Consider the following 70,941-nt stretch of genomic DNA (forward strand, 5'->3'; position numbering starts at 1 on the left):
ATGCCGGGATAGTGGTGGAGCAGTGCGGGGATGCACCAGCGGGGTTGGTGACGGATGCTGGTGGCTGAGGCAGCATAGCTGACAGGCTTCCCCGCCCGGCAGGCAGCGGGCACGGGGCCGTGGGGCCGCGCGGTTTTAAAACGCGCTTTCTTTGGGAGGAACGAAGCCAAAACCACGGGACTGGTTGAGGTTGAGCTGCTGCCGCCGGGCCCGCCGGTGTGCCTCGCCGGGCGTGTAAAACATAGATCAATCGTGTAAGAGTGAAGCAGGGGGAACCCAGAAGCCGCCAGACGAAGCTGTGCCGGTCGGGCCCGTCCGCCCGCCCGCAGCCCTGGGCGGAGCCCGCCGCGAAGGGGCCGTGACAGCCCGGACCTGTCGGCCGAGCTTGGAGCTGGGCCGGTGACGCCCTGGACTTAGCATGAACGCGAGCCTCATTGCATACACATCCTCGGGTTGTGTGTCATAACAGAGCACGGTCTCCAACTGGAACTAGAATAGAGGCATTTTGTATTTGAATATGGGTTTTCACAAGTTCCTGAAACGCTAGGTCCCTTCTGCTTTGGATGAGGTGGATGCTTGGGTGGATTTCCAGCCACGTTCCTGACACCGGTCCGATTTGAAGTTCTTTCTGGTTTTCATCAAATGAGGTATTTAAAATTATTAAGGACTACAAGGAGTACCACACTGTTTCAGAAAATGCAGTATTAAAACAGTAAGAATGATACTGATATAAAAAATAGCAATGACTGAAATAAAACGCAGAGCAGCTAGCTCATTGCTAGTTTCAAATTAATAATGACATGCAGAGATTAACAATTAAAGCACCACTTCAATGGTAAAATGAAGCTGAGAAGAAAGAGCATTTCACAGGTGAAATCTTAACGTTTTTAGAGAGGAGCTGAGAATGCAGCCGGTACAAAACATGCCGTGGAGTTATAAGCTGACAAACGTTACCTGAAGCCTATGGAAAAACTGCTTGTTGCTTCGCAAACCGTATCTTGCAGAGCCTTGGTGAGGGGGGTTGTAGCTGGCCTGCAATACTGGATTGCCTTTTTGTTTTACTGTCCTCTCACTCAGAGGCAACTTTGAGGTTGGGCATAGCATGTGGTCAAGGAGTTAGAATTTTTGAATGACTTTTATGCCTCAGTCTTCACTGGCAAGAGCTCCAGCTGCACAGCCCAAGTCAGAGAAGGCAAAGGCAGGGACTGGGAGAATGAAGAACTGCCCACTGTAGGAGAAGATCAGGTTCGAGACCATCTAAAGAACCTGAAGGTGGACAAGTCCATGGGACCTGATCAGGTGCATCCATGGGTCCTGAGGGAACTGGCAGATGAAGTTGCTAAGCCACTATCCATCATATTTGAGAAGTCGTGGCAGTCCAGTGAAGTCCCCACCAACTGGAAAAGGGGAAACACAGCCCCCATTTTTAAAAATGGAAAAAAAGGAAGACCCAGGGAACTACAGGCCAGTCAGTCTCACCTCTGTGCCTGGCAAGATCACGGAGTAGATTCTCCTGGCGACTATTCTAAGGAACATGGTAAAAAAAGGTGATCAGTGGCAGCCAACATAGCTTCACAAAGGGCAGGTCATGCCTGACCAATTTAGTGGCCTTCTACAATGAGGTTACAGCGTGGCCTTCAGCTCTGGGGCCCCCAACATAAGGACATGGAGCTGCTGCAGCAGGTCCAGAAGAGGGCCATGAAGATGATCCGAGGGCTGGAACACCTCTACTATGAAGACAGGCTGAGAGAGTTGGGGCTGTTCAGCCTAAAGAAGAGAAGGCTCCGGGGATACCTTTTAGCAGCCTTCCAGTACCTAAAAGAAGCCTACAGGAAAGCTGGAGAGGGACTTTTGATAAGGGTATATAGTGATAGAACACAGGGTAGTGGCTTTAAACTGAAAGAGGGCAGATTTAGATTAGATATAAGGAAGAAATTGTTCACTCTGAGGGTGGTGAGGCACTGGAACAGGTTGCCCAGAAAAGCTGTGGATGCCCCATCCCTGGAAGTGTTCAAGGCCAGGTTGGATGAGGCTCTGAGCAACCTGGTGTAGTGGAGGGTGTCCCTGCCCATGGCAGGGGTGTTGGAACTAGATGATCTTCAGAGTCCCTTCCAACCCAAACCATTCTTTGATTCTATGAATTTAGAAGTAACAGAAAAAGCTGTCAGGTTCAACAGTTTTCTAAAGAAGATTGCTTTCCCTGTTCTTCAGTAAACATTTTTTCTATCAGATCTATACATTACCAAATTTTAAATATAATAGTATGTTTACACCTTTACAATCAGTCATAATAAAAACAATCATACACTACTTCAAATCCTTTTCTAGCTCAAAAAAAAAACCCCACCAAAAAACAGGCACCAGACTTATAGGAAATATTAATGCTGTGATATTGCATGAAACAAACATGTATCTTAATCGGTTTTGTTAATTTTAACTTAGAACATGAGGTTTAATGGAGATGAAACGTTTACAATGCTCAAAACACCCTATACCATTGTCTGTTTTAACAAACACCATATGGGTCAGGAGGAGCTAAAAGATGTGTCAAACTTTTCCAATGGTATTTGGTTAATTCACTTTAATGAGAAACTGTTAACATTTTTCAAATAAGATGAAGGATGTCCTCCAGACTTTACACAATCTTTAGAGATGATAAAAATATCTCCTATGGTGGTTCATTTTATGATGAAAGCAAGAAGTCAATAACATAGCACAGAGGGCTTTTTTTCCTCACTTTTTTTAATTACCACTCTTGAAAAACTAGAAACTGACTAGTTAGCATTGCAACTCATTTTTTTTGCTGACTGGCTTCACAGAATCACAGAATGTTAATGATTGGAAGGGACCTCAAAGGATCATCTAGTCCAATCCCCCTGCTGGAGCAGACCTAGATTAGATCACACAAGAACGCGTCCAGGTGGGTTTTGAACATCTCCAGAGAAGGAGGCTCCACAACCTCTCTGGGCAGCCTGTCCAGTGTTCTGTTACCCTTACTGGGAAGAAGTTCTTCCTCATGTTTAAGCGGAACCTCCTATGTTCCAGCTTATATCCATTTCCCCTTGTCCTGTCATTGGATGCCACTGAGAAGAGCCTGGCTCCATCCTCATGACAGTCACCCTTTACATATTCATAAACATTAATGAGGTCCCCCCTCAGTCTCCTCTCCTCCAAGCTAAAGAGACCCAGCTCCCTCAGCCTTTCCTCATCAGGGAGATGCTCCACTCCCTTCATCATCTTTGTGGCCCTGTGCTGGACTCTCTCAAGCGGTTCCTTGTTCTTCTTGAACTGAGGGGCGCAGAACTGGACACAATACTCCAGATGTGGCCTCACCAGCATAGTAGAGGGGGAGGAGAACCTCTCTCAACCTGCTAACCACACGCCTTGTAATACACCCCAGGATGCCATTGGCCTTCTTGGCCACAAGGGCACATTGCTGGCTCATGGTCATCCTGCTGTCCATCAGGACCCCCAGGTCCCTTTCCCCCGTGCTGTTCCCCAACAGTTCGGTCCCCAACTGGGGACATGGGGTTGTTCTTACCCAAATGCAAGACTCTACACTTGCCCTTGTTGTATTTAATTAAATTTCTCCCTGCCCAACTCTCCAGCCTGTCCAGGTCTCTCTGAATGGCAGCCCAGCCTTCAGGTGTGTCAGCCACTCCTCCCAGTTTAGTGTCATCAGCAAACTTGCTGACCATGCACTCTATTCCCTCATCCAAGTCATTGATGAATATCTTGAACAGTACTGGTCCCAGTACTGACCCTTGAGGGACTCCACTGGATACAGGCCTCCACTAGACTCTGTCCCATTGACCACTACTCTCTGGCTTCTATCCTTCAGCCAGTCCACAATCCACCTCACTACCCAATCATCCAGACCACACTTCCTCAGTTTAGCTGTGAGGATGCTGTGGGAGACTGTGTCAAATGCTTTACTGAAGTCAAGATAGACCACATCCGCTGCTCTACCATCATCCACCCACTGGGTGATGTCCTCATAAAAGGCTTTCAGTTTTGTCAAGCACGACTTCCCCTTAGTGAAGCCATGTTGACTGCCCCTAATGACCCTCATATCCTTGATGTGCCTAGAGACAGCACCAAGGATAAGTTGTTCCATTATCTTTCCAGGGATGGAGGTGAGGCTGACAACATCTACTGTTGATAAAGGTACACAAAAATAATCCAGTGTACTCTGTGGATTGACTAAGCTACAAAACCACTGCATTGTGCCACAAAAAGAATGTGTGTTCTGGCAGCAAATCAGCAAACATTAGCTTATTTTAAAATTAGAAAGCATACAGGTTTTAAAGATGTAGTGTAACTATAATTAGCACCAACTTTCTTCCCAACAGGAGTGTCTTTACATAAATTTTGGAGTATCAACAGATAAAAAGACATCAGAGATGATGAAACATAAGTTATGAGCAACAGAAGATTACCCCACCGTTAATGTATCTACACATCTGCTACGAAGCCCACTGGTATCAAAGATGAGATTTTAACATTCGGTGATACTACGCCGAATCCACATATAAGGGAAAGCACATACAGAAATACCCAGGTCAAGAGAGAAACATTAGAAGTTATAATCATATTTATTTTAAAAAGTGATATCAAATACAACCATATATATTCGTGCCTATTTGGAGACCATTTTCAAAATGTCAAACAGCACTGCCATTTTCCATTGAAAACAAAGCATTTCAGCTTCATTTCAGCTTTCCTATTTTTTTTAATCTTGTCAGTATTATATACTTTATTATACGCACAAAATAGAGACAAAAATTGTACAGGAATTCAGAGTCAAAGACATGATACTGAAAGCAGAGTCTCGAGATGAAAAATCTATTACTGAAAATGATTTCTAAAATACACAACTATTAGGCAAGAGATGAAAAAAATTATTCCCTTACAAAATCCTAACTCTGCACTGTTTTGTACATATGGAGTTTCATGTAGCAAATGCATGCTTTAAAGACAGTATCAAGGTTTTCCTCTTTTTTTTTTTTCCACAGTAGCATTTAAATATTGCCTCCCTTTCTATTCAAACCTTTTTACAAGTTTCCTCTCCTGAATTCACAAAGTGGCTATCCAGTGGGTGGGATTCTTTAAAAAAAAAAAAAATCCAAGTGTAGTAATCATTATTTGCTTTTCTCAACACAGAAAATAAAGTAAATACATTTTGATTTGGTAAAAGCAGTTGACACATGTACTTTAACATTCTGAAGAACTGTACTTGGGGAAGGTGGTGACTACAGCAGGTTAAGTACTAAAGCCTTCCCTCCATGTCTGAAACACAAATAAGGCAAAATGTGTGTATACGGGTTAGAAAAGTTTATTGCAAAACAGCTCATGCTTTTAAGATGCAAACCTGGATACAACACAAACAAGCTACTCATTTGAAACTACAGAACTGAATATTTCAACTGGGCCAGTTCAAATGTATTAATATGTATTGTTGTTGCTTTAAAAACTGGTTATGTTTATGTAGGGAATGGAAATATGTGTACCTGTTAGACTTCTTTTCCTTTTTTTTTTTTCTCCTTTTAATTTCTGAGTAACTCTGAAGATTTCCCAGGAGTTGTTTGTTCTAAGCAAGACAGTGATGGCTTACCAAGTGAGCAACATAATTTTATATCTAAGCCCTTAAAAAAAGTTTCCACTTAAAATTTTTCTGTTCCTTGTATTCTTTTTTCCGACAGATTTAAAAGTATGTGATTGTAACATGAATGATACTTCTATGTAACTCCGAGTTCTAGAGTTCTCCAATCCCATTCCTCCTAGTATTTCTCAGTAAAAAGGCCACCATGTGTACATTTTCAACAACTGTTTGAAAGAATAACTAAATTCTAGAAAAATTCACAGAAGTTTCAGAACTGTAACACATTCATTTTTAAAAGCCTAATTGTCAGTTTTGTAATAAAGCAGCTTGCAAATGACAATATGTGTCTGAGATACAGGAACAGAACTGCTTACTAGACACATGCAGAAGCTATTTTAAACTCCCCACCATTTTATAGATTTGTAATAGAAACAATAGTCCAACATTAAAACACATTGGAGATTTAACTTTGTATTGGTTATTTTTAAGTAGTCTGCAAAGTAATTAAGTATAAAAAATAGTAAGAGTATATTAGCTGAAAATTACATTTAAACTTGCTGAAGTTGTTTGAAGGTCACAAGGAGCCCAAATGTTGGGAGAGTAAGCCAGTAAGCTAATTGTATCAGATTAGTTTCAAACCCAGAAATACATGAGCATTTAAATAGCTCGTGTTTATACCTGCTGTGCCTAACAGGAATTGCATTCAAGCATGACTGCATTACTATACTTCCTCCTCCTGCTCTCGTTACAAGACCATGAGAATAGTTAATAAAATTATACTTACAGAACTAATTTTGGAAGATATTTAATGTAACTATCACTCACTCCCTCTTCCCCTTTGATTTCTATAGGCAGAAAAAACACAAATTACATGACACAGACCATTCACTGTGAGGAAGACTGTAAAAATCTGTTGGATGAATGAAGTCTGAAATTCCCTCAAATATCATACTGTAATAATAAAAAAATAATAATCAATTTCTGCTCCTTTACAATGGACTTTGACCTAAAGCTACAACATGGGAAAAAACCTTCCGCTTGACATAACAGGTAACACTAGGAATAGGCTCTAAATTAGTAAACGCCGTATGAGCACAGTTTAGCCACACTGAGAACTGTTTATCACTGAAAGAAGGAACACCAAAAAAATGAGACTGGCTTTTTATTGACCATTTCTTGGCAGGTCCACACATTTTCAACTTGAGGTCTGGGTTATAAAGTACGTACTGTCAGCAATTAGTACTAGCCTTTTCCTTTGGTGCAATTAAATTGCTACTGCTTTACTGCTTGACTAGGCAGATACACCTACCTCATCAACCTTGACAATCCTCTGAAAATCAAATTGGTATTGTAGAGTGACAATGTTTTTACACAAAGGAACGCAGTTAGCCCTTTAATGACTGACACGGTGGTGCTTTTCAGGCACTGTTACTTTATATCCCTTACATATTAAAACACTTGGGTGATGAAGTAACTTACAAGGCGACATGAAAGTTCAAATGCAAACCTCCATGCTTTAGTCATAAAAATTATGACTAATTATGTCACAGGTTACAGTTAATGCAATTCAAGGGGCTTAGATTTTATTCTTTTTTAATATAGGGCTGCTATACTATATAGCTATAGAAATAATATCTTTTTATTATATTCTTATAATAGAGGATAAAAGGTCCACATTCCAAGTACTATTACCAAATGGTCAGCCTATACTTATTTATAAAAAGGAGAGTCTTATTTCAGAATCAGTTTATGGCACAATGAAAGAAGGAAAATTAAAGCTGTGGATAACTTACAGACAAGCAAAGAAGTAATTCAGTGCTTTACAGATTCCTGTTTTCAGTTTCATGTAAATTTTAAACTGAAAGCAGAAATTTACATCCTGAAAAATAACAGCATTTCAAAATGGCATATGCACACATGGACTTTTAAAGCCATTTTTTAGCTGTGTTAATTTGAGACATTACAGATACTAATTATAATGTGCATGACAGGATTATTTAAAAAAGACAAAATTTTAAATCAGTTTTTAAAAAGTAATTGCTGTCTCCTGTCAAAATCCATATTGTCTTATACACACCACGGACATTGGTGGAAATTCAACACACAGGTAAGGAAAACAAAATTTAGCCCTAATATGTCTAATATAATAATATCCTAAACTGTCAAGAAACCACTGCTGTAAACAAATCTTTATTGAAAGGTAAGAGCCCTTTCATGTACAGTACTACTTGATGCTGAATGTGTATTTCCATCTAGCTACCACTCATTTCATACTAATTTTAGTTAAATATTAGTATTGTGCAATGATATAACTTTAGAATATTTTGATAAAGAAACGTGGGGTTATCTTTAAAAGATTCTTAGAATGCCTGTGCTAACTGTTAATGAGTTAAGTGGACTACAGCTTACATACTTTATCTACAACATATTTCCATATAATTTATATGTAAACAGAATTTGTATTTCAAGCACCATTTAGGAAAGTGAAATGTATCTCAGTTGTAGCACTCAAGTTGAAAGTTAGGTTTGGTCACCGTGTTACACATTCATCCTGGATATCAAAGCAAATTCCTACAGCCAATAGAATAAGCTCCTTCACATACTTTGCTCCCCAATTTTTCTCAGGATCAGAAATAGCATGATAAAAAATTTTAAGGTGCGTGAATAAAGGCCATTCCTGAAAAAGCTGCAACATTCTGACAGACACTCATGAAAAGCATTTCAGAAAGAACATCCACACAGACATAAATATCCATTCTTCGAAAAGCTACTTGCACAGGGGTCATTTCAGACTGCAGGAATGCACCTTATGTGTGTGGCACTAACTTTATGGCACCTAAATCCCCTCCTCCCTTCTCCTAGACTCAGTTACAGCTCTTTCATACTGAAAGGACAGAATGAAGGGTTGAGCTTGAAGAGGAAACAGAAGAAGTAGAAAAGAAAACCTGTTTAACCCAACTGATTATATGCTATTTTTATAGTGAAAAGAGTGGCTTAATTAGAAAGAGCATAAGAAAACAAAAGCTAATTAAAAAAAAACAAACTAAAGAAGGCAAATTATCAGTCGAAAGTCGACAGGGCAATGCAAAAAAAAAAAACAACCTACTTTGAACATGGATCTGAAAATTTTACAGTTGGAACTGAAAGTAAAACCAGAAGGCGTTAGAAGGTCAGAAGTCACTGAAACATTCAGGAGTACATCATAACAACACACTGAAGATTTTAACTGCAAAGCATGAAATTTATGGATTCATGTTTCTCCTGCAGAATGGGTCATTTCAAAAGTGGACAGCAGGATCGAAAAGCTGATATCAGGTGATTCAAAATAAACAGTTACTCAAAATAAATTATCTAAGATAAACAGAATTTAACTATTTTTCCCATTTTAAATGATTTCTTACAAAGAACTTAGTATTATAAGCACAACTTATTACTTGTATCTATTTTTCCATTAGTACTGAAGGAAATAAGTTGATGCTAGTTTTCGGCACCTTTTGTGTTTCCTATATAATTCTTCAAAACAATTTAAACTTGCTTTTTAAATGCAAGTTTCAGCTGCTACACGTGTCTAACTTTGTTCATGTGAATAGTTTAAGTAATTTTAATACAGCTGCTCTTGTGAACAGATCTTCTGTAGAAGGAGTGCTACAGTTTTCTGAATTAGTGCAATCTTTTTTGTATTTGCAGATTCCCTCTAAACTCTGACCTCCTCCCCATTTCATTCCTGCTTCCAGAACTCTGAAATGAATCCTGCTTGTGCAACATCCACATAGTAAAATTTTAAATGGAGACTTAGTGTTTTGACAGTAAAAGCGAAAAAAAAGTTATGTCATTTTTCCTCCTCTGTACTCAAGTGGTTTCTGACAGATTCCAGAGACATATTCATGGCTGCTTGAAGCATGTCTTCTTCACTCATATCACCTCCTAAAGAAAGTAAATGCATATAAGTTGTAATACATGCACAGAGCTAGTTCTAAACTGTAGTTAAATGCTTTCTTTGTTCCTTTCGTCCACACCCATCTGTTTTCACCCCACCCCCAAAACTGGTTTTGTTGTTTTTTAAAATTGTTGAACATTTTGAAGGAGAACAGATTTAGATTAGATCTTAGGAAGAAATTCTTCAGTACGAGGGTGGTGAGACTTTGAAATAAATTGCCCAGAGAAGCTGTGGATGCCCCCTCCCTGGAGGTGTTCAAGGCCAGGTTGGATGGAGCCTTGAGCAGCCTGATCTAGTTGAGAGGTGTCCCTGCCCATGACAGGGAGGTTGGATTAGATGATCTGAGGTCCCTTCCAGCCTATGCCATTCTATGATTCTATGATTTTGTGCTTAGCTTTCCATCCACAATGGTCAGTTTATAGCAAATAATACGCATTAATTTTAGATCACCAATACTTAACACTGGTAAGGCCTACATACTTATGTTCTATTGAAAACTGGTTCCAGTAATTTTGTCAGATACTACTCCAAGTTTATCACATCCGTCATACAGCTTTAAAAGTCATTTAGAAAACAAATTGTTGGCACAAATCCCATCAAAGATCAAAACTTGTAGTGCTTAAGCTAAACAAAACAACAAAAAGCAAGGCCAGATCTCAAATGGTCTAATAGTATCTGCTCTTCACTTTGAAACAGGATATTGACATTCAAAGCCAAACAGGCTTTTCAATAAAGTGATCCTTTGCTTCACTGCCAAAGAGTAATTGCTGTGATACATAGTCTGAATGGCTGCTGGAGTGAGGAAGTAGGCAGACAAGGAAAGTTAGGAAACAGAGCACGACACAAAGGTGAAAATGACAAATATTTCAGTGACCCAATACCTGGGTCAGCTTCCAGAGTGCTTGAGCTTGGAGTCGGCTTATCATGTAGGTCTGAGGTCTGATCTTGCTGCTGTAGCTGTTGTTGCTGCCTGAAAGGGTTACAAATTTTTAAAAGAAAAACATTAACATCAGTATGAGACCATTATAAGGCCAAGAGTGTGAAGTAGAAGCTCTTTGGTACAATAAGACCCCTGCACCTAAAATCTCTTCAGTTGTTTCACCCTGCTAACCTTCAGACACCTGTCTTCCCAACATTATATTTCAAGCCATATCACTATTTTCCCAAAATTCTGACAATTTGCACTCTCATCCTGTCATGCAATGTCTAACTGCTCCAATCCAAAGCATTTCTCCCTCGTCTTTTTTTCTCCATCACTAGGAGACAGAGATAAGGAAAAGCTACAACAATACCCCAACTATGCATTAAAGTACTCCAGAACAGCAACATAAAACATGATCTAGAATGCTTTCCTGTGATGCACAATAGAGGCATCATTACCACAAGTAAAGTCTTAGAGAAAGAATACTCTTCTTCAGGAGCATAATTACAGAAATTTACAGGATTTCATTTAAAATACTTCTATAACATGTATGTTTTCTTCCTTCACAAGACTGATGTTACATTACTAACAGATGCCCTCTTATTTACAGGTTTCTTTTCTTCATAGGAACCACTTGGGAATAGCAAAATTCAGGTACTGTAAGGAAAATATGTTAAAAGATAAAATTTAAGCTGGACCTCAGTCAGAAACCCATCCATTCCCCAAAAGCACTGAAAAATATGACATGTACTTCCACATGAAGTTTTCTATCAACTACTTTACTTTTCAAAATAGGCTTGTCTTCTCTGTCGCAGCTCTTCTGAAGAAAGGGAGTCTGTCTGACTGGTGTGAGGCGACTGAGGAACATTCTGTGGTAACGAGTCCAAGAACTCACTTCGCCGACTACCTAAAACCAGAACATGCCATATCCTACTAATTACAGTAAAATGAAGTTAGTAAATGAAATACAGCTTAAGAAAATGCCTTCAAACTTGAGAGGAAGAAAGAGACTTGTTCAAGAAATAAGCACTTAGGCTAACTTCACTTGATACTATCTCTCCTTCCTCACCTTAGGACTGTTTCCTTTCCTTCCTGCCACCCTTTACCAATTTGCTCTTCCTTCCTAATGATCAACACTAACATAAAAGTTGCAACTTTTCAAAAAGCAGAAAGGAGATAGCTATAGGAAATTCTGCATTGTCTTTCCATGCCTCAAAGCCAGTCTTTTCAGAGAGCTTGATCTATGTTGGAAAAAGTGGCTGACAAACTGATTTCGGTAGCTGCCTAAAGCATAAGCAACATGGACACTGTAAAATAAATTTAGATGAGCACTGCACCTTGCATGCTGAGTTGAATGGCTCTGCGAAGATCAGCTTCTTCATCTTCCATATCAATTTCCTGCCTACTTAGAGCCAGGGCTCTCTGAAAATTCTCTTCATCTTCATCTAACATGCCTGTTCCATCAAAAGGATGGTTAACTTCTATTGCTTGGTCCGCATCACTTCTGGGTAGCCTGTGAAATGTATACATTTATAGCACAATTCAGATGGAAATGATATTAACTTTTACTGTAAGATTTTTACCCTTTTTTTTACTTTGGAAAAAAAAATTTCTATTTTGAAAACTTGTTATATAAAAAAGCACTTTCGTTTCTAATGTAGTCATTAATGTCACATCATGTAAAAACAAAAATACTGCAACTCTAAACCCATGCACATGTTGACAACCTGTTTGATAAGAAAAATTTCAAAACCAATAAGGCTACAAAAAGCAATAATACACGTTATTCGAACCTACTGCTATTCAGTTACACCAGCAGAAAATAGTGCATGTGGTCTCCTTAGCTTTGATGACCACATCAGAACAACAGATCCTCTGTAACCAATACACATACCGTACACACTTTCCAAGTTACAGTCGAGTAGTTTTATTCCATTAATTTACAGCACCAGTTTACCGTTACTGGAAGTTTACCGTTAATTTACAGCACCGTTACCGTTACCAGTTTACCGTTACCGTTAAAAATGGAAGAAATAATGAATTAATTCCTCTGAAATGCCTTAAGCCTTTTTACTAGTATGCAATTTATTCATTATGAAAATGTGATAAAATTATTATAGAAGTGGTACATTATATGCTTTTACACTGAAATTATTCCAAAAGAGAATCCTGTATGATTTTAAATGAATCCTGTATGATGTAAAATTCAGATATGGGTTTCTACTGATGACAGAATGCACAAGCCAGTCTTAATTATAGATTGATTACTATTAACTAAAGTTTGGTAAGATTTGCTAACTCATTTCACTATAATTGGAAAAATATTGTAATCATGATGTTAAAAATCTGCACTGTACAACACTTATGCACATGGAAAGACTGAATCCTTATTAAGGTAGTTTTCGCCCACTTAAAAATACACCATTTGTATTCTACCAACTTGCTTTTACTGTATGCAACAGCAGTAAGCACGTTGCACTAAAGGTACTTCTAATTATGTCTTAAGGGGGTTGCCTCCATGGAAGCATTAATCACTGAAACCAATCAGACTGGACATAATTAAAATGAAATCTCTATTTACCTTACCTCTGATCTCTTGGCTGTGCTGTCTCTTCTCCAATTAGTTTTGGTCGCTGCATCTGCTGCACCCGAATCATCTGCAACAGCTGATCAGCCTCACAGTCTGGCAGGTCGCCTTTCACTACAAATATGGAATAACCTGAGAAAAATAAATCGTAAGTCTACAGCATTAGGGTGCACACACAGGCACTCTAAAATGCACACTATATGGCACACAATGATGTGCAATTTATTACAATGTAAGGCTCTACCTTTCATTATAAGGACTTGGGATATTGCACTATTTCAATCATAAAACTAAGGGCAGTTAACTGAATATATAAGTTCTAATAAATAATGATTATAACCTACTTTTAATTAATGAGATTTAACATCTGCAAGTTACTATTACCTTCCTGTTGTAATTGAGCCAAGAAAAGTGCAAGATATGTATCTGATATTAGTTCTGGACCCATCAAGAGAGAGTTCAAGTTAAACCACTGTAATTAAGAGAAAAAAAGGTTTGAGAGAACAAATTAGCATAAAGATTACTCGGTAATCCATTTCTGTACATTGTGGTCATTTTCTATGCTGGAATATCCAAATAAATCTAGTAAAATAAGTTATCAAATTAAAAGTCTTTTGAAGCACAATACCTATACTGCTAAAAGTTATCCTTCAAATACTCTTCAGCTAACAAGAGATCTGAAGCTGGGCAATTACTGCATGCTCTCTGCCATTACTGAACACTGGTACCAGGTGAACAGATTTTAAAAAACAAATCGAAATATAATGGTAGAAGAATTATTTCAGATATCATGCTAAAATTCTGCTTAATCGTAGTTTAAATTTCTTCAGAGACTAATCTTCGTAAGCTAATGCTGTATTCTTAAGAAATTAATAGATATAAGAAACCGAAGTTGAATTCTTTCCATGAAATACTTTCATTAAACATGCTGTCTTTAATAACTGGTGATGCTGAAAACTACCATTTACTTCTCTCTGAGATAATTTTTTAATTTAAAAATTAAGAAAAATGAACTCAAATTTAATATGCTGATAGTACAGCATAATATTACAATAGGGGACACTTGAGATAAATACACATAGATCATTTCTAGTTTCCTGAAGAAGACAACTAGTCATTTATACTTCTTCTAGAGAGAAAATATATTCAACATAACAAACTATTCTACCTCTAAAACCCCATACATATTGCAGTCAATCTGAAGAACCTTTTTTATACCATACTTGTTCAATATTACGCAATTTTAACCAGGGAGCACCATTTCAGATAGAATTCTCCTTCCACTATCTCCATTCTCACAAAAACGCATTTATCTACCCAAACTTCCATATATGCAGTCATACACTTGCAGTCAGGCCCATGCTATAATTCACCTGGATTACAGCTAAGTGACCATCTACCATTCTGTCATTCAGTCACTTAATCTGTCAAAAACACTCGTTACCACTAGGAAAGGGTAAGACAACCAACAGTATACAAAAATTGCCTGTAAACATTAACCATACTTTTAAACTAAAGCAGAACAGCAGAGTTTAGTTTGTTTACTCATGGATGATTTTTTTTTTAAATTTTGGGTGGTTTTTTTTTAATCTGGATGACAACACAGGTAGCCACCACTTGCAAAATGAACAAAATGGGTAAAGAGACTCCTGTCCGCTACCATAAAAGCTAAAAGCTTATTTCATTAACATTTCCATGCAAAAAAAAAAAAAACTAGAAAAAAACATAACATCACAACAACTTATGTTACATAAAAGCTTATGCAGTATGATCCAGAACAATAATCATCTACTGAAACAAAACACTGCATCAGTGTTACAAAGGACATGGATGTGACTCGAGTTACTATATACGTACCATATACTTGCATGGCCATCCCTTACCTTTAATAACTATTTCATGCTTATAATACAACTGTTTCAGAAAGATTTTTAAAATAGCGCAAAGCTGTGATTCTACTTTTTCTGATGGAAACTGTTAAATATGAGCAATCATAACTATTAATAAATTTGAAATGTGAAATTTTTTCTTATATCTACTGTCCATTTAAATGAGCAAAATTATTTTTACAATGTCAATAATTTAGTGTATTAAAATAAGTTTGCATTCTATAGGGATCCTAATCCTTGCCTAGGAGTCCCCTCTTCCCGCCCGTAAATTTTCTCTGCTATTTTTCATGCAGAAGAGAAAGAACAGAACTTGAGATGTCACACAGACTCTACCAGAGCTGCAGCTCTCTAGAGGACAGGTTCACTGGGGAATTAATCCTAGGGTCTTTTCCAGGCTAACATTCATAAAAAGCTGTCTGGTGTTTTTGTGACAAACATCCACTTTTTTTTTTTTTTTAAATGGGACACTGTTAAAGCAAATTGCAGCAAAAGCTTGCAAAAGGCCATGGTCTGCTCACAACCACTTTTCCACCCCCGTTTTCAAGTCAATTTTTAAGTAAAAAAAAAAAAGACAATGTCACCTGTTTTCCTAACTTTCGAACTGTAAACCAGTGTTCCTTATAATTACAAATAAATGACTTTTCATTTCTGTAAAAAGAAAAACAAAAGGTATAGATAAAATTAAATACTCTAATATTGGAGTGTACATTAAGTTCTTTTTTAAGACGAATTTAAACTTCTATAATAAAATGTCAGTCATACAACTGTTGATGTTACAGAGTACCCATATTGCTTTTAGAAGGTTTAGGAAGCTGTCAACATTACTGAAACCTCCGTATACCTGTGATGCCACAGATACTGAGATATCATCAAGGCACAGAGGACAGATGCTCCTATACACCCCCAGAAGGACAAAATTAAAGGCAGAGAGGATAATAAAAACATCAGAATGCAACAGACTTTAAAGTAGTAATTTTAAAGAAAGATTTAACTCATAGATCAAGAGTGTTATTTTTCTGTAAAATGAAAGTAGGCTGCAAAGAAAAAAGTCTTACATAGGGTCGATCCCAAGCCTCTGATACTCTGGGCTGTTGAAGAGGATTAGTTCTAAACCCCAAACTTTCAAGGCATTGCTTATAACCTGTCAAAAAATAGCACTTTTCATGAGTCAAACCTAAATTTAAGCAATTAAGAGTCCAATCTAAATTTAAGCAATGCAACCTTCTAAGCTGCTATAAACAATGATACTGTTTTCATAAACTTTAAATTTCAAAACATCAATAGGAAACCTAGAAATCACATTATTTGGAATGCAGCTGTCATGAATCTACATGCAAATATAACATGCATACTATATCTAAGGGGAAGCAACAAAACTAGAATTTAACTGAGATGTGTTAATAAGCTTACTCCCCCAGATAAAGCTGTAACTTCACCTCCCACAGACACTTCATAAGTTGTCATCTCTCTGCTCTCAGTGTACTGCTCTACCCTTCCTTCCCCACAGTAACTATTGGAAATTTTGCACCACCAGATTGTCACAGGGTCAGTCAGGTACATTAGCAAAAACTCTTTTACAATAGCTCTTTAAAGCTGTCTGAAATAACGCTGTAAGAAATTCTAAATTAACAATTGATCTTCCTTTCAGCAAGCCAACTATGTAGCAAGTGAGCAAAGCAATGACAGGACCAAAAAAGTAGAATATGAGGAAGCTTTTTTATTTTTTTAACTTCAATATTGAAGCAGCACAATCAAAAATACAAGAAATGCCAAAACTGTTAACGGTTTTTCACTGAATAGAAACACAGCCATGTCCTGCCATAAGGAAGAGAGGCTCTCAAGGGATTCTAGAACACTGACAAGCACCTCTGAAAGCTCAGGAAACAGCCAAAGGTGCAAAGCATTGCCTACAGCTCTAGTCTAAACACAAGCCCCAATTCGGTGTTCAATACCTTTTTTTGTTGTTGTTCTGGTTTAAGTATTTCTTATTAATTACTTTTCCATTATGGTCCTTTAAAAAAAAAAAAAAAAGAAAAGAAAAAACCCAGCTCTAAAGTGTCTGGAGTGTGTTATAAAAACTGGAATGCAGATATTGCAGCTTTTTCCATTCTGCAGATCACTGTGATAACCCTGAAACCACTGCCAAGGGCTTTACAGCCTATAGTTTGAGAAAACAATCTCACATCTGCTTTTTCACCTGTAGTCTAAGGGAGCCAAGGTCTACACCTGAAGTGCCCATAAGAAGCAACTTAGAAATCAAGCTTATTGCCAGCAGGTGACATTTCACAGTTCAGGACTCCATGCTTTCACTATGTGTTTAAGGGCCCATGAACTGAAGAACTGCAAGTCACTGCTCTTAATGGAAAACACTCTGAAGATTTAGAAGTCCAGCCCTTAATCCCATCAAGCCTAAAAACTAGATGAAAAAGCTTGATGCCATTTAAATTATATGAAAGAACATATACTGCATAAATAGAAATTCTGTTAGCATAGAGCCATGCTTACTTGAATTGAGAAGAATCCACTGTCATCCATATTTACAGAAGGCTGCTGCTCAGTGTGAGGTTGGGAGGGAGAAAAGGGAAAAACGGTGTAAGCATAAAAGGTCAGAAATAATTAAGTTTTGAAAACAAATATAACTGCACATACTTAAAGCAACAACTAAATATACCCTAGTCTGTGAGGCTGATTACAGTGCTCAAATAAGCTTATTAATTAAAAATTCAAACCTTTAAATTAGACATGCTCAGTGCTTAAAGGACAGACAGGCATGGGAACTTCTGTTCCTATCTCTGCCACTGGCTTACAAAAACAAAAGGCAAATTGCTGATCCTCCTCCTCCCCACGCCTGACCATCCTACTTGTAAGATGAAGATAATGTGCCTTTTTGTAGAATTACTGTAAAGCTGTGCTAGTAACACTGGAAAATGCAAAATTTAAGATGCATTAATGAAAAGGCCTATGAATTTCAGAAACTTTAGCACAAGGAAATTAACCTTCTGTAGCTATGCAAGAATAGCAGGTCTGTGCTACATGATATTACATTTCAGAAAAAATATCAAGCAACTTCAAATTAAGAAGATTTTACCTGTAAAAATGTTCTATATTCTTCACTAGACACTCCTCCCTCTGCCATTCTCATTCTTTCTTCCTCATCCAACTGCTGTGCAATAGAGGATAACTCAACAGGACTAAAATATTCCCCTTGTAGCAAATTATTCAGACAGTGCTGAGCACATAATGAGCCTTCTTGCTAACATTGGAAGAGAAAAAAATACCAAAACCAACAAAAAATCAAGTTAATGTTTTACTCTGTAAAATGACTCAACTATTTCATTCAGGCAAACTTCCTGTCGTCCCCACTCACCAAATATGCTGCATATTCTTCGGATGTATTACACTGCAAGCTGTAGAATACAACCCTCCCACCAATTTGATGGGAAAAAAACCAACACTTGTACTACTTCATTTCCTCAAAGGAAATAAATTTCATGTAAAAATATTATTTTTGGAAACACTGTAAAAACTGCCAATGGCCTAATCAAATCACAGAAGGACTCAGCAACCATCAGGACAATGGATTCTATCTTCTTCCAAATCACCACCACATTAAAATGAAACAGTTTAGATGTCTACTTTTCAGCAACACATGTTTTCTGCAACAGATGCTTGCTTTCTTTTTTAACTTTTCTTCCCTGCCAGGTGTGGCTACTGGAAATCTGCTCTCCACATGTGGCTAAAGAAAAGCAGACAGTTAGGGCTCCAGAGAGATTTAAAAGTACACATCTACAGAATTAATTTCCTTCATTTAAGGTTATTCACCCAGTTCCGTTTATAACCAATTTAATTACTACTGAGAAAGGAGATTAGGAGCTGGAGAAGCAGTAAAGCTCATTTTCCACATGAAATTTATGTATAGGAACTAGGTAAAAGCAGCTAATGCTATTGGTTCTAAAATCTTGATGACTACGATGAGGTGACAGAAAAAATAAGTTCAACTCAGCATATTAAACAATGAAAATATTTTTTTGTTGATAAACCATTTAAACAGAAAACATTTCAGATACTTTGGTACATATCCAGCACATTAGAGATAACAGAACTGTAATATCGTATTTTTAGACTGTCAACCCAAATCAAAAATGAGTAAATTAGAAACATGCTACAAAATCATGAATGACAAATTAAAAAATATCTAATCCAAATGTCAGGTTCCATTATTTTCATAAGTGTAAATAAAATACTGCCTTGTTAAAAAACAAACAAACAAAAAACAAACAAAAAAATCAAAACAACCAGATTAGTTTTCCATGAAAAGCAATCTTCCTTTACCAACAACTAGACTACAAGTGCAAGACAAGATTAACATCAGTTTTAAAATCCTGCTTTTCTCTTTTTTTTTTAAATCAGTCCTCATTTTTAGTTACATTAAGAACTCTAATGTGCATGCACTCTATTAAAAACAAAACCGAAACCCCTCAACAAAAGAACACCCCTCCCTCCCTCCCACCAAACCCACAGAAAGTAAGAATACAGGAGCATGCCTTGGAGGAATATTCTTTAAACTTTCATGAAAGCCTTACACAAATCACATGCACAAATCTCCCATGATCTCCCTCAGAGCAGGAACCCTGAAAATTCCTTTACTCCAGATTACAGAATCTTCCTAGGGCTTCATCACTCAATTGAGCAATGAGTTGTTAAAGCTAGACTGGCTGTACAGCCAGGGTCCAACGGAATCCAGAAACCTCCTCCAGCTCACGTCCTTCCCGCAACAACAACCTCAGGACCAAACACCAGCTCCTGTCCCTTCGGGACCACATCCCTGCTGCTGGTTCTATGACAAAACTGTAACAAAAGAACCTGCTCAAGAATCACAGGTTTCCCCACTGGAATTATATGAAATTGATTCAGAAACAAATAGATACTAAAATACCTTTTAAAATTAGTTGTATTACAGATTTAAATCTTAATTTCACTAAAAGGCCTTTTCTGTATTTGTATTAGTTTTATCTTAAAGTAGTAAACACTAATTTTCACTTGCACAACTTGTACATATTAAATACAAAATGCAGAAGAGAAAGTTGATCTTACAGTTTTTAACATACATGAAATTCTTTTTTTTGTTGTTACACAGAATACTGCATCTTTCCATAATCTGAAAACCCCTTGCTGAAACCTATATTGATATAAACTGCTGCCCTGCTTTCAGTGTTTTCAGTCACTTGTATCTCATCAAAGAAAGGGTCAGCTTCTAAGACAGGGGCTCCTTAAGCCCCATCCTTAAATTTTACTTTCTGCAACTGTCATTTTCCTGTTAAAAACACCACATTGCCTAGGTCTTTGTTTTGTGAAGTTCCTTTATAAATACCGTGTTTTTCATGCTTTTTAATTGAAATGTCTGAAGTGTGCAGATTCGAGTGCAGGCATGCATGCAAATGCAGCACTAGATGTTTTACCAGGAACTGAGATAGTGCACTTGATGCAGGGGTGGGGAGGGAATATCCCTTAAGGAAGAATATAGAGATTCAATTAAACTTTCCCTAGAATAATAACAAGACAAAAACATTTGGCACTCCAATTTAAAACAGGCATTTGGGTGTAACTTTGTAACTACATAACTAACTTACCAGGCAGCAGTTATGTTCCACCTGTGAGCCACCCAGGACTGCACCCACCCCACCCCAAACCTGTACCAACTACAAATCACAGTAACCTTATAACTTTGAACGTATTATGCCCTGTCACTTCAATTTCAACAGAGTTTTGTTATTAAATTACAAAGCAACTTAGTAATAAAAAAAGTTATAATTTCATTATGTGATAAGCTAGACAACAGAAAGGTACACTTGGTTTGAATCCATTTTCAAATCTAGACTGGAACTCAAGGTCACTGTAGCAGAGGCCATAACAGCTGAAATCTAACACTCATCCTTTGTACAGCAGCTGCTTCATACCACAAGGCTTGCCAAGTTTTGCTACCCAAACCCAGCTTGAAAGAACATGCCTCAGGTTCCGTGGATTTCGACACAGTATTTTTTTTTTTTTAAGACAGTTATACAGTTATCTTTTTTTATTTGTTAAGTAAACCAACCACCACGAATGACAGCAGGGTCTAAAAACTAGTGTTAACCTTAACACAATAAAGGTGCAAAGACATTAACAAAGTACATGAAAAAAAGACCATTTGAATTGCATTGAAGCATAAATAGCTCATATTTGGGAACGTGGATAAATAAATCACAGCAGTTCATAGCAGCATTTGTCCTCCAAAACAAGAAACACTGTTCAGCAGTGTTCAGCGTCATTCAGACGCACAATGCATGAATCAGGATTTCGTTAACAGGTCTCCTTTTCCCTGCTCTTTACATAACCCCAACCAAGCCCGGCTAGGCGATGTGTCCGAGAGCCCAGAAACAACCCTACGTGCATCTTCATAGTCATTTCTCAGCCACGCGACTTCTTTTTCAAGAAACAGAAGCAGCTGTAGCCTGCAGCTTCCCATACTGGAGATCTAGCTCTGGAGGCCCCAGAAGAGCAGTCACTGTGCGAGAGGAAACGCTGAGGCTCGGCCCTGACCCTCTTTCATCTCCAGGGACATTTCCTCTCCCCGCAGAGCCGGCAGGCCGCGCGGCCCCGAGCTGGGCCGGGCCGCACGCATCAGCACGGCCGCGCGAGAGCCCCAGCTCTCCTCAGACAGGGGAAGCCGGGCCGCTGCTCCATCCGGCCGCCAGAACGCTGCCAGAGAGGGGCGGCCCGGTCCGGCAGGGCGCAGACCAGGCGTGCCCCGTGGGGACCAGGGGCTGCCCCGGCGCCAGCGCAAGGACGGCAGACTCAGCCGCCGCCCCGAACAGAGCTTCTAGCCCAGACGGCCAGTCGACAGGGCAGGCCTCTCCGCGCCGGCCAGCACGGCCCCCGCAAGGAGCAAGACCCTCTCCCAGCCCCTCACTCACCCGCTCGTGGAAGATGGACTCCATGTTTATTGTCAACGGCCAGCACCTCCGCCCCACGTGACCCCCGCAGCCAATGACGCCTTCCCTCGCTCGGCGACCCGCGGCAGCCAACCCGCGCAGGCCCCTGCTGGGCCAGGCCGCGCAGATGAAGCCGGCTCGGCGCTTGCGACCGTAATGGCGCCCCCTGCCGGGCAGGAGGCCGCCGGGCTCATCCGCCGCCGCCGCCGAGCGGCCCCCGCTCCGTGCAGGGCGCAGCGCCCTCCGGGACCACACAAACACGAACCACCTGTTCTTCTCGTGCTATTAGCATGGATTCTGGAACACCCTGAATCGCCTGTTCCCTCGGAAAGCTCCGATTTCCCTATGTCACCGCGCTAGGCAAACGCCCAGCAGTGCCGGCTCCCTGCTTGTCCTTACCAGCCGCCTGTCCCGTCCACCTTCCCGCTCTCACATCCAGTCACAAAGCTGCAGTACCCTGCTTGCTGCCATTCCACACGAGTCCACAGAGGAAATCTGGAAAGAAACTTGTTCAGATTCAACTAAAAAGATCAAACTACTGTCAACCACAGTCTGGGCCTATGCTAGGTATTCCTTTGAAGGGCTAGTTCATAAACTAGCCATAAATACATGAATTCCACGCCATAGAGATCCAGAACAACATAAATTATTTTTGCATAGCTTTTCTTTATTACATAATTCTTCCTCCCTCCTCCATAGTGTGACTTCTGGGGACAAAAGTTTCTCGATACTTATGGACCAATGGCATTCCTGGACACATATTAGTCATGTAATTAAATCATCTTCCAAAAAGTAAGACTGGAAATTAAACTAGCACTGATGAATTGCAGGTGTCCTTTTCTGTAGCTTTACATATTCGCTGAAGACAAAAACCATAATCCTACACTTTCAACGTGCGAGATAAGATAATGAATCAAACAAATATTTTAGATTTCATCGGCAGCCTTTATTTCCATGTAGTTTCTTCACCAGGCTTCAACTCTCTGTGTGAAAAGAAAACAGAGGAAAGAGACTAAAATTAGGAAAACTTTTGTAGAATAACTACTAATAAATGTAACTAATTATTCTACAATACCTTAATTCTGAGAGTTATGTATATATTTAAATTTCCTTGCAATAGTTGTCAGTTAAAAATCTTTCAATACTGGAAAGCCTCCTCTTTTCTCTCCAAAGCTTCAACTGAGTCCTTTCAGCTCCTGTTCATTTAAATGAAAGCACAGACCAGCTGACTTCTAAGGAGTTAACAGACTTTTTACATAATGGAAGCTGAAAGGAAAAATTCTACTTCTTTTAAATATAAAAAAATCATTACTTCAGTGGGAAGAGAAGTAGGTGTGAAAGCAGAGGGGATTTTTGCAATATGCTGAAATACCAGCCCAAATTCACCAGCAACTGCAGTAAGAAAAGGGCTAATGTAACAGCGCAATGAATTATGTCATAAGTTTACTTTCTTACTCAGAACTAATTTAGGTGAGATCAGAGTAAACAAAAATTCCACCTGCAAACTGATAATAACATTCCTACTACATAGTCCATGCTATGCAGCATGTTTTTTTTCTTCTGTTGTTTCATTAACCCTGTGATCTAACATAGAATTAGGGGAATGGACAAAGATGAGGCAATACATTAAGTTACCTAAATTCTCCCTGAGAAGTCAGCCAGTAAGCCCAAACTGATCAGTGCATATAATCACATCCTTCAGTGAAGATGCAGCAGTTGCCAACATAAATGTTGTGTTAATTTTCAAAAACTTGATAATTGTTTTTAAATGACACAAATTTATGAGTATTTAGTTAAAAAGTGCTGTGATCATTTCAAATTTAAGACAGAAGTTTGCTATAATCCACTGAAAAGTTGAAAATTAAAATTCAAGCACTGTTTTCCGCTGAAGTTTTAGAGAGAGACAAAAGTAATGGTTTCAACATTTTATGACTAAGAATTTGACAGCAGTTAATGATTCTTTTTTTGTTACTAAGATGGCTCCCAAAGCCCCGATTTTCAGGCGGCATTAATGACCTAAAACCCTTCATGAATGCTTGCTGAAATGTTTAGAGCTTTCTTCCCTATAAAATTTTGAGAACATCACTGGTTTTTTTCATACTTAAGGCTCTTCAAAAGAACAGAGAAGCACTTTGCAAAATAAATATATATATATTTAAGTGGCATCATAAAGCAGACCTTCTATATAATAAGCTCTTGTTTCTGAAGGCAGACAGTTTTTCATCATTCCTTCGGTCCAAATAGCATCCAATCACAAATCCTAAGGGAACAAGGATGTGAACCCAGTGATCACGCACAGCTTGGGCGAAATTCACCATGACTGCTAGAAAGAAAAGTGTTAACAAATAAGAGTTATTGATAAATCTGCACATGGAAACTGTCGCATACCTGGCACTTTTAATCTCACTTATGAGGCTCCCACAACAGCACAATAAACATGAGAGCCATCAAACACTTCCTATAAGACACACACTGCTCTCAAATCCATACACGGGTTTTTGCCACATTGGTCATATGCACCGGACATCATCTGGATCCTTGGCATAGATTATCTTAAGAGAAGGTATTACAAGGACCCAAAAGGGTATCGGTGGGAATACTTATTGCCTGGGCCAGTCACAATGGAGTGTTTTTGCCACATTGGTCATATGCACTGAAGCATCATGCATCCTTGGCACAGATTATCTTAAGAGAGGGTATTTCAAGGACCCAAAAGGGTATTGGTAGGAGGGTGCTCTGTCCCAGCTGAAACTAGGACAACAGGTTTATTAGAAATAATCCTAATTAACTCTTGGCCCTGGGAAATAGGATTTTATCCTAAAATGGGAGAGAAATAGAACATCTTTTTAAAGATATCCCTATTGAATTAGTTGTATTTAAACGTTCCAGAGTAATTAACCCATTAAAATAAATCTAACGATACAAAGTATGCTGTTCTGTAAAACATGACAAACGCATTTATAACCCTAAACACCTCCTCTAGATGGATGCTTTATTATCCGTAATGAGACTGAAAGATAAGCTGTACATTCAGTAGGGAACTGACAGATACGGAAGAAAGGACACTTCTAAAATCCAGCGAGCCTTTTCCAACCTAACCAAAGCCTTCCAGATCAGCGTCTTGCTAGAAGTTATAAGAGACGCGCAGAAAGTCATACAGCTGCGAGCTCAAAACGACGTACTAATCACAGAGGACAGCCCAGCACCGCGCCGTTCCCCTGAGCCGCCGCGGGACGGCGGCACACCGAACACCTGGGGCGGCGCGGGGCAGTGCGGCCGGAGGCGCTGCCCTCTCCCGGCCGCTCCCTCAGGCGGCCGCGATGGCGGCTCGGGCCGGTGCTCACGGTACCGCGCCAGGAGAGGGCCCTGCCAGCCGCCCGGCTCCGCCAGGCGCGGAGAAACGCGGACCCCGGCCTGCCCGGGAACACGACCACCTTCCGCACGTCCCCGCCCGCAGGGCCAAGAGCGCCATAAAACCCCGAGGCTGAGGGGCGCTTCCTGCCCGGCCTCCCGGCTGCGTGTCCCGGCCGAAGGGCGAGGCGCTCCCAGGGAAGGCTGACACCGGTATCACGGAAACACCGTCTCGGCTACTCCCGCCCCGCACACGGACCCCAACCCTTACCGCTCCTCGCTGCCACCCGGCCCCACGCAGCGGCCACACCAAGGGCAAGGGACGGGGCGAGCAGGCCGGGAGAGCCCACCGGCTGCCGAGGGAGAGGTGGAGGAGGGCCATCACCCCCGGCGGCCTCACGGTGGTGCCGTCCGTTACCCTTCCACCTTCCCTCCTCCTTCTCCCCGCCTCCCGCAAGATGGCGGAGCCTGCCGTGCGGGGTGGAGGTGGCGGGCGCGCGCCCCGGTGGGCTTGAGGAAGGCCGGCGCGCGGGCGGCCGCGAGGCAGGTAGCGGCGGCTCGCGGGGCATCGCTGCGGGCTGGCCCCGGCGCGTGCTGCCGAGCGCTCCGCTCCTCCCCGGGCGGCTCGGCCGGGGCTGGGGCGCGAAGCGCTCGGCTCGTCCTCGCCGGGCTCGCCCTTCTCGTCCTCCCGTTCCTCCCTCTCCTCTTCCTCTCGGGATTGGAGTGGGCGCAGGGCTCGCCTCCTTAATGCCGGGCCTGGCCGGCGAGGCGCGCCCTGTCAGGGCCGCGCCGCTGTCTTGGCGGCGGGCCCGGTGGGGCGCCGGAGCCGCCCTGTGGAACCCCCGGCCCGCCCCATGCTGTTCCCTACGTCGGGCGGTCACTGGGCTTGAGGGGCCACAACCCTGGATCCGCCATGTGCGGGTGGCCCCGTCTGGCCGCCGGGGCGGGGGGGGGGAGCTGGAGCGAGGCAGGCGAGGGGCCTGCTGTTAACTGCACTGCTCTTAGTGATTTTCTTATTGTAAAAAAAAACAAACAAACAACTCTTTCTAATAACAAAAGGCCTGCCATGTTCAAAAGTTAGTGTCTGAGACTTAATTGACACCGAGTAGCTGTATTGAACAGTATTCACAACTGTTATCCTGCATATTTGCAGAAGCTAATCAAGTTAGATCTAAATAAATAGACTTTTCCTTTGGATTAGTCAATGAAACATTTTCTTCCCCCATCTAGATTAGTTCTTTTGGAGGTTAAATACTTGAAGAGAAAATGACATCGATTATCAAGTTGACTACACTTTCAGGAGTGCAGGAGGAATCTGCCCTTTGCTATCTGTTGCAAGTAGATGAATTTCGTTTTCTTTTGGACTGTGGCTGGGATGAAAACTTTTCTATGGATATTATTGATTCTCTGAGGAAGTAAGTAGTTCAGTTCATACACTTTTTTTTTTTTAATAGGTCTTGTCCTTTTCTGAAGGATTTCAAAATACTATGCAATGGTATGTGTAGGGTGATGTCGAATCCAAATTGTTCTTTTGTTTGTTTGAAGTATGTTTTGTATGAAGGGAATTACACTGCTGAAACATTTCCAGTAAAAACCTTGGTTTTTTTTCTTGTGAGTCTAATGAGTTACATCTATTAACTATAATTCTCAAACTGTTATGTGTTCGTTTTGGCTTGGATGTCTTGATTTTCTCATAAACATGGCATGGAGCAGAGTTTATGGGAGACTGACCTTGGATCTAAACTAATTTAGAATGGTTAACCAAGTTTGAAGTGAAAGAATCCTTAGTGTATGTAGGCTGAATACAAAGTGGTTCAACTCTCACCTCTTATTTCAAGTTGAATAGACTGTCAGTCAGGAAAACAGCTTCTGTTAGTTATCCCAGTCCTGCAAAGAAATAAACCTGTCTGGACTTTAATACTGAACTTCTGGAGGTTTACAACAAGGAGCTTTGCTAATGCAAGCATTGATTACAAGGTTAGGACTGAAACATGGAAATTCCTGAAAGAAACTAAGCTTTGTGATGCTGTTTTTATAGATACACTTTTCTAGCATTGACATACTTGTAGTGTTTGAAATTTTTTAACTGAGGTTTATTATGTACTAAGGATAATATATATAATTTTTTTAGTATCTTATCTGAGAAGCAATTAGATAAAATCCTCTTTTAGTAACAGCTATCAAGAAGAACTGTGTGCCACGGTTATTATGTGAGGGAACAAAAAGCTTTCAGCCCAACTTGTATTTTCACTTGTTGCATATATTTTATACCCTCAAGTTTTTCAGTTATGATGGGTAGTAAGTTTTTAGTCTGAGTTCTTATTTGTGCAACACTTTGCAAGAAAAATAATCTTGTTTTTAAAATTAATAAAATCCCAAAAATTTATATGCAACTTTTCTTAAATGATATATTTGACCTTTTCTGTTTTTTAAAGAAGTATATTTTTATTTGATCTTTATCAGTTTAAGGATTGTTGTGTCTTTGGTCCTGTTACTTGGTCTTTCTCATCAGAAGGAAAGTTGTAGTCTGTTTTAGGTTTTTAGATGCATAAACAATTTGTAGCACACCTGAACTGATAATATTTTTGGCCCCTCAGTTAATGTACTTTCTGGTGTCCAAATATATATTAAGGTCTTTGTAATTAAGAATTTGATGTGAAACTTAAGTCTTCCAGACCTTGAAATTACATTTTTAGGAGTCACTTGCATTATTAAGTACTTGAACATTTGGAAATACCTGTAACTTTGAATTATGATTTGAAAAACTTTATTCTGAACCTGGAAGAATTTAAGTTTTCTTGTTTGGCGTTCAGACTGTGTATGCATTCTCAAAATAGCCATAATAGGCAGTATATAACACCATACAGTGCTCCTTTCACCAACTTCTGTTGTCCCTCTTTTTGTAGACATGTACACCAGGTTGATGCTGTTCTTCTTTCTCATCCTGACCCTCTACACCTTGGTGCTCTTCCATATGCAGTTGGAAAACTGGGTTTGAATTGTGCCATTTATGCAACTATTCCTGTATATAAAATGGGACAGATGTTTATGTATGATCTCTACCAGGTATATTTAAGTTGATACTTTCATACACAACGTCTTTCATATGGTAGAGTGCTCAGATTCTTGAATGCTCTGCACTTCTTTTTTGTTTTAGTCCCGCCATAATACCGAAGATTTCACACTCTTTACATTGGATGATGTAGATGCAGCCTTTGATAAGATACAACAACTCAAGTTTTCTCAGATTGTGAACTTGAAAGGTAAAGTTGTCACCAAAGTTTCAATAAATTATTTTTAGTGAAAGGCAACAGAGTCATTAACAGTTGAAGTAACTTTTTTTTAAAGGGAGTAAGTTTTGAAATGTTGTGCATTTTGCGGGGCTGAATTCAGTAGCCCTGTGTCATTCTGTGTCAGCTGAACGTTCGCCTCGGTAATTGCATGTGGAAATGGGTAGGATTTCCTCTTGGTGAGGAGGAGATCTTGCCGAAGCATATTTAGGCGTTTGTTTCTCTTTTATTTTTGTGACTTTTGTTGGAATTTGCTCATGCCTCTCAAAAGCATTTACTCATGCCTAGTGGTAGATACCTCAGAACTCTTCAGTAACCAGTGGCACAAAGGAAAGCTTTCTCGAGATTGAATAGGTTGCAGAGATTAAGTTACAGCATGTGGATGGTTTAATGAGGAGGTCTGTGCTGACTCTGAATGATACTCAGTGTATCTTACTGCTAGGACCTGTGGCATCCAGAGAATCAGCAGCTTTTCGCTCTTGTTTAATGTAAAGATCAGAATGAAATGGAAACCCTGTTCTTGAACAAAGACACATACAAGCTGACCACCAGCAGCTTGTCTCTGAGATGCAGTATCTCCCAGTTCCTGAATGCTGCTTGCTACAGTACTTGCACTGTAATTTGGAAAATAGAAATAGGAAAGGATGCTGAGCCTTCTTCAAAATGTTTGTAGCAAGGCTATGTCTGTGCTGAAAGTTTTTACATCTTAAAAGTGGTTTTATTGAACAACTTTTTTAAAATGCCCTACTTTTTTCATATTCGATGGAAGTGATTCGAAAAGAGTCAATGGACACATCTAAGAAGATAATGTATGATTTAATTATTATTAAAGCTGTGCACCTCTGTTCAAGTTGGTGGAATGCAAGCAAAGTCAGTGAGTACTGGTCATGTGTGGTCTAGTTTTACTCTGACAAGGGTATAGGCTAGCACCAATGATGAGGACCAACAGTACATTTAAAAAAAAAAAAGGCGTCAGGTGCTGAAAAGATCGATCATCCCTGATTGCAGCACATTAACACCTTTGACTTGCATGTTTGTCATTCTGGAAAACTTCCAGTTTGTGTAATTTATATGTGTTTTTGTAAGTACTTAGACAGTGGATGGATGATATAATAAACATTTTGTGTTGCCCTAGAGAGGCATCTGCCTTTGACCAGTGTACCTGCTTTCACATGATGTGTTTGTTATATAATTTACTGTTGTGTAAGTCTATAGTTACAGTAGCTCTGCAGTGCCTCTGAGTACCTGTAGGAGTTGAAGGGAAAAAGTGATCTTCACTTTAGTCTCTTTTTCTGGAGGTGAAATAGAAGTGAATTGCAAAAAAATTTGAAGTTACTGGTTAGATGGGAAGGGCAGATGTTTCTGTTTTTTCCATACTTCCTTTGACTTTTTTCCCCAGTAATAATTCTGGCATTCAGTCGTTTAAAATTACTATCTCTTATTCAGAAGAATGGATTTTAATACATGTAATGTACCTAAAATATTGAAAACTTTTCCAGGGAAAGGACACGGTTTGTCAATCACACCATTGCCAGCTGGGCACATGATAGGAGGTACAATTTGGAAGATTGTCAAGGATGGAGAGGAAGAAATTGTTTATGCAGTTGATTTTAACCACAAGAGGGAGATGTAAGTTCAACATAGCAATATATACTTCTGGGAGATTGTGTTAGGTGTGCGTTGTTTAATGTGTGATAAACAGATGTGGAAGTAGCAGTGCCTTTCCAGCTCTAATGAGACCACTAATTTTACTTGCATTTAGATTAATCAGTTTGAAACAAGCATTAACTCTGGATTTCTTCATTCCACTCAGTTTTATTTAATTTTAAGTTTGAAGCAGGAAACATTCAGCTGCTGAGCAGTTTGATTTCTCTACGTGCAAACATCTGGAAGCTATCTGTCTTATTTTTTCTCATAAAAAAGAAATGCAAAAAGTGACGTTTTGCCTTTTTTTCACAGCCATCTGAATGGATGTTCCTTGGAAATGTTGAGCAGGCCTTCATTGCTTATTACAGATTCATTTAATGCTACTTATGTACAACCCAGGAGGAAGCAAAGGGATGAACAGCTGCTGAGTATGTATTCTGTTTGGGCTTGAAAATAGCAGTAATGTGATTTATTAGCTACTGTAATTTGTTTTTCTGTGAGAAATTCAGCAGCATCCAAACTAAGAACCTTTATTAAAATTTAACAAATTTTGAATTACTCTTTCCTGATGGTACTGATCCTGTGGGTTAAATGTTTTCCTGAAAACAATGAACCGTATTTGAAAACAGTGTATTTTACCCAGTATCAATTATCTCAAGAGATTTTTAAATTACCTTCCTCAGCCCATTCCTTTTTAAACTCCATTTCACTGTTGGATTTTTTTTTAATAAAAAGAGAAAAAGAAAGAAAAAATAGTATCAAGGCAGCGAGATCTTCAGAGCTACCAAGAAAGCTCCAGCTCCCTTTAATTTAGGTGGAAATGTGCTTTTGGATCTCTTTTCACCTTTAATTTATTTCTGTATTCAATTTGCTTTTGATTATGATTGCTAGTGTGATGCAACAAACAAACAAAAAAACCCAAGCCACAAACATTCTAATTTTGATTCAAAGTATAAGTAGGTTTTTGTTTTGTTTTTAATTCCTCTTAGCTAATGTTTTGGAGACATTACGAGGTGATGGAAATGTATTAATAGCCGTGGATACAGCAGGCAGAGTTCTGGAACTTGCTCAACTTCTTGATCAAATCTGGAGAACGAAAGATGCGGGATTAGGAGTCTACTCTCTAGCACTTTTGAATAATGTCAGCTACAACGTAGTGGAGTTCTCTAAATCGCAGGTTTGTTTTGATTTTAAAATGCAATTATGAAGTGGGTAATGGAACACGTATGCAAAAGCGTTTTGTTTTTAACGGTAAAAAATGGGTAAATACTGGGTGTCGTCCTTATTCTGTAAAGCGTGTTTGTGTCTCAGGTCTTTCGATCAAGTAACACAGAGTCCAATCATGGCTATGGGCACGTTTCTTGATACTCATTTCTGGTTTTATCACAAGACTTGTTAGCGTAGCTTATAGCTGTTAAAAAAGAAGACCTAAAGAACTTGTTTGTGGTGTTTGCGCTCGGCATCATTTCAGTGCTTGCTGAGAAACGTTGATGTAATCACGTCCATATTGCATCCTGTACTTCATATCAGGTTTATACGTTGTTGTAGAACTTGTATTCTTATAGATAACTCTTTCTCAATACATATTTTAGGTTGAATGGATGAGTGACAAGTTGATGAGGTGCTTTGAAGACAAGAGAAACAATCCTTTTCAGTTCCGCCATCTCTCCTTATGTCATAGTCTGTCTGATCTGGCTCGAGTGCCTAGTCCAAAAGTTGTTCTTGCCAGTCAACCGGACTTAGAGTGTGGATTTTCTCGAGATCTTTTCATTCAATGGTGCCAGGATTCCAAAAACTCTGTAATTTTAACTTATCGTACTACACCTGGAACATTAGCACGATTCCTAATTGATAATCCTTCTGAAAAAGTTATAGATATTGAGGTAAGAGTTGTCTGTATATCTCAAAGTTTTTTTATTGTGGGCCATCTGGGAGAATATGAGCTCAACTGAACTTAGTTTCCTTTCTGATCTGCTGAAAACGCTTCTAGTGGTGGAGGGAAATCTGAAATCAGTATGTTGCATGTTTAACCAATTGTGGATAAAATTGCATAAAAATAAGTCTCATTACTAACTGCAAAATGGTTTTTTGGTGATGTGACAAAATTAATACTCCATAGAGATGAGCATAAAGTTGCTTTTAAATATTTATCTTTAGACAACACTTTCCTTTGTGTTGTAATAGAAAAATTCTGCTTGTAGTTGACATATGAATCACAATATATGATGGATTGTTCTTGCTGGAAAATACTCTGGTTTTAGATGAGGGGAGAATCAAGTTAAATTAGTATAATATATCCCACTAGAATTAAAGATAAGCAAAGGCTAGGAATTAGAACGCAATTAATTGTTATTCATGCTTTCAAATTATTTCCAGTAATTAATATGCCTGAATATACTTCTGTCTGATAAACATTGTTAATTTATGAGAGTCCCTGTGATCACAGTGATAATTCGAATCCTGATGATGCAGCTTTATTTTAGTTTTAGATTGGATTGGAAGCGTTGAGTTACAGTATTAGACTATTACTAGAATTCAGTATTATTCAAAGTGACCTATACTCTAATCAGATTTTCAGAAAACAAAACCCAAAACTTACCATTGTTCTGCCTGTTAGTATGACTTTGCCAGGTTCTTCCTGTATTTATTAGTGACACAAAAAGTTAAAAAAAACCATTGCTCATCTCAGAGTATTTTCATTCACCTATTGGGGAGATATTTCCTGAAGATGTTTTAAGAAGAGTTTGTAAAGCTAACTGATTTTAATACTTCTAGAAAAGCTTTCTGTTAGACTCTGCTAATTGATAACGTCATGGCATTGCCATGTGAATGTGGCACACGTTTGTGTGATCTTGTCTCGTATACGACATACAAGTTGTACTTTCCCTTGGTACTTAAATACAAATATTCTTGTCAGCAGCATGTAGGAAAAGTGCTAAAATCATGTCAGCTACTCACAATAATATTAGTTTTAATTCTGTCTACAGTTGAGAAAACGTGTCAAGTTGGAAGGAAAAGAACTCGAAGAATACCTAGAAAAGGAGAAACTAAAGAAAGAAGCAGCTAAGAAGTTAGAACAATCTAAAGAGTAAGTATATTGGCTGTTCTTGCATTCTGCTGTTATGGTCAGAGTTGAGATTTTTGTGTGATCGTTCTGTTGCTTTAAGCATTTACGGGGGTAAATGGAAATCATAGTTTTGATAGACTTGTCTGGGGGCACTGAGGAATTGGGAATGGTTATCTTTAATCTGTTGTTATGATAGACCTGTTTAATCTGTTGTTTGACTGTGAGCTCTTTCTCAGGTACATAAACTGCTCTTGTCCTTGTCAGTGTTATGTCAACTGTCATTTTCCAGTCGGTGTGCTTATGTAATATTAAACCTGAAGAAAAAAGTGCTAGTTTTTTTTGGAATGTCATTTTAGGGCAGATATCGATTCCAGTGATGAAAGTGATGCTGAAGAGGATATTGATCAGCCAACTGTACATAAGACCAAACATGATTTGATGATGAAAGGTGAAGGTAGCCGGAAAGGAAGCTTCTTCAAACAGGCAAAGAAATCTTATCCGATGTTTCCAGCCCCTGAAGAAAGAATTAAATGGGATGAATATGGCGAGATTATCAAGTATGTGGTGGTGATGCATACTAACATGTAGTAGCTACGAAGTAATTAAAAAATAGAAGTAATAAAAATAAAAATCATAATTTCGTCTCTTTTTCAGCACTGTTACATGTTCTTCCAACCACTTTAACTTTTGAACGGTTAGGACAGTTTGCACTAAGTCTCACAGGAAGCTTATGATAGGATTGAAGCTGCAGAGCACTGATCCTTGGCCTGTGTTCACACCTCTTAGGATGTGTTTCCACTTCAGGCTTTTTTTCTTTTTCCTTCCTTTTATCTTATAGGATAGAAGATTTTTTTTTTTTTAGTGCATGGGGTTTTTTTTCTGCTTTAAATTACATATAATTTCGATAAATTTATGTTGAGGGGAAAGAGCATTGTTCGTCCTAGAAAAATCTAGTGATACTTGTCCTATTTGCATAAGGAAGTATTGCTAGAAAACCTCAATTTGCTAGTATTTCCCAAGATATCAAAGTTTTTTTTAAGATAGGAAGGTAATATTTTCCAAATAGTTCTATTCAAATATGGAAATACTGAAAGCAAGTGTAATAAAATTGTTGGCAATAACAGTTATAAAACATCTCAGTAGTAATAGCATTGTTTTCATATTGTGTAGTGCTTTGGTTTTACTATTAAAAGCAAAATGTCTTTCCTTCTTTAGACCTGAGGATTTTCTAGTTCCAGAACTTCAAGCAACAGAAGAAGAAAAAAGCAAATTAGAATCTGGTTTGACAAATGGAGAAGAGCCTATGGACCAGGATTTATCAGATGTTCCTACCAAATGTATTTCTGCAACAGAATCCATGGAAATTAAGTGAGTGGCTTTGTTGTTCTTGTCAGTTTTGCTAGAATGGTGACGTGGGTATGGTGTAAATTGGGTAAAAGCTTGCTTGGACTTAAGAAAGTAGGAAAGGGCTTGCCTTTTGTGTTTGTTTTTTTCCACAGGCTATATAAGTTAGATTTTTACTAGTCTTTCTAGGAGCATGGTACAGAGTCTTATGGTTCCCCACTCTTAAGAAATTCGCAGTTTGTTCCCTGTCTGATGGAGACAAGTGAAAGAGGAAGAACAAATGATACAATAGTATGTTAGCATAGATACTGAAATGCATATATATTTTGTTAAAAGAAAAACTCATTCAAATATGTTTATCTCATGTTTTGGGGTAAGTATGTAAATAAACTTTTGGAATTTATAGTGTTAAATATACATACATACCTTGTGCTGACAGCTTTTGTTGATGTAGAATAATTTCAAAATATCTTCCAGTTTTAAATGAAATATTTAGGAGCACTGGAAGGTTTAATCTTTTAAACTAAAAAAGTCTTTCTTGGATTTTTAATTCAAACTAGAGCCAGAGTTACATACATTGACTATGAAGGACGCTCAGATGGGGACTCAATTAAAAAAATTATTAACCAGATGAAACCAAGACAACTGATCATTGTTCATGGACCACCTGAGGCCAGTCAGGACCTTGCAGAATGTTGCAGAGCTTTTGGTGGAAAAGATATTAAAGTTTACATGCCGAAACTGCATGAAACTGTAGATGCAACCAGCGAAACTCACATTTACCAGGTAAGGTACTGGAATTTTAGTTGTGTAACTATTGTGAACTGTAGTAGAGCTGTATGGCCAGACTCTAATTAGGCTCTCCATTGTTTGGGAGAGAAGAGACGATACTGCCTATGTGTACACTTGGTTTTGTGTGATCAAGTGTCGTGGTTTTAGACCGATCCGGCAACTAAACTCCACACAGCCGCTCTCTCACTCCAGTAAAGTGGAGAGGAGAAAAATATAATAAAAGGACTGAGGGTTGAGACAAGAACACAGGGAGCACCTGCCAACCATGGTCCCGGGCAAAACAGACTCGGATTTCTCAAAGCAAAACAATTTATTAACAGTTACTTAAAAGAATAAAGACAAGCAAAACCAGTTACTTAAAAGGATTAAAAGAAAACAAGGCCAGATCTTAAAAACAACACCTCTCCACCCCCCCTTTCCTTTTCTTCCTGGCTCTACCTCCTCCCCCCAGCAGCGCAGGGGGACAGGGAATGGGGGAGTGCAGGTCAGTTCATTCCATGTTGTTACTGTGTCTCCTTTTTTAAAGGAGGAGTCCTTACACCATTCTCCCTTGCTCCAGTGGATCCCCTACTCATGAGGAAAATCCACAAACTTCTCCAGCGTGAGTTGTACCCGCAGGATGCAATCCTTCCCCATTGGATTGTTCTGGTGCGGGCTTTACCACAGTCTCGGATTCTTAGGGAGTTGTTGCCACTCAATCCAGTGTGGGTCGTCATATAGACTCTAAATGTGTCTCTACCTGTGCCCATGCTTCATGACTGTCCTCAGGCTCAGGCATCTCCTCTGAACAAAACACCTCCCCACCGATGGGGATTGTCCCACGGACTCTAGATGCGTACCGTCCTCAGGCCCAGGCATCTCTTCTCCGACGTGGGTTCTCCATGGGCTGCGAGTGGGTCTCTGCTCCACCGGGACCGCCATGGCTGCAAGGGGGCTGCCGGCTGTCTCGCCACAGGTTGCAGGGGAAACTCAGCTCCGGCACCTCGTCCTGTTCCATCTTCACTGACCCGGTGTTGGTGTGGCTGTTTCTCTCAGATCTCAGTCTTCTCTGGGTGAACTCAGCCCAGTGGACACCCTGGGAGCGGGGCTCTCCCTGAGTTCCCCAAGCAGCTTCACCGCGGCCATTCTCAGCGGGTGGCAGTGGCCCGGCGCGGCTCCTGTCCTCGCTTCTGGCAAAGGCACACCTTTCCGTTTCCTTTGTCCCGACGTAAATAAATAGGGCAATTCGCAGAGACATGGATTGGCTCAAGCCCCAAGGGGGATGGGAGTCCGATCTGGTGGCCAGTCCTGCCACCAGAACCTCCCCCTCACATCAAACTGACATTAAGACATTAGAAGACATTGGTAGTGCTTTTCTGTCTTCTTATATTTATTATTCATAAGAAGTGTTTAAAAGCTTAAACATGAGAGCAGTGTGTTTTTACCTGTCGTGCAAAAGACAAAGTTCGTGTCCATGGGAACATCAGTTTGCTTTACTCAAGTCTTCATAGCTTTATAGTGTGTATATTTGAAGTACTGATGTACACTACTTGGAATTCAGGATTCTTTTTCAAATCTAAAGGGGAGCCTTAGAGAACAGAGTGAAAAAAAATCCTTTGTACTAAATAGTACCTAAGAATGAACATGGAAAGTTAGGAGCAAGTTAATGTTAGTAAATAAGTAAATAAATAAAGACACCATTACCCCCCAAAAAGGTTAATGTGATGGTTCTTGGAAAGTGAGGTTATGATAATGCGTTGCCCTGTGTTAATATATTGCATTTAATTGTTGTGGTTAAGCTCTAAATAAGAAAACTTGGATAATTTGCGTGAAGTATGTGAAAACTATATATGGTCCCAATTCCTCTAAACAACTTCAAAAGTCGAAAGTCTCTCACGTGCACTTTAGGCATTAGTCCTTTGTTCCTTCTGTCCTTTTAAAGTTAATAGAAAAACATCAGCAGACTTGTTGAAAGAGGTACTTCTGCTTCTTTCCAGAGAAAAATCTGTTGCCCTATAGGAAGTGGAAAGTTGGGGTTACTCAAAATTACCTAGTTCTGGCAGTCTTAAAATAGCAGTGTTTCCTGTGTTTGGTTTGTTGGTTGTTGGGTTGTTGGTCTGTTTTTTATAAAGCTATGAGGATTGCTAGTGGGTAAGAAATGACATGACTGTGATTTTTCACAAAATATTTATCTATATTCTAATTACTGTGTATTTAGTTTCAATTATTTTTTTTATGTAAAGAGGAAATTCAATTTTCTGCATATCTTTAGTTTATTTTTCTGTTTGAAACTTTCTAAACAGATGGAAATACACTGGAAACATTGATTTAGAAAATAATGAATGTGAGTGGGGTATCAGAATCCCAGTGTCTTTTGAGTGGACTGTGCTGCAGATAGTTAGTTAGTTGTGGTATCCTTCATACAGTTGCAATTTTGATTCCACTATGGGGATCATGCACAGTCTCATGGATAAACAGTCTTTCGGAGTAGGGCTTTATTTAATGGGTTAAGTCCTGGAATGCACCAGAGGAATAAGGGTAAGGTAATGTTTTGGTCACTTTAAAATCTGATATTTACAACATCCCATCTTATAATAAAATATTAATTATGTTTTTTTTGAGAGCTGAAATTTGGAACTGCTGTTCAGTAACTCAAGTGTATGTATAGAAACTCTCATTAAATTTACTAAGGCCAAATGAGGAACCCCTTGGCCACGAAAAAGGTTTCTGATGTTTTAAAAGGGATTGATTGCTCTTTCTGTAAATTGAATTCAAGTATAGCTTCTTTTTTTTATTTTAAGCAAGACAAAAACGATATTGATCTCTGCTGCTTTTTGAGTTGTGACATGAGAGTTATACAAATTATATTTTGAAAATATAGAACATCTTGCCTTGGTGATACCGATTCCCTCCTTTCCCTCCTCAAATGAGTGTGGATCAAACCTACGTGCAAAGACAGTGAAAGAAAAACTGCTAACCTTTAAAGCTTGAAGTAGAACTCTGTCTGTCTTTTCCATCAAACTAATAGTACTTGTATTTTTGTGCAACCCAGGTCAGGTTAAAAGATTCTCTTGTCAGCTCCCTTCAGTTCTGTAAAGCCAAGGATGCTGAGTTGGCTTGGATAGATGGTGTTCTGGACATGCGAGTTTCGAAAGTGGACACTGGAGTTATTTTGGAAGAGGGAGAGCTGAGGGAAGATGAAGACTTAGAGATGCAAGTGGATATGCCTTCCTCAGACTCTAGTGTCATTGCACAACAGAAGGCCATGAAAAGCCTCTTCGGTGATGATGACAAGGAGATGTGTGAGGAGAGCGAGATCATTCCTACTTTGGAACCTCTGCCACCTCACGAGGTACAGAAATTACAATGATCTGGACTTCTGTTTTTTGAAGAGCTCTGTATTCATTTGTCTTTTTCTAGCACTTCTGATTGATACTGTGATCTTATTCAAATGAAAGCCGAACTGAAACTGGATTTTCATGTTTGGTTTTCTCTTTATTAAACCTGCTACTGTTCATTGTTCAGATTTTATGCCTTTCAGCAAGGATGATCTCTCGCATCCACTGACAGTGCCTAGCAATTAGTACCACCTATTTATAAAGATAAGATTTTAGTTAGAATGTTTCATTTAGTTAATACTTGCAGATTTGGAAATTAGTCGATATTTAGTCACTCTTGGATTTTATTGTGTTTTGTTGATGCTATGGAAAATTCTTCATATACTTGAGATACAGATCTTTGAAATTCATACATCTCTGCGTCTATAGTAGCGATTTGAGAGCTCATTAAATTAATCTTTTTTATAAATTTATCTTTACTCTTAAAATACTTTGCATGTGAGTAGATATTATTTTAGCCTTTCATTGAATGATTACAATGCCTTTTAATCCTAGAATTGCTTTTTAAGTTCCTGTTGCACAGTCCTAAATGTAGCCTGTTGTAGGAGCTCAATAAACGTGGAGACAACTCTAAAGTCTGTTCACATTCATGGCAACTGTCGTAGAAGTTTGTAGTGATTAGCAGTGCAGCTTAACTGCGGCTCTGTCCCTGGCATAGCATGGCTTGGAAAAGGGATCTCCAATGACAGCTTTCCATCTGTCTTCAATATGTGAGCAAAGAAGGAAACTTGTCCTTTACTTGACAGATAACTTGTAAGGCCTTCCTATCCTGGAAATGTTTTGCTGCAGATGAACAGAAATAGAAAGAATCATCTTCTTTATAGTCCTGTAGTCTAGGCCACACGATGATGAGGACATCTTTGGAAAAACAGAAGGTATTATGTAGAAGTATTAAAACTGTGTGTGTTGTTTAAAGGTTCTTGGACATCAGTCTGTGTTTATGAATGAGCCAAGACTGTCTGACTTCAAGCAAGTTCTCTTGCGAGAAGGTATACAAGCTGAATTTGTAGGAGGAGTGCTTGTGTGCAACAATCTGGTGGCTGTTCGCAGGGTAGGTGTTCTTTGGTAAATACTATTCTAAATGAAAATCAAGTTTCTCACTAGTGTAAAGATAGTAAATTGAAACATGTCTTTTGTTTCAGACTGAAACAGGGCGCATTGGATTGGAAGGCTGTCTCTGTCAGGACTTCTATAGGATAAGAGACCTTTTGTACGAGCAATACGCTATTGTCTGAGGAAAGTGCTGCAAAGATGTTTTTACTCGAACTTTTAAAGACAATGGGGATTTCTCCCAATTTTGACGTTTTGTAGTTTTCTAATTTATACAGGGGAAACCTAATTCATAAAGAAATTAACTACCCTGAACATGTAAATAACTGCTACTGTCGTTTCTCATAAATCTGTTGGTACATTCCATGTTGTTGACTTCCAAACTGTTACGAGTTGCCATCTCCCACATAACACATTGTAAGTTTATGACTAAGAACCCTTCTCAGGAAAGGTTCAGTTTGTCAGGGCATGTTTTGGTTTCATAGATTCCCTGCCAAAGAGTACAAAATACACATATAGAAGTCATTCTTCTGTTCTAAAATAAGATTAGATAGGGAACTGTGAGTTTCTTTGGTTTTGTTCTTTTTGGTTTTTGTAAGGTTATTTTTGGTTTTGTTATTTGTTTTGGGGTTTTTTTAAATAGCTTAAAGCTAGGCTACCTAAACTTTCCCCAGTGTTAATCTGGCTGCATCTTAATGTTCTATCTGCTCCATCTTACTGATTTCTTCCAGAACAGCATTTCATATTCTATAGAAAGTATTAATCTGCAGGATCAAAAAACTACTTTGGAAAGATACTCTAAGAAGACTGGATAATATTGTCAGGCAGTTCAAAATTTAGTACTTCTGTGCTTCAGAGTAACTTCTGTACAAAGTTATAGAATCTGTATCTTCTAGCTTTTGCAAAATTATGCCAAATGTAAAATCTTTCCTGAGTTCTGATTTTAGTATTTTCAAAGTTTAAAGCCTTTATCCATGCACTGCTGTTTGAATGCCATCAGCCAAGTTCAGGAAGATCTTTTATCTTGAAATCTGAGTTCATGTGATGTGTTTAATGCTTTTTTGCCATGTTTTGTTCTAGTTGCATGTTTTGTGCCGTTTTTCATTCTATTTGACAGTGGGACTTTACTGTAAATGCTGATGCTAGGAATTGACCTTACTTCTTAGGTGAAGCTGAGCACAGTTTTGGGCACCTTCATTTCTGAGAAATTAACTTATGCAAATGGCCTCTTCAGAGTTTATTTAATCCTTTTTTCCTCTGTCCACATGTGAACCAGCAGCTTTGGCAGTGGAGGATTGCTTGTTTGTTTTTACATACAACAGCAATGTAATATGTCCTTTCTGTGTATATGTTTAAATAAAACCTTTTGAAGAAGTGGCAAAAAATAGCCTATTGGGCCATCAGTGGAAAGATAATTTACTTTGCAATTCATTCTTGATAAAGAGATTTCTATGTGATTTACAGACTACTTACTCTGTTTAAAATAGTAACTAAAAACTGGAGACCATGTTTAAAACAAAACCAAAAACACCCCAAAACAAACCAAAAAACAATCTGCTAGAACTATATACTAAAAAATGTGAAAATTTAATGCTGAGTGAGAATGTTACACGAAATTTTGGCTAGGTATGACTGAGTGGCTCAACCCTTTTTTGTTTTGGTTTGGTTTTTTTATTTAAACAGTGTAGAAAAACATTTATTTTCCATTACATCAACAGCCAGAACTTCATAGAAATGTTCTGGTTTTGTAGCTGTTTTGTAGCATGGCTTTATAAATCTGTATGATACTGGATGCTTGTTGGCGAATACTATTGTATTGCTATTGTTGCTGATACTAAAGAACTTTCATAAAGTGAGTTACTTAGTACATAATCTTATTGGCCTTAGGACTTACAACTTGAGGGCTTAGAACGGGCAGAGATCACGTGCTTGTGTGGAATATACTAATAAAGAAAAAAACCCTCAGGAAATCAAACTAAAAATAGTGCTGTTTTTAAGAAAGGGATAAAGACAAGACAGTGTGCTCATAAACCTTTATGAGTTTTGTTTGGTTTTTTTAACCTATTGATTCAAATTCAGCTAAGTTTAACAAAAGTTTAGTGTTATCAGTCACTAAATTCCTGTGTGTTCTGGTAAAGAGGAGAGCCTCAAATTAGTGCCATCACTAAGAAAAAGCCTCAAGTGTGAGCAGAACAGCTAACTCTTCTTTTTCAGTCTACTCCGCATGAGTGTGGCTTGAAGTCAGACCTAGAAAGCTGATACACAAGGCAATAGTCATCATCTCAGCGCTGAGACGGAGGAAAGCTGGGTTTGTGAACGATTCTGGTGGTGAGAGGGATGAAGGGTAATACAGAACGTTTGTAGTAAACATACCACAGGCTGCAGCTGTGCTGTGGGACAGGTGTCCTCCTCAGCTGTGCATTCATCACTTGTAAGCACCGTGGAACTGAAGCAAATTCCCAGTAATTTTGCCTAGTCTGCTATCCGTTCTCTCATAGATTATTGCTGTTCTTTTCTGTTTGGGGGTTCTTTTTTGTTTGTTCTTAACAGTGATTTGCTTTAAACAATAATTGAACTTCTCTGTGTAATTTTCAGTTACTAATCTGGTTCTTGTTTGTATCTGAAATGAAAGATTTCGTTTCCCCTTACCTCCATAAAATACCAGTGCTGCCATGGACTGTAAGCTGTATTTTCTGACTTTTGCATTTTCTTCATTAGCAGTAAAAATTTTATAACGAGTACTATTTACTTTTTGCTTTATTGCTTTTGAGGGCAAGAAAATTAACTTCAAGTCAAACCTAGTTGTGGTACTTACTGACAGTTTAAAAATATTCATCCAAGGGTCTTAGATAATTCAGATTCCTCAGCTCAGAAGAGCCAAGGGGATGTGGAGACACAGAAAAGGCAGAAACCTGCCTTCCCTCATCCCCAAAGTCTGCAGTATTTGTGGGTAAATCCTACAAATTTTTTGTGTTCTCTTCTTCCTGTGCCTGTGTAGTAGAATATGAAGATGTATTTCAAAAGATTTAGGGAATGTAAAAGGAGAACTCTTTAATAATAAAAAAAGAATTCTAGAATTAATTGTGAAACTGTTCCCGTTGTCTAAACATAGCTTTATGCTGAAGTTCAATAACTTTGTGGGTGACAGTCTCATTTTTAATCATTTTACTTTGACAGTGTGTACTGGAGGTGAAGTGAAGCTGCAAATCTTTCTTCTCCTTCCCTGAATAATATTTGGACTTTACCAGGTCCGCTTCTCAAAATATGCTGTTAACGGAAAGATTGTGTTTCCCGTATTCAGTCAGAGTAACGGTCTCATGAGAGCGTTTGAGATCTATTTGCTGGTAAAACTTCCTTGGAAAGGTAGGAATTCTCCCATGTCTGTACTAGCTTTTTAATTAAAGTCAAACACTATTCGTTTGGAATAAACAAGCAAAGAAACACTGTACCAACCCACACACCTCCATCTAAGTAATTGTTATAGATGGTTGAACCCTAAACCACTTGCCTTGTGCAGAATAAAGATTTCTTTGATAAGGTGTGACATGTATTAATATTTCAGTTAAGAAAGGGGAGTGTATTGCCTGGGGAAAAAACTTAAACCACTAAAATATTTGGAGACTTCGGCAAAAGAAATCTTACATTAAGGATCTGAACATTGCACAAATACTCTGTTTCATGGCTTTTACAAATGTTTTCATAGTTTTAAAAAAGTGGTGCTGGAGAAGACGATGTCACAGTCAAATCTGATAAAGCAGTGTATCCAGTAAACAGAAGGTCTTAGGTCTTGATCTGAAACCTATATAAGGAACTGATGGTAGTTCAAAATGGGATAATGAAACTAGGTCAAAAGAATCTTTAAAAGTGGTTGTTGAAATTTATTTTTCAAAGTACATTAAACAGTCTTAAGTCTTCTCTGAGACTCTTTCCAATTGGAAAAGAGAAACGCCACAAAGATAGAAATTTACATCACGAGGGTTTATTTTGTAAATGGGAGTCCGTTGCATGGCATGTTTCCTGCAAGTGCAGAACAGAGTAATTAGCCAAAGTTGATGTGAGCAGTATTCATCTTAAAAAACAGTACTTTTATTCCTTCCAGTGAAGTTGAAAGCTTCCATTATAATAATACAAGCTTTTGTAGAAAATCATTTTCCATGAAGTTTGTCAGCAGGGCAAATACTTTATTGAATGTTTTGGATGTTCTAAAATTGCATCCTCCCTGCATGATAAGCAGTATATGTTGTAAAGTTATCATACATCACACTGCTTGACCAGTATTAACCAAAGGATGGAAGAGTGCGTTGTTTCAAATTGATCTAAATTACATTCGTAAAATTCTTAATTCCTTGTCTTAAAAGGTGTCCTGCTGTTTCTTGCAGAGAAGTTCTGAAGAGTGGTTGCAGTTCAGTGGTAAGTGAAGTGATCACTCCTTTCAACTCATTAATGCTTGCTTACAGTGGTAGAAGAATATGAAAGTAGTATTTAAAATATCTATTAATTGTCAAGTATATTTTCCTATGCTTAAGGAGAGTGTGGAAGTTTGATGAATATTGGAGATGTAAAGATACAGGAGAGCTAGACTATTTCGTGTAATGCTCTTCAAATTTTACTCTCCTTGATAGGTTATATATTACCACTGTAACAGGAAAGTTTTTTTTTTTTTAAAAAAAAAAAAGCTGCATTTTTGGGTAGAACTTCCAATAAGCCATGTAGCTGTTTTCCTGGAAAAGAAGGATCCACAGAAACTCAAAATGTTATGAAGAAGCAGATTCAGTGTATGAACTTTAAGCAGTAATAACCTGCCTGTTGTTGCATAGTATTCTTAGATGATGCAAGCTGGGTCTGTGGTTCGGCAGCTGAATGATAATGAGTTCAGCATCTGCCAAAAAGTAAAGTTTGTAACTGCAATCTGGTATTCAGAAATTTTGATAACAAGCAAATACATGATTTCAGTTGTGTAGGCTTTTCCTAAGTATTTCTCATTTTCAGTGCAGTTTCTCTGAAGTGCGAAAAACTTCTCTAAAAACTATTTTTTGCTAACGGTTTTAAAGAAATTTGCAATGATGGTAATTTTGGTTAAAAAAGAAAAAAAAATCAAGCCACAAACTTTCTGTCCAACTCAGTCTAAGGTTGATACCAGTTTTTGTAAAATTGACTTTGGAAAATTACATAGAGAACTCAGTGAAAAGAGTTCATCGTGTGGTAGTGGCTATGGTGCCCTTGCTGATAGGGATGATGTAGAAAATAAAACATCATATTTACTGTCAAGTAGCGATGTCAGAAATTTCACAGCTAAGTAACTATTCCATCTCCAATGTATTAAAGGATTTTTTTTAGATACAACCAAAATTATTTTTTTCCTTTGTGGCTAATCAGTTTATAGGAATATTTAGGTGTCAGTTATGAAGAATGAACTCTTAGCAACACAACCGTTAAGCAACAACACTTGGAATGATGAGTTTGTCAAGCTGATGGTTTCACTGATACTTTCTTAGAGTTGTTGCTTAACTCAGTCGCCTTGTCTGCAAGGAGTGGTTTAGTTGTCTCACCAGTTCTAAACCATAATATGATGTTATGACAGAGCACAGTCATTTTCTAGACTGCTTTACAGCTATGTAAATCAGAAAAACAACTCTAATCTAGAGTGAGCTGACAGATCACTGAGAATGAGTTCCTGTGAAGGAAAAATGATTAATAGCTTAGAAGGTGAAAGCTAGCCTTTTATTGGGATTTGTTTAAAGTTGTAGATTTATGTAAAACCATTGCAACTAATCTAATCTGGGGAAACTACTGCTTCCTCTACAGGTCCTTATATTTTTTATAGAGGGAACAATTGGCTTCAGAAGTGAGTGGCCAGGTATCAGTGATAATACTTGCTTTAAGGTATATTTTAAGTAATTGCTTCAAAGTTAGTCTTTTCCTCTTTTAAATCTATCTGGATAAATTTTATATTTTGCTCATCTCAGCTGTTACTACGAGTGTTTCTCAGAAATAATTCTGAAACGGGTAGGTAATATGTCTTTATCACTAGTAAGACTCAAATTGTATAGAAAAATTGTACAAGAGGATTTTGAAAGATCCTTGAAAGAAAAAAAATTGAATGTAAGTAGAGCTTAGTCATCACTAAAACTCAGTAGGACTGTCAGCCATTTAATTTCTGTGTCTGCTAGTATGCAGTGATAGAAACAGGCTTTTAAGGAACAGTTTCTGATGACATTGTGCAATGAACTAGGCAAGTAAAAAAACCCCACAAACCCCCGATGATTGTCCACATTTAGATAACTGATCTGTTGCAGATGCTTCAAGATACGAACCTGAAAATGTTTTTGTGGTGTAGCTTACATATCAAAAAGTGGGAGATGAGACATACAATAACATTGACACCTATTTTGCAGTTTTACCGCATGCGTGGGGCAACAATTGTAGTTTATCCAAATAATTATTTGTATTAGGACAATGTTGTTGCATCTTCTGTTGTTTTCAGGGTACTTATTAAGCTACTATGGAGAACTGAGTATGATGTGATCAATACTTCATAAATTATCTGCAGGTGCTCTGCAAGCCATAATAATGAGCTAACCTTAAAAATGATCAGGGAATGTGTTTTTTTTTGCCTTTTTGCAGCTCCTGAAGGAGCTGCACAGCTGGCAGAGCATATTGTCCGTCACCGTGCCAGACTTGGCATTTGAAAGCCTGCCAGATTGCTTTGTGCTGCTGTGCTAGGCATGGATCAGCGGTATGCAACAGTATGAAGATAGTGAGTGGGGTTTTTTTTGCCCTTTGTAGGATCACACGAGTTTATACTGCATTTAGAAAGAGTCCAACCTGTTTTCTGAACCTGCCAGGTGCTTGTGTCGCATTACCTGAGTAGATTAGCCCCCATGCTGCAGGAACCTATAGAGAAATTATGTTCTTAGTGTATTCTGGTAAAATTAGTATCAAAGTTTGGAGTCACTCTGTGTAGCCTGCTTTTCATGTTTTATGTAATTTTATTACATTTCAGTATTTCTTTCATAATCTCCCTGATTTTACTAATGCACAATATTGCAAATGCAGTATAAAACTAGTCAACAGACTTTAAATCATTTGTGTATCTCTAAACCTCTTATGCTGATTAAAAGTGTTAAGGCTATTAGTATTTTTTATGTAACTGGGTCTAAATTTAGTTTCTGTTGCAGTCAAAAACGCTCTAGTATTGCCAGCCATGATCCTAATCTGCTTCCTTTCGGAGTCAATGGCAACAGTTCTTCAGTGCAGCTTTTGTGTTTCTGTATATTGATGACTTGAATATTTAACATTGTGTGTATTATAGAAGTTCAGTAGTGACTTTTCATAGTTCTGATTTCTCTTCCAGAAGTGTCAAAATGCTATTTTTGTTCTTGTGTGAAATAGGATTTTAATTACTTATGGGCATTGTTTTCATTAATTTTTGACTTTTTTAAATGTGATTTGAGTAGCCCAGAAGCTACTGCTACATTGGTTAGGAGGACGGGACTGTTGATATTTTAACTTATGTTAAAATTATAATTTATGATAACTTACGATAATTTAACTTAAGTTAAATTCTTCTGATTCTTGTATGGAGGAGGCCAAAAGAAATGTTAAACTGGAAAAAGTAGAAATCAGGTATGTTGTCCATACCTTCCAAACTGAATAGTGTAAAATACCTGAATGACAGCCTCATCCTGCAAAACTACACCTGTTTGTTCATTCTGTGTAGCCCGTTCTTACTGTATTAACAACTTAATTATTATGAAGAAGCCATAAAGTCATGCCATCATATATTAATGACTGTGTTTCCTGCAGTGTTGTGCATTGCTTTTTGGTCAGTCAAGAGCATGGTCTTCATTTCACGTGTGCACAGTTTGTCATAGCTGACAGCTTACTGTAAAAAGCCAGCTTTAAAAGCAACAGCAGCAGCAACAAAAAACCCAAAACCAACTCTGTGTTGGTAATTGAGATACTAGAATATGTAGTGAAGGAAGTAATCAGCTTTGTGTTCAAGGAACCTGTTGGAAAGTTTGAACATTGGACTAGTAGCCTTGCTGCTATTTATATATAAAAATGAGTGCCTTCAAGCTGATGTGCAGAAATGGTTAATTTACACAATTTATTTTTTTTAATATAAAATTGAAGCTTAGTTTTTAATGCATGTGTGGATGATCTCAATAACAGCTAGAGACTGCATTGTATGAGCTATATATACAAGAGTCAATAGTTATATACCTAAGACTGCAGAACTTGAATGCTTCACACTCGTGGTAATTTTACTCCTACACTTGCAGGACTATTCCGCTGATTGTTTTGTAAGAAAGAAATAGCTTCCAAATTATACAGTTATTTCTTTGAGCTATGAATGGAATTTTCCTTTGCTTGTCAGAACATATACACTTAACAATTTCGAAATTGGTCTAAAATAACCCTTCCTAGCTATGGGCGGAAAACTTGAGCTTCCCAAAGAAAGTAACCATCTCCTTGAGAGTGAGGGAAGGATATCTGCCTTGGTATTCTTGGTTTGGAAATAAGGTATGGATGGAGCGAGGAAAGAGCTTTAGACAACTTGGAAGGTAGGAGAAATAGTGAAAACTGTGGTGACTTTTCTATGTAGATGTTCTGCTTTGCTCGAGAGGGTTATGGCTGTCTTATCAACTGTTCCCTGTGGCTTAGGCGTGAGTTTTAAGATTTGGGAGGGGAACTGGGGAATTTTACTGGCAGATCTTTCAGTGTTTTTAAGCCTGTCGTGTCAGGAGAAAAGAATGGTGTGTGTTTTTCTCCAGGATAAGATTAGGTTAGGATTATGAACACCGTCAGCAAGAGACTTTTTCATGGATCACACAGCAGGGTCTGCAGGTCTGTGTTTGATGGCTGCAAGTGGTTTATGAAATGTGCTGTGCTGTGTGGTTTGGCTTTTTTGATTTATAGTTTAGGTTGTGGCTAAGGACAGGGCATGAGGCACCAGAGTTACAAATCTAAATATTGTACAGAGTCTCGTGGTGAGAAAAGATAGAATGAGGCTTGGTATTGATAATACAAATGGAGTAGAGTGCTGAAGGCAAATCATGGGTATTCTGGGCAACTTATGCCTTATCAACTGGTACTGGGTTGACACCAACAACAAGAAGTTAGTGAACTCTTGTCTAGTCGTGAACTTTTAATATATGCGGCACTCCATTTACTATCACTGGTCAAAGCATTGGTCTGTAAGGCTTTGAATACACAACTTTGTGTAGCTTTTTGGACAAAACGATATTTTATTCTGCGTTTTGTGTCATCGTATTGATCATACTATTCTGCTGCTTAATAATTCATTAGATCATTCAATTATATGCAATGTAATTATATGAAATCCAGAATTAAGGGCAGTTTTTATAGTTGGGCTCCTAAACATTGAAAAATCTTCCTGGTATTCAATGGCTTTTCACTATTATATGGTTCTGTTTGGTTTTTTTCTCATTCCTTGCGCTTTCTAAAATACTAATTTCCTAAATGTATACTTCTGTAAGCTGTGATTTCTTGTTGCAAGCACTCTGCCACATCTTTTGTGTCTCTAAAAGGGCAGATGCATGGAAGTCTGAACAGGATATCGCACTTTGAATGTCTGCTGCTTACTGATGTATGTACAAGTGTAAAACCTCTCTAATAGCATTGCAGCACACCTCTTACTGCACAGAGCTTTGGCTTCCTTTGCGTGGCTGGTGAGAACTGCTGAGTACAGCATCGTTTATGTTATTTTGAAAAAAGGTCAAGTCAACTGCTTTGCTTGGACTTCAAGATGTCTTGTTTCATTGTCTAGTAAACTTGTAGCCTGAAGTTGGTGACTAGTTGGTGACTCTCTACAAGCAGTTGAGATTTAGCTAGCAATGCATCTTTAATGTCTAGTCTGACTGGACTTCTATCTCTGCTGACAAAATGGTATGCTTCAGGGAAGGCAGAGAGGAAAAGACGGAAGTGGTGAAGACAAGCAGATTCTTACTTGCTTGTCTTCTTGCTTATACTTCTGTGGAATATGCCAAAGAGTTACTTTCTTGATCATCAGCTTCACCCTATTTGTGATTTATGTTTATAATAGTTTGTTTTAGCATAGCTATCTCCTCAAGCACAGGGCCTTTTTCTTTTTGCTATGTTGGGTCTGTGCAAGTATTCCAGTCTTTGATCTGCTACAGTGTGTGGGCAGAAGAGCAGTTACTCTCATACTAACACCAGGTATGTCATGCAGGTGAATAAGCCCAGTGTTCCCTTGCTGCCTATGGAAACTGGAGGATGTGATTCAGAACATGAGAACCTGAGATCTTCCCTTGGTATCAACTGGGTTTCTGTACCAGGTCTCCTGAGTTTTGTGCATGTCTTCCCCTTAGGAGTCTCTGTTCACTCGTGGACACAGTGGATGGATGGTTGTCTTAAATACTCTTTTTTTTTTTTTTTTTAGTAGAGGGACTAAGCTAGAGAGAAGAGTACGTTAAAGCAGTGTACTTTAATTTCTTGCTCCAGTTTAGAGTTCCATGCGTTCTGCCTTTTTCAGACACCTCATTGGTTCCTTTGGAACGCTCAGCAGCTCTGCTTTATGTCTTTTCTGTAAACTCTTTTACTCAGCCAACAATGCTTTATTGTTTCCACTTTTCTAGGCTTTTCAGCTTGTGAAAGTGACAGTTCTGAAATCAAGGAAATTAGGATGCAAAGTCCCAGTAGCTCAGAAAGCTTGGGGGTTGTCTCGTAGCACTTGTGGTGTATTGACTGTTTATTGAGAGAGGAGTTGCTGTCCTTGGGGGATGTATGGATGTCTATATGGGGCAAGGCTGCTCTTGATTTGAATTCTTTAGTCGAGAAATGGGATATTGGGCTACTGGAAGTTGTCTGCCTCTACATTGCCCTTATTCTTTAACCTTGCTGTCTGATTATTCTGTGAGTTTAAACATCCCAATAATCTAGTCACAAAATCAGTTGTGAAGGCTCTGTCATGCAGTGTTTAACTATGAAGTCTTTTATTCCTAGAAAATCATAACTGAGGAAAAAACATGTTTTGTTTTCCATGATTTCTGGTGAAATTTCATGTGCAAAACTGTTAAAAGCAACACTGTCTTTTCAGAACATTGCATTCCTAATGATAAATGTGGAATCTTTTGCCATCTTGAGTGGTAAAATATCAAGGATGTTCAGTAGCCGTAGAAATAACTAATTTCAGCATCCTCTTCGCTAGTTACTACTAGCCACATCGTTAAATAATACGGTAGAATGCATTGTAGTTCAGAGGTGAAAAATACATTCTCGTGCTACGGTCCGATGAAAGTAACTGAAGAATTTCAGTGCAAGCACCTCCTCTGTGCTTTTCCTGTGTTTGAAAAGATATCCCAATATAAATGACTGCAAGTGCAAGTAATTTTGATTTAAAAAAAAAAAAAAAAGGGGCAGTGGTGATACCAACTCTACATTTGGCCAGAAATAAAAACTGATGTGGCTAATGTTAGTGAAGACCAATCCTTTGTTGTACAAAGCCAACTTATCTGTCCGTGTGCCATGTCTGGGTGTGATGCCTTGCCTGCCACGTTCATCTCCTCAATTTCAGGCTCCTTTCCACTTCTGTGCTGTGGTACGTACGGCACCGTAACACAAAGCCTGTGCTTGCGGGCTCGGGGCACGTGTTGTGTCTCAGCGGTGATCTGAGGCTGGAGCTTTGAAGGCCAAAGGGGGACATCAATGGTGCAGCTCAGTGTGGTCGTAGAGAAGCTTCTTGGGAAAAGCAGGATGTATGTGTGTCTCTGTGCCCAAATTAAAGTATCTTTAAGGGAAAGTACATAATTAGAACCAATGGAGCCGAGAGGATCTAGAGAGTGCCCAGGAGGCTCTAGGGGGCTCTCGGATGGGGCAGGGAGGGTCTACAGGGTGCCCGGGAGGCTCTGGGGGGCTCTCGGACAAACTCCTCCATTATAATCTTCAAGTAACTTAAAAAGCCTCACTTCTGATACCCCACTTAAAAGGGTAATTATTTTTTTTCTTTAATTCTCCTTTGTACAGGTATTTGAAACTTCCTGCAGAAAATGTTAATTTGTTTTCAGTATATATGTTTTTAAAGGATGAGTTCCTTAGCAAGTTATGCAAGCTTTTGAAACAAAAGCAGCTATAAAAAGAAATCCAAGTGAAACAATTTGCATAGCAATAGCAGCCCTGTTTTGGTATATATGCTAAACCAAATGGAATTCTGCAGGGGGAAAAACATCCCAAATCTAGAACAAATAAACAAATCCAAAGTAAAACACGAGAATTTTCCACAATGTCATGTCAAAGACTACTGAAGTATTAGTGCTGTTATACTTTAATATTATTTCATTATTTTGACTTAGCCAGGTGGTGTAAGAGCAAGGGTAGACTGAGATTACTTTTTTCATTTTAAATAGTTTGGCTCTAACACTTTTAAGCTGTGTGGTGCAGAGCAGCGTTTTGCTGCATGTGGTTAGCAGCCGGCCCTGGCTGGGAGGCAGCCACCGCCTGCCCCGTGGCCAGTGCCGGCCGGCTCCGACCTGTACGGGCCGCCCGTGGCCAGTGCTGGCCGGCTCCGACCTGTACGGGCCGCCCGTGGCCAGTGCCGGCCGGCTCCGACCTGTACGGGCCACCTGTGGCCAGTGCCGGCTGACTCCGACCCGTACGGGCCGCCCGTGGCCAGTGCCGGCCGACTCTGACCCGTACGGGCCGCCTGTGGCCATCAGCACTGGCATGTCTGAGAAAGAGCGGCAGCTGCGAGGGGCTGGAGGTGGCAACCTGAGGGGACGGCTGCTCTTGGGAGAAGGCGTGTGCCGGAGGAAATATCCTCCGAGTGAGGGTTGTTGTGGGGACCCCTGCCTGGGGGACAGCGGCTGTGGGCGCACCACTGGGTTGGAGATGCAGAGATGTGGAGCGGCAACAGAAAACTAGTCAGGAGGGAAGAGCAGGAGGCAAGACCAGTACCGCGGCACCCTGACCACCTGCCTCGGCCGTCGCCTTGGCAGGGAGGTGGGGTGGGCTGGCAGGAACTGGCTGTTGACTCGGTAGAAGTTGAGACTGGAAAGGAGGAGGAAAAAACTCATGTGTGTGTTTATGCTCTTTTTTTTCTTTTTTTTTTTTTTTGGCCCCAGCCCCGATCAGTGATCAGAAGTTGGTGTTAACCTGGCAACAAGTTACACTAAGAAAACATCCCTGAGTCTCAGGCTGTTGTGCCTGTGACTGCCCACCCCGAGAGGGTCCCTTCAGGCCCACTGACCCAGCGAGCTGGAGGGTGGGCTACAGGCTGTGTAAACGTTCAGAGTGGTGTCAGCCATTAGTGATTGATTAGCAACATTACAGCCCTCATCAAACATCCCATCTTTAAAAGGCTTATGCAGTGTATGATTTTTTTTGCCAGGAATGTAGAATTTCTTAGAAGCAAACTGCTGTTGGGTGAGTCGTGTTGCTTGTGACACGGTTAGGCAGGCGTGCGCCAGCTAGCATCAAAGCAACAGATAAACTTGTCATTCAGGAACAGACACTAACAAAGTGTCGGCTGTAACCTTATGTGGAACAAACGCCTTTAAGGTGTCAGTCATGACTTTCTCCTTGCTCTTGTCGAACTGAGCACTGTGGTGCACCGTGTGCTCTGGAGGAGACACATGGAGCGATCCTGACTGGGGCAAGAGGTTAGAATAAGGCATTGAAAGCACAGTGCTGAAGTTTTGGGAGAGATGGATTTCTGATAGAGTTGCAAGCGAAAGATTTTTTTTTTTTTTTTTGTCAGCTGGTACAGTCTCAGAGGGGTCCGCTTGTGTTTCTGTGTACCTAAATTTGCATTGGAAGAGGCAGAAATACTGTAATGACTGAAACTACCTGCCAGAAATTTAAGAAAACATTTTACCTAGGTCAGTGCAACTGCACCCTATTACCAAAGGGGCAATGCTGACTCAACACCTCCCATGAATTCTGACCCCCACAAGCCTCCCCAGTGTGGGATTCGGCCACAGGGTGACCGAGGAGTGAGTCAGTTCAGCTACAGAAAGCTGTTCAGCCTTAGTTTTCCGTAAGATCAGCTCACTGAAACAACCCACTCGGCAACTGCACAGGCTGTAGATCTGTTCACTGGGGAAGCAACAGGACTTATTACAGCGTGTCTTGCTGACTTCTTAGAACTGCATTGCCTACCATGTTGTTAAATATCGGAATACGTTTAGTGACACATCTCTTGCATCTTTCATGATACTGATGCTTCTCTTTGGTATTGTTGTACCGTTTGCAGTTGCGCTACTATTAAACCTGTTGGACAATGGCCTAATGGTTTCCTGAGGTGGTGGATAGGGGACAGAGTGTGTTTTTGTGGGGTGGGAGGTGTTAATCTAACCGCTGGAAAGCCAGAACCTGAGCCAGGGAAACTTCATTCTACAGGCAGACTGCAAGGTGAGATCATAGAATCGTCTGGTTGGAAGAGACCTTCAAGATCATCGAGTCCAACCATTCATCCTGCACTGTCAGGGTCCCTAAACCATGTTGCTCAACACCAAATCCACACGTTTTTTAAACACCTCCAGGGATGCGGACTCCACCACCTCCCTGGGCAGCCTGTTCCAATACTTCACAACCCTCTCTGTAAAGAAATTCTTCCTGATATCTAACCTAAATTTCCCCTCGTGTAACTTGAGGCCATTCCCTCTCGCCCTGTCGTTCATAATGTAGGAGAAGAGACCGACCCCCATCTCCCTACAACTTCCTTTCAGGTAATTGTAGAGAGCGATAAGGTCCCCTCTGAGCCTCCTCTTCTCCAGACTAAACAGTCCCAGCTCCCTCAGCCGCTCCTCATAGGACAAGTTCTCTAAACTCTTCACTAGTTTTGTTGCTCTTCTAAGATGGTGCTGCCTGTGACAAGAGTCCACCCACTTCGTTCTGACCAAAATTTCTCTTTTATCTTTTCTCATAGGAGAGCAGCCACATCAGTTCTAGCAGTTTGCTGAAGAAAGGGAAGAATCCCACCTGGTCAGGGAGAGAAAAGGGGCAAGGCCCACTGTCAGTCTACTAGCTTCTGCCTATATTAGCATCCTAGCTAGGTGCGGTGGTGCCAGACTTTTTGGGCAAGGTAATAACAGAAGCTTAGATACTGTGATACGATCGCAAGATCATTGTTTTGTTATTGTGGAATCATAGAATAGTTTGGGTTGGAAGGGACCTTAAAGCTCATCTAGTTCCAACCCTCCTTGAGCTTGAGGTATTTTAAGTCTAGCAGAGTATTGCCTGTTTGTTGTGAGCTACATGTGCTCATTAATTACTTGATGAGAATCTACAGATGTTTCTTTGTTGCTGCAGTTGATGTTTTAAACTAGCCAGTCTGGGAGGCCAGGGCTGAATCCTCTGGCCAAATATTTATCCAGCTTTTTGGATGCATCTTTCAACCTCTGCCGAGTTTTATGTTCTGCATTAGAATTCCGACTTGGGTATGAGTTAACTACTTTTAAGACTAGTTGACTGCGGTCATAAAGGTAACAACTAGTGATGGTCCAAGCTGCTGTGAATACTAACGTGAGCAGCTGTCAGTCACTGAGTATGTCCCACAATGATACTAAATCTGGATGTGATCAAGATGTATAAGTGAGTGTCAGCTTTAATGCAGGCAAACTGGACAGGAACTCTAGACTTGTGGTGGGTTAGTGATAAGAATAAATGAGTTGTATTGACAGAAAGGGCCTGCTTGCTGCTGCATTTTGTGTTGGCAGGACAGGGATGAAACGCATGTCAGATGGTTTAATCTAGCTTTCACAGTCTGGAATTTTTCGACTTTATTTTTATTTTGGGATATAATCTAGGCTTATACGGCCTTCAGTTGGTGGAAGTGGAGAGGTGGCTTTAAGTGCCAGATGGGTCAAGAAACGGCCTGGAGTTAGGAAAGAGCAGCATTTTCTGTCTGTTTTGGTGTTTATCTACTTTGGTTTTCTTTCATTTTATTAAATGTATATGGACATGCTTGCAGCTCCAGAGTTCACTCTGGGATATGCACTAAATTTATTTGGATAGAAACAGGGAAAATAACAGTTAGTAGAAGAGTTACACCTACACTTCCTTGACCAACTTTCATGTAAATCAAACATGGATAAGAGACGCTGTTATACGAGATGTGATTTCTAGCTACTCTTTAAATCTTCCCATCATGTTGGGAGTTCCAGGAACCCTCTGACATATGCTGTCGTAATATTCACCTGACCTGGACTCAAGTGGTGAGTTACAAGCTCTCATGCATTAGTGTAGGTCATATGGAGAAACTCTGGCTTTTTAGAGTGTATTAAATTGTGTAGTCGTGGCCTTTGTAAGTTGCCTGTACAATTCAGGAATTTGATAGTGCAGCACAAATATAACTGCTTATAGTGATGACAGAAGAAATATTGGATGATGAAAATTAGCCTGATCAAAGTGATTATAGTGATGGGATACAAGTGTATTTTTTTTTTAATCCCATATTGTGCTTAGCATGTAAATGGACTGATTTTGTTCTTAATTTCTTTGCTTACTTTTCTTTCCACAAGACTTTAAAATCAGATACTCATTCTGATGGAGCAAGTTGTCAAACCTCATTACAGTGACTATATAGCAAATCACTCACTGGGGACCCATGTGGATGAGTTACAGTGGGGTTAGAGTTTGACTGTTTTCCCTGGCTTTCTCCTGTCATATCAGGGAATTAAAATTGTGTTTGGTGAGTAAGTTCAAAGGGATAGCCTCTGACAACACGGTCATCTCACTACATCTCGTGGCTAGAGCCAAGCATGTAGAGGAGCTGAAGAACAGTCATAAGAACTGAACTGGGAACACAAGCCCTTTCCCTGATAAATTGTTATGTGATGGCTCACGTGGTATTAGTGACATCACTTCAATTACATGTTGATGTGTGAAACAGTTCTTTTACTGATGAGCCTGGATTTTCTCTTAAAGTGGTAGGAGATACTTGTAGAGAGAAAAACAAGTCAGCTGGCCAAACTTTCCTCAGCTTTGCAATCAGAGGCTTTAAAACTAGCATGGCCATACAGGGCCACTGATGTCAGAGCATGTCCTCAGCAGAAGGCAAACACTTGTCTGTTCACCCATAGGAGGAAAAGGGAAATTGTTAGAGAAAAGAAATAATGAAAAATTGAAAAACAAGGCCATGCAGTGTGCAGGAGTGGACTTAATTGGTTGCATTGGGAAATCATCAAGAAAAGTCCCTTCTTTTGATTTGACTTACTCCAGACTCTTTCTCCAATTGTCACTTGCCTCTGTGTGTGGTAGATTAAATGGCATCTGTTTCATTTTGCTTCAGAAGTGTGTCTGAACATATGAAGTGAAGCATTTGGTTGATAACATTTTATTTTTTTTCCTAGTACAAGGTCTCCAGGGGATCATCCAATAAAAACTGGAAAGTGCTACTGTTAGAAATAAAGGCAGAGCCCTTGAAATCAAATGAAGCTTACATGTAATTATAAAACCCACACAGAGATGGAAAACCAAAGCCAATTAGCGAATGGTATCATTTGCCTCTCTCTGGGATTTTAGCTTACAGTCTCCACTCTTTGTTAATACCAAACATGAACACAGATTTGATTGTCAGTAGCACTATACCGTTTTGTCTTTAGAAATAAGACACTGCATGCTTCTGTGTGCCTATTTCAAAGACAGAAGTTTTCCAAATCCTGGTGTGGTGGGTGAACTCTGGCCAGCAGTTAAGCACCCACACAGCTGCTTGCTCACCACCTCCCCCAGTGGGATAGGGAAGAGAATAGGAAGAACAGCAGCAAGAAAATGCCTGGGTCAAGTTAAAGACAGTTTAAAAGTGAAGGAGAGAGGGGAGGGGGAAAGTGCTGCAAAGGTGAACTTGCCATCTGTCATGGTCAGACCAGTGCACAGCCAGTCTCTGAGCAGTGGCTACCTTGGAAGATGTTCCACCCCCGTACCCCACGTTTTTTATTACTGAGCATGACGTCATATGGTATGGAATATCCCTTTGGCTGGTTTGGGTCAGCTGTGTCCCCTCCCAAATCCTTGCCCACCCCCAGCCTACTTGCTGGGGTAGGCAGTGTGACAAACAAGAAAGCTTTGGTGCTGTGCAAGCGCTGTTCAGCAACAGCCAAAACCGCTGGTGTGTTATCAACACTCATATAGTCGCAAACTCGAAACACAGCAGGCCATCATCCGCTCTGAAGAGAGTGAACTCTGTTCCAGCCACACCTGGTGCACCGCATTTGGATGCCATCTTTCAAAATGAAGCAGTCCTTCCCTGTTAGATGAGCTACGTGCTGCAGGTCTGGTGACTGATAAGGATATTAACATTTCGTGCTATCTGAAGCAAGGTAAAATAAGGATAGTCTGGACATGGGTGAAGTACTGAAAAATTACTCAGAGTTAAGTAAACCTTTACCTAAACTTAAGTAAAGAGTTTCACTGATTTTTTTTTTTTTTTTCCTCAAATGCCTAACAATTTCATGGAAATAGCTTACAAATGGGCCTTAATCATGATGTTTAATAGGAGACTTTCTGATAAATTTCCAAGGATAAACGCCAAAGAGACCAGGTAACATGAGCACCGAGAAGAGGGAAGGACTCTTTCTCACTTTATTGCTTAAAAATTAAAGTTGAATGGGAGGCAAGAGGAAAAATGAAGGTGAGAGAGAGTGAAGTAAAAAAGTTTTCTGATTAAATCTTACTAAATTTTCTGAAAGTGTGACAAAATACCTAATTAGAAAGGCATCAAAAAATGTCTGTAGGGAACAGATCAGTTTGAGAGATTTAATACTAATTTTTATCCAAAGGTGGCACTAGTCTTTTGCAGTTGGAGTTTTTGTTGAGAGATGGGAAACGCAGATACCAAGAAGCCCTCAACTAATCCAACGCTTACCATTAATCCCAAACAAACCATCATTAGTATCTGGTTTTATCCTGCTTAGTCCTTGCTGGACAGTGAATTATGTAACCTTTGTTTTATTAACGTTTAATGGAAGCTTATTATCAGGCAGGTTATCTCTGAAAATGCAAGGGGGGAAAAATGTAAATTTGCTGCTTTCTGTTCTTTATTGTTTGTTTGAGGGATTGTTAAGGACTTCTTAAAGAAGGGAGTGAGCAGATATTTTGATAGTTCCATAAAAAAATTAACTTAAAACTCAGTGAGCACATTGCTCGGCAAAAAGCAGCTGTTTGAAAAATTACATAGACCTTTTGTACTTAACTAACAGATAATGTTGATAAACATAACTTAGAAAAGGACTACAAAAACTTACCTTCATGTTACAAAAGAATTTGATCTGATATCCAGGTGCAAAAATAGATACTTTAAAGTCTTTTCAGTGAACGCCTGTTCTTGTGCCCTCATATGTTGTTGCAGACTGATTTTAGTAGGTATGGTATGAATAAGATGACAAAACTTCCACAGGCACCAAGTGTGGTTCATTATGCTCAAGAGCTTGGCCTTTTTTAGGAGGAGGAGTTGATGCTGGAGTTTGTAAAAGGAGGTCACTAAATGAGCATTGCAGGAAGAGGAAAGGATTTTGAGGTAAAAAAATGTGAAGGAAAAAAATGTCCAGTGCCACAGGATGCTAGGATTTTGGCATACATATGATGCAGTATTGTAGTCACCGGTAAGCAAATAATTTCATAGCAGTTATCTGAGTTTCATCAGAATAAATGCTGAAATAAAAGGAGAAAAAAGTTTTGTAACCCATGATGGAAATATGTCTGCTGAGCAGCAGACCTGCAGCAGATACTCTCCGTGATTTGAGCGCATGTAATGTGTGATAAGAGAATATGTTTAATTCCATTTTCCAGATGTTTACTTTCAATCTCTCTCTTGTTTTTCCCAAATGATTATAGTTCATTATCAAATTGTCGACATTTTCTCAGTATCGTTAAAACTCCAGAGACCGGAGAAGTCCCAGCAGTCAGTGTACATAATTATCTCATGCCCACGCTGAAAGAGGTGTAATAACAGAGACTCTGCTATTCCATATGGCAAGTGTTGGTACAGTGGTCTCACCGAAACCATAAGCTGGACAGTCTGACTTGATGCAAAACCTGTGGAAGCTTGAAGTTCTCACTTAAGTGCACTCTCAGCTGTTGAGTCTTTTGTGTCCTAAGCTTACTCACACAGCAGTTCAACTCCTGCAAAAGGCTGAAGATTTTAGTTGTTGTTAACAAAATCCAGAAAACCCTTTTGCTATGTATGTGAGGTGTTGCATCAAAGGTTTGCCTGCTATTGATTGCCACATCTGAGTATCACCTGACGTACATTGATAAAGCTTTTCCAGAAATGACAGACTAATCAAAAGGAAATTTATTTGTACAGCTGCTCTTGGGAGATTTCATGCTTGTTGGCTTTTGTTTGTTTAAGAAAAAATGGATAGTCGTTCCACTCACATAGCGAATGGGTGACATCTTGAGTGTTGACAAAAGAGCACTACAACTGTAGATAATCATTCCTAAGACCGAGTCAAACTTGCAGCCTCTGTCTTCTAGGAAACATAACATATTGAGAATAGTATAAGGTTAGAAGAACTTCCATGTTATTTTGAAGGAAACATTTAATGTAAACAGAGGTAGAAATGTTCTGAGGGATATGTTTGCAACTACCTTTCTGTTTTACTATTGCAAAGAAGTTTTGTGGTATTTGAATGATCTAAAACTGACTCAAGACGTTTTGAAAATTTGGTAAGAAGAGAGCAGCTCTTTTATTAGATTGTGATATCTTTTCAAAATATTTTTTTTTTTCCTGAATACATCACTTTTTCTAATAAAATATTCTGCTTTTACCAAAAAATTTTACCTCTGACGTTCTTAGACCATCATAGCTGCTGCAGTTATATATAGCCGTGGGAAAAACTTTGAATCATACAGAATGCTAATGAAAGTGTCTTGATGGTATCTTCAGAAAGTATGATTTTATCTGTCTATTGCAAAAAGTATTTTAGGAAAATGAAATCACTGAATTATTGGGGGAAAATGCCAACAATTTCGTGAACCTAAGTAGCACAGCATTACATGAACTTTCCTGTGCCTGCTTTTATCTGTGAGCATTGAGTGTTCATTTAGTTTATTTTGAAAAGCTCAGAGCCAAAAACAAGATTAGGTCTTTTCCAGATACTTCCAATGACTGAATGTGTTTGATTTCAGCAAATATGTTATAGAACACCTAGAAGATCGTGGATTCAGCGCTCTGGATGATTTTCAAAATCCTAATGTTACTGCTGATTCTCTGATTAGATGAATCAAAGAATTGTTTCTGCAAATAATTAGTTTTGATTTGACCATAATATGCAATAAAACTCATAATGACCGTTTCTTATCCTTTGAATCACAGGATACCTTTGTATTAGTTCATCTGAGTGAACAGTTTCCTTGCTGTTTAAAATGTGATTTTTATGATATATACCATTTTGCACTGTGGACGCTTGGAATTTCCAACATGTACCAGCTTGTTGTGTTGCAGTTAAATAGTATTGGAAGAGAAGCAGAAATGTCAGTTTGTACTCAGAAGAAAGTGGTATCAGGGACAGAGGTTTAAGTGTCAAGATCCTGCAAGGCATGCTAGGCTCTGCTATTGCCTTCCTTAGATTTCAGCCATATCCCTTTTTCCTCTTTATCAATTGGAAAATAGGAATGCAGGAGTGTAAAAACACAGCTAGCTTAAAGGAAAGGTTAAGTGATAATTTATTCAGCTGATAAACATCCACATTGTGACACTTCTACTAATAGAGTGTGCTTTACTTGGCAGCTGAAGGGATGATAATAGCCCATCATCTCTTGGAAATGAAGTTACCGGAGGTAAGGTGCAAAACGTTAACAGTGAAGGTAATTAGCAGTTGAGTGCAGTAACAGTTGACAGGGTAGTTTTCCCACTGGGTAGAATTTCAAATTGAAGCTGAATATCTTGTGAAGGCTTGCTTCAACTCAAAGTTCTGAGCCTTATAAATAGTGGATTCAGAACTGGAGCAACCATGCGTAATTCTCTGTGCTGAGTACTTGTATGTAAGGTGATGGTGATGTGGGTATTTGATCATCCCGTAGTAAGGAATTGAATTATTATGCCTAGTGCTTGTAATGTGTTCCAGGAGCCTTGGCTGAGAGATACAAATCATCATTCCTTGTGATTTATGTCAAACTAGATAAACTAAATCAGTCAGAATTGATCCTGTCTTTAAAATTATCTAAAAACTGAGAGTGTAGGATAAGCTTTCTGATTTTGACATATTTTTTATTTTTCTGATATATTTGGGTAAAGGGTTGAGTTGTAAATAATATGGACAGAGTTAATCCATTGCATCAGAACAAGGATTGACTTCTCATCAGTTAATTCAGAAAGACATGAAACCGTAAAGCACCAGGAAGGGGTTGATTCTGGGGAGTAATATTGAGAAATTGCCAAGACTGTTAGCAGAGTCAAGTTCTGTAATATAGCAATTTTTGTTCAGAAAACTTGACTTCAGCTGGGGAGTCAGGTTATTTCCAGCAGGTGGAGTTGGTGCCAGCAGCATGTTGAAATGGCAGGGTGCTGGGAGTGGCTGGCAGCATGCAGCACTCTCTGAGTATGGGTGAAAACACTGTCGTCTTGTGCCAAATCTTACAAAGGGCTGCATGCACCAGTGTGCTGACGTCCCCAAAAATGTGGGGATTCCTTTGGCTTTGAACAAATCAACAAGTTGCCAACAGAAGTGCTAGAATATGAGGTTTACTCCTTCTCGCGCACCCCCACCCTCCCGCCCCGAGCCTTGTTGCTGTAGGAATTACAGTAATGGAGAGAGGCATCCTATAACATTCAGAATCCTCCTCCAGTGGTTTTGACTCTGTAGTGAAATACAGGAGGCACTTTGTCCCTGGTATGGACTTCTAGACAGAGGTTCAACAAAAGGAAACTCACTCTCTTGTATAGATACATAAGTGTCTAGAGATGTTAAGTTTCCATGGGTGTCATCTCTATTATGTTTTTAGGGAGTCGTGCCGTACTCTATTACTTTCTCTCCTAAACATGAGGTGTTCTTTGGTCCAGATTTGACAACATGTTGGAATAATGCTGCAAGTGGAGAGAATCCCAAGGTAAAATACTCAGGAGAGCAAAGACTTCTTCACTAGCACCAGTTATGTGCGTAGACTGTGCTACGTAGTGGGGAAAAGGTAAGTGTGCAGCCCTCGGCAGCTGCTGTCAACAGGCTGGGTGGCTATTAAGAGATCTCTACTGAGCAACAAATGCACGTGAAGTAGCAGGTGGTTGAGCCAAGTTAAGAAAGATGTGCCTAGGCACATTAAATCCAGCTCGAATAATCTTCATCAGTGAGGACAGCAGATTTATGTTCCTATGAACAGGCTGTGTCTGAAATAGCGGACACGGCTCCCAGAAGGGATTTTCACAGGCTTTGGCAGGCAGCCTCCGGAGGGATTTTCACTGGGTGGGTGTTCCCAGAACAGATCGTGCGCATTATTTTAAGGGAAAGTTAAGAAATGAAAGCAGTTCCCTCTCCTTGAATGCTTGGCCAAGTTTGAAACCCTTCCTTGTTGAGTTCCTGCTCTGTTGACCTGGCTGCAAGATGCCTGATAAGTGCAGATGAGGCTGGAAAAAGTTATTGCAGTGTAACGCTGACCATCCTTGTGTTAGGTGTCCAGGGTCTGTGCTACTTCTATATGCCTGTTTATAAGCCCAGTAAAGCTGAATTGAGGGAACTGGATGATGCTGGAGGAATGGAAGAGTGTTTTGTTCCTCCTGTCACAAACTGGGTGTGCTACTGTAAGTGCACAGTCAGCTATCTCGAGAGTGTCTGTGAGAGCACTGAATGGGGACTCCTTCCTAAGCCCAGCAGCACAACCAGCCCAATGGCTGAGCAGAGAGGGAAGCAATCCAGTACCAGTATAGAGCACGGCAGCAGCAGGAAGGGAAGGCATCTGTCCAAAGGCCACAGACTCCGTCCTCTGCCCTAAACACATGGGGAAACTTTCTTAGCCCATAGCCGCTTCCCGTGGCTCTGTCTATAGTTGCAAACCATTCACTATGTTCACTACTGAGAAAGCAGCTCCCTGCCAATTCCACTGGGCTCCTGTTGTGTCTGTGTCCCTTCAGGCCAGCCTGGGCTCTGCATCTTCACTCTGCAAAATTGGATCTTGCCCTGGCAAGTTAAGTTGATTAATCTGGCAGGTGATTTTCAGGATCAGTTCTGATAAGGCCAGGTAGCTGAGGCAGCACAGACTGTTGGAAGTCAGCAGTGTTTGGGAATTATAGTGGGTTTTTCCTCCAGGACCTGGGGAAATTTGTGAAAAACTCCATCAGCCTAAACCTGGTTGCTTCTTAATCCACTCCTTGTCTGCATAGTAAATACAAACAATCTCTAAAGCAAGCAGTCCTCGTGTCTGCTGGTGTCCTGGAAGTGCAATGCTGGTGTGTAGATCCTGGCAGTGTGGGTGACTCCTACAGCAGTGCTGCCCTGAGGCACGGTGTCCAGGAAAGATGTGTCAGCTCCGAGCGCTACAAGGCTCCATTTTGTTGTTGTTTCAGGAAACCTTATTAGGTTGAGGAAAAAGTAAAAAGTTTTTTGATGTGTTTCCATACTGGCTCTCGCTATGCCATGTGCTGCTTTTTATTCTTGAATCTGGTGGGTGCCATGTAGGTAATCAAGAACTCGGCTTGCTTTCTCAGTAGTGGTGAGGACCTGCAGCTCCACGCCGCTGGTCCTGAGGCCTGTGTCCTGGAGTAGCGCTAGCAGGACTCCTTTGCTTCCTGGGATAGGTGGCCAGATTTCTCCCTGCTACATGATCCATACCAGTGTCATTTTACTCACCTGTACTTTGAGGGTCTTGGCACGTACATTCATGCTTAGAAATATTGCGGGCCTCAGCACCCTGCTGATGTAAACAGGCTTTTGTCCCTTGGCACTTGGGAAAGCTGGTTTACACTGACTGGCAGAAAGGTGCATAGTGTTTAAGACATTGATAGCCACAGGTGCAGACATTTTGCATTCTCAGTAATCAGTGGAATTAAGATCATGTCCCATTCATTTCAGATCATAGTTAACTGCTGTTTAAACAAGATCACTGTTGAATGCCCTGCTGCTTGGAGAACACCTCTGGATAATCAGGGGAAAAAAATCTGCCAGACTTCTGAGAACTGACTGAAAGTCGCTCATAACTGTGGCTTTCCAATTTAGCTAACTGGAAATATTAGAAAGCTTCAGCACTCCTACAAAAATGATACTCAGGTCTTGAATTAGTATAGTTTTTAACAATTGCCTTCATGTGTACCATTCTTTTTGGCTATTTTGATCTAATATTTGTTGACTTGAGTCTCCTAACAACCATGTGGCATAAGGAAGGTCCATAGACAGTGATAATACAGATAATTGACCTTATGGTCTATTATCTATACTAGAAAACTCTTCTTGAAGGTATCCATGCCAGGTGTTTGTGTTAAAAATCATAAATCAGGCTTGGCAAATATATGGTTTGGGTCCTTTTATGTCCGCATTTCGGCTTCTGAATGTGCTGCCCAGGGAGGTTGTGCGATCTTCAAATTTGGAGGCTTTCAAGCCCCAGCTGGACAAAGCCACGGATGACCTGTTCCAGTGTTGGAAATTATCCTCCTCCGAGGGAGAGATTAGACAAGAGCTGTCCAGGAGTCCCTTCCAACAGGCTTTTCTGTTATTTTGAATCTGAATTACATTTATCAGCTTTTTCCACAGTCATGAAAACTTAAAATTACCTTTTACAATTAAATGAAGTCATGAAGGCATAAAGGAAACCTCCTAATGTTGAGACTTGAAAACAAGCATGGCAGTGCTAAAGGACAGTTGTGCCCGAGATTCGCTTTGTAACAAATTTGAGCACAGTCTCAGCAAGTTTCCAATTTGACCGTGAGAGCTAGCCCAAAAAAGACACTTTGGGACCTTCTTTTAGGAACATTGGACTTGACATCAAGTGACCATCTTTCTTGAACATATGCAGTACAATAATTAAGATCTGTCCCAGCTGCATAACCTTAGGACTCTGTCCTGTATGGATTCAGCAAGAATAATTCCTTGAGTAACGTGGAGCTCCTATGGGTACAAACACCTTCCTCTTTATAGAAATATGTGGGAAAGTAAGGCTCTCAGCTATATAATGTGCTGTGGAATCACCGGCATAACAATTCTGATCAAAACTGACACCTCCCATCTGTTTCTATATGCAGTCTGTTCAGCATAAATCATAAACAGATGGTGCCACAGTGTCAGTGTCTCACAAGTCATGCTGTAGTCGCTGGGTGTTAGCTAGGGCTCAGTCAACGCCTAACTTTGCCACTTTACCCTTAATTGTTGCGTGTGTTTCATCCGTAGAAATAACCTTTTATCCATCCGAAGCCAACTGCTTGCTGGTTTCCATGGCGTGGGTGGCCAGAGAACAGGTTTTTCCACCAGCCAAGCTGTTCATCTTCCAAAGCTGCCTGGCTGCACTACCATTGTCAACAAGTTTTGCAGAGGATCAGGGGCTGGTAATGCATACAGACTCCCTACAACCCATTTCCCGTCTCTTTGCCACCCACATAGTTAGCCTGATTCTCAGAGCAACACATGCTTTCACTCTCTCATCCTACTAATTTGTTAGCTGGGGTAGCTAGTCATCTTACTTTACTCCACTTGATCTTGCAAGCCAGGCAAAGTGTTGGAAGAATAGCCTACCTTCACAAAAAAAACCTCCCATCGGTCAAGGATTTTGAAGGATTGGATAATGGTGATGTAGGGCTTAACCCTTATTATTTGTGACTACTGTTGAACATCTGGCACTTTATAATTAAAGAGTTCTTTCTGGCTCAAAATCCAATCAGCTAAATTCTTCCTCTCTGATTTCTCCTTGAAGTTGCAGTTGAGCATATTCAACTGCATTTGAACGACTGAAATAATTTTTCTTCCTTGTGGCTTCCTCTTTGGCCATATCAAGGATCAAGTTTGAAATTTCTCTCTCTGTTGCTCTGATTTAGAGCCCAATCAACAAAGCTGGAGCAAACTCCAAAGTTTCTTAATTCTCCCTGATGTTATTGAGGTCCAGACTCTTGGCTGTGTCCTGTCCGGAGAGAGGTTGCTGCTTCGAAGCTTGGATGTAAGTCTGGACTTGGTGAGCTTGAATGGCTGGGAATCATCTGTGCCTCAGTTTAACTGACACCTGTACCAGACTGCCAGGCAACCACTTTCAGCCATGCAGCTGCAACTCTGTGATGTGGCATTGGCTATTGATAGCTCTGTCCTAGAGCCCATGGCCAAAGTGGAATGAGTCTTAGTTTGAAGAGACAAAGCTCCGGGAAATTAATTCCTCACCTCAGCAGCAGCTTCAGCTCTTCTTAGATTTTCTCCAAAGCCCATGAGAAGATGATGCTGTGAGCGTCAACAACACCTGGATGTCTTGCAAGTCACAACAGCCAAAGTCCAGTTGCTGTCCTCTCGCTTTCACTTGCATGTCAATGTGTTCAGAAGTGAGGCACCGCATCAGTGATTTATTTCAAATAAAGCAACAGCAGACAAAACTCCAAAGCAATTTTCAGCCTGAGTAATCACTGCAAATTTGCTCCAAATGTTGAACAGATGGAATCTGTATATGACTTCTCTGAGTATAAACACAAGCACCCTGTCATATTTCAATTGCTGATGTAACAACAGAATGTGACTCTTTCTAAAGGGAAAGTAGGTGAATTTGGGGGTCTGATTATTTGTTTTCTCAGTGTAGTAAAAGATCTGGTGTATTCACTTGCAAATAACACATGATAATTGCCAGTTGGTTTCACTCCATTCAAATATTTGCTCAGCAAAACAGTAGTATTTCTTTGCAAAAGGTGTATCCTTGATATCAAAACCAATTTATGCTTAATTTGGCTCTGCTGTTGCCACATTTTGTCACTTCTGATGTGCAACTGGCTTGAGAACAGGAGTGGAAGAGAGGCGGTCTTAATTCTTGAGTTGTGGCCTCCTCCCTGGTTGAAAAGGAAGGAGGCTTGGCGGTCCCTAATCAGGGCTCTCCTACTGTCTCTTCACTTGCTCTCTGGCTTTGGGAAAGCCACTTACCAGTTCACGCCTGTATCTGTCAACTGGGAACAGGCGGTGGTTTTCCTTCCATAAAATGTTTTGAGATCTGTTGATGAAAAATACACGAGTTAATATTCTTACTGTTTATGGCTTAGGACAGTGATTTTAAATGGGGAGAGCGAGGCTCTGTTCTTCCTCTGCTGCCAGTGTTTGTGACCGTGCATGAACACTGCTGTAGCAAAGGAGGAACAGGGGGTAAGACCCTCATATTTCTCAAGAGAATGACTGGAGACCTTGCAGGCTTCGGGTAAGTTGTCTGAGGCAGGTTGTTCTGACCCTTCATGGGTGTTCCCCAGAAGGCACCTGCACCCTTTTTCCCTGTTCCTCCATAGGGGACTGGGATCACAGTTTCCCTATGAATGTGTGGAAACTCCATTGCTGTTCCCTCCCTCAGTGCCTGCTTTGACCTCTCTGTTTCCCTTCTACTCCAGAGAATGAGCTGAGATATTCCTCCTACCTTCTTCCCCTCCACTAACATGGGTCTCCTAGTGCTGTTTTCACCTCCTGAGCACCTGGGATCACTACCCCTCTGCCGGCTCCAGACCTGTGAGTGACAGGAGCTGTCCCAATACCACCCTCCTCGCTGCACCACCAGTGCAGCAGGACCCTTTCATCAGAAAACGTACAGTGCTGCAGAGAAGTCCCCCGAGCTTTTCCTGCCACCTTTTATCCCAATCGAATAAATTCATTATGTCCAAAAAACATCCTGAGTGGAAGAGGAGCCAAGCAGCCAGATGATTGCTGTAGCTGATTGCAGCGTCTGCTCGAGCCTCATTAGTATTTTAGCTTTCGGATGTAGTTGCGGGATAGATTTGCTAGCTTCATTTGCTTCCAGCAAAAGCTGCTTTAGGCTTACACACGTAAGGCCAAGTACCCTGAGGGAGGATTTAACATGGCAGACCTATGTGTTGATGTTTTACATAATGTTTAATAAGAAAACCAGCTGTCATTTGCCCTTAGTGAGTTGACTGGATCTTCAGCAGTTTTCAATACTTACGGCAAACTTCTTTCCTGCTGGAGATGCTAAAGGTGTCATAACTTCACACAGTATAACGTTTGGGAATGTGCAATATTCTGAAATGTGTGCAGGAATTTCCAGCTTCCACTTTTTCTTTTTAGATCCTGCTAATATCAACTATATAAATACACAGACATGCAAATTTTCACACCTCAGACTTCCTTTTACTTCTCTGTTAGCCTCCTCCTCTCCTTTTTAATAGATGTCTTAAAACTCTGCTGTTGGCAGATTCTCATCACCAGCCTCCACTCTGGATCCAGTTATATCTGCTTGACTTTTTTTTTTTTCCTTTCCCCCTCCACTACAGCGGTGTTCCCAGTACAGATCTCCCAAGGGACCTCTCCTCTTGTGCGTGTTGGAATCTCTCAGCTCTGCCGTCGCTGTCACAAAGTGCAGGAGTTGGTCCATAAACTTCCAATAGTGTCACTTGCTGACTCTGCTGCCTTGTTTGTGAGCTCTGGCTGATCTGATATTTATGACAGGGGCTTGCTGTCTCCCCTTTGAAATCTATCATACTGAAGAGCTGTCAAAATATTTATCAATAATAAGGGTAACTGAGAAGTGTGTCGTCTGGGGGCTACAACAGTAAATCAGTAAATTGCCATTTTGTTTTTTTCACCTCTGTGAAAAAGAACTCTTATTTTTTTTCACAAGCCTGTCCTGCATTGTGTGTGTCCCCTCTTGACATGTGAGTAACTACTTTCAAACACACAAATTCAGTCAGATTTTTGTTGCTCTGAATTTCTTTCCTCCTGTTTTTCAGTGATGGATGCCGTGTCATGGCTTGCAAGTCACAGGATGGTCTCCTGATTCTCACATGATCAAGTAAAGGAAATTTATTTTAGTGCCCCAAAGCCCCTGCTGGTCCCTGCTTTCTATGTACCTTTTTTGAGTTATGTTCTGAGTAGCTGCGTCAACCTTTTCAGGCTATATCGTAGCTGAGCCTCAAGATGCTTTAACTGGAACCTCATCGCCCTAAATGGGCTTTGATCTGTGCTGGCTGTTTCCATTTGACATTCTGCCGCTGTGAATTGGGAACTGCTGAGTTTCATCCCACTGTTGCTGTTGGGTGGATTTAATAACACTTTGCAATCTGATACAGCACCTTCCGATACTAAGCTGGGTAGTTCTTCTAGTAGTGCTATGTGAAGAATTAATGAAAGCACATTCAAAGATACAGTTATCTTCCAAGTGACAGAAAAGGATAGTCTTGTTTTTCCCTCCACTCCTTGATAGAGAAAGCCACAACTGAATAAAAATGCAGACTTTGGAAAATCAGGGTAAGAAAATCTTACTGAAAAAATGATCATTAATAGGATTAATAGTAATAATAATAATCATTAATATGGTCTGGGTCCAAGCTTTGTCTTGGACCTTGTGTAATGAATGCTGTGGGAAAGGTAGTACCAAGTGTTACTGCTCTGATGCTGTGCTTTAGAGCTTTATGCCTCCTTAAATATCTCTGTCCAGGGGTAGTCTTCAATACCATGGATCTAACTCATACTGCTTGCAACAGGAACAGGCTTTAAACCTGCATGTCTTTTAGCCTGCTCCTGAGGGAGAGGGCTTGACTCATAGGGTTGATCTGGTTTAATATTTCAAGACCCAGGTCATGAGCAAATATTTTTGCTCTTCACTAATGCTACTGAGAAAGCATTCACTTTTTCTTTTGCACTTTGGTATCAGACAGAAGATGCTTTACTGAAGAAAGAGCAAGGAAGGGCATGCCCCTGGGGACCTGACCTCAGTCAGGATGTGATACTGCAGATGCTGCTGGAAGAGAGGCTGACCACTTGAAAGGTTGTGAGAGTTGTGTGATGTTTCATAAGCTATCTGCTTGTTCATCCACATGAAACATAGGTAAAAAGATCATGTTGTATTTTATTATATTTCTCTTCCAAAATCAGTGTAGTTTTCCAAACTAAGTCGCTCTACATGTGTTTTGCCATCTGAACAATATTTAGCCTCACTAGCACTTTTTAACTGTCTGCATATTTTAAACTGCTGTGGATTTTTAAATCCTTCCTGTTTCATATAGCTTTCACTGTTCGAATCCTTGAAAAAAACTTGAA

General features: G+C 39.8%; 3 protein-coding genes across 7 annotated transcripts; 1 reads left to right on the top strand and 2 right to left on the bottom strand.

Moving 5' to 3' along the window:
• Positions 1–6,287: 6,287 nt before the first annotated feature.
• On the bottom strand, positions 6,288–21,935 carry ATXN3 (ataxin 3). Of its 4 annotated transcripts, none has more exons than XM_086612813.1 (11): positions 21,891–21,935; positions 18,026–18,190; positions 17,443–17,487; positions 15,993–16,078; positions 15,519–15,585; positions 13,433–13,520; positions 13,048–13,180; positions 11,799–11,974; positions 11,245–11,368; positions 10,421–10,509; positions 6,288–9,526 (listed from the first exon to the last, which is right to left on the bottom strand). In XM_086612813.1, the coding sequence occupies exons 1-11, from the start codon at positions 21,912–21,914 to the stop codon at positions 9,432–9,434; spliced, it is 1,092 nt and encodes a 363-aa protein (XP_086468939.1). In that variant the 5' UTR covers positions 21,915–21,935; the 3' UTR covers positions 6,288–9,431. The 4 variants fall into 4 exon arrangements, with proteins under 4 accessions (XP_086468939.1, XP_086468942.1, XP_086468940.1 ...); XM_086612816.1 differs by having other exon boundaries at positions 18,026–18,186; positions 21,891–21,923; XM_086612815.1 differs by lacking the exon at positions 11,245–11,368 and having other exon boundaries at positions 9,468–9,526.
• Positions 21,936–22,554: 619 nt separating this feature from the next.
• NDUFB1 (NADH:ubiquinone oxidoreductase subunit B1) lies at positions 22,555–25,605 on the bottom strand. Of its 2 annotated transcripts, none has more exons than XM_086613667.1 (3): positions 25,531–25,605; positions 24,087–24,228; positions 22,555–22,891 (listed from the first exon to the last, which is right to left on the bottom strand). In XM_086613667.1, exons 2-3 carry the CDS (start codon positions 24,224–24,226, stop codon positions 22,855–22,857), a joined length of 177 nt encoding a protein of 58 aa, XP_086469793.1. In that variant the 5' UTR covers positions 24,227–24,228; positions 25,531–25,605; the 3' UTR covers positions 22,555–22,854. The 2 variants fall into 2 exon arrangements, with proteins under 2 accessions (XP_086469793.1, XP_086469792.1); XM_086613666.1 differs by having other exon boundaries at positions 24,087–24,231.
• Positions 25,606–25,781: 176 nt separating this feature from the next.
• CPSF2 (cleavage and polyadenylation specific factor 2) lies at positions 25,782–42,355 on the top strand. Its single transcript, XM_086613559.1, has 15 exons — positions 25,782–25,806; positions 26,490–26,674; positions 28,166–28,325; positions 28,417–28,522; positions 30,049–30,178; positions 30,509–30,624; positions 31,186–31,373; positions 31,789–32,079; positions 33,184–33,284; positions 33,620–33,820; positions 34,479–34,631; positions 35,168–35,393; positions 38,431–38,730; positions 39,693–39,827; positions 39,919–42,355. Exons 2-15 carry the CDS (start codon positions 26,526–26,528, stop codon positions 40,009–40,011), a joined length of 2,349 nt encoding a protein of 782 aa, XP_086469685.1. The 5' UTR covers positions 25,782–25,806; positions 26,490–26,525; the 3' UTR covers positions 40,012–42,355.
• The last annotated feature ends 28,586 nt before the right edge of the window (positions 42,356–70,941 follow it).

This window comes from Tauraco erythrolophus, chromosome 6 (genome assembly GCF_009769465.1).
Source record: "Tauraco erythrolophus isolate bTauEry1 chromosome 6, bTauEry1.pri, whole genome shotgun sequence".
Taxonomy (NCBI): Eukaryota; Metazoa; Chordata; class Aves; order Musophagiformes; family Musophagidae; genus Tauraco; species Tauraco erythrolophus.

Bases quoted from the DNA above. Each gene is read 5' to 3' on its own strand.
- CPSF2 (XM_086613559.1), top strand. From the start codon at position 26,526: ATGACATCGATTATCAAGTTGACTACACTTTCAGGAGTGCAGGAGGAA. The intron at 26,675-28,165 runs GTAAGTAGTTCA...CTCTTTTTGTAG, and splicing joins ATTATTGATTCTCTGAGGAA to ACATGTACACCAGGTTGATG. The intron at 28,523-30,048 runs GTAAAGTTGTCA...AAACTTTTCCAG, and splicing joins TCAGATTGTGAACTTGAAAG to GGAAAGGACACGGTTTGTCA.
- NDUFB1 (XM_086613667.1), bottom strand. From the start codon at position 24,226: ATGGTGAATTTCGCCCAAGCTGTGCGTGATCACTGGGTTCACATCCTT. The intron at 22,892-24,086 runs GTCTGCTTTATG...CTTTTCACACAG, and splicing joins AAGAGCTTATTATATAGAAG to AGAGTTGAAGCCTGGTGAAG.
- ATXN3 (XM_086612813.1), bottom strand. From the start codon at position 21,914: ATGGAGTCCATCTTCCACGAGCGG. The intron at 13,521-15,518 runs GTGACATTGTCT...TCTTAATTACAG, and splicing joins TTCGAAAGTTAGGAAAACAG to TGGTTTAACTTGAACTCTCT. The intron at 11,975-13,047 runs GTAAGGTAAATA...TACATTTCACAG, and splicing joins GCACAGCCAAGAGATCAGAG to GCTACCCAGAAGTGATGCGG.